The sequence below is a fragment of the Rhinolophus hipposideros genome (assembly GCF_964194185.1).
Source record: "Rhinolophus hipposideros genome assembly, chromosome: 12".
In the NCBI taxonomy this organism is placed as follows: Eukaryota; Metazoa; Chordata; class Mammalia; order Chiroptera; family Rhinolophidae; genus Rhinolophus; species Rhinolophus hipposideros.
This window is the reverse complement of record NC_138058.1, coordinates 5,002,248-5,074,336: the sequence shown is the minus strand read 5'-3', so window position 1 is coordinate 5,074,336 and position 72,089 is coordinate 5,002,248. Positions and strand designations below refer to the sequence as shown.

Here is a 72,089-nt window from a genome sequence, read left to right as displayed (position 1 = left end):
AGGCCAAAGTCCCTGGACAAGCATACATGACTCTTTCAGAGAAGGACTGAGGGTTCCTGTCTCCTGTTTGTGCAGCCCTAGGGGTGGTACTCTGCCAAGAACTGTCTCTTCAATTGTTACAGTCCCATGGGATCCAGGCACACAAGTGTTCCTGCCCTCCAGAGCCAGGCAATGAAGGGATGCACTGTGGGCATTAGCTGCAAAAATCATGGCACCAGATGCTTGTGAAAGTTCCCTCTGTGAGATACTGGTGTTCTGGAGCGTGGCAGAGGATGAATGCAAAGATGGAAACTTCCAGTCTCTGTCCCTAGAAAGTGTTCTAGTAGGGACTTAGATGTGTTTGTTAAATTAAATTTCTGGTCTCCATTTAATGTACACAAAAGAGCCTCTTTCCCTTGAAGTCTGAGCTAGACTGGCCTCCTCTGTGCTTGGCCCCGGGGTGGGTGTGCCTGAGTGTGGGCACCCTTTGAGAGCTATTCATCAGTTTGCTACAGTCTTGTTGGTCTCTTGTACACAGGTCCCATTGGTTTTCAAAGCTAGATATTTTGGGGGCTTGTCTCTCAGGTGCAGCTCTTAAAAATTTTGGTGCCCAATGTGGGGTTTTAATCCTTCATTCCTCTGGGTGAAGCTCTGGATTCTGAATTCCTTTCAATTGTGGGTTACCACACCACGGGTGGGGATTATGGTTGTGTCCCAGCTTCTTCTACTTACTTCGATGTGGTTTTCTTCTCCTTTGTCTGATGTGTTGACATTGCTTATCCAGCCTTTAGGTTCTTTTTTTTTTTTTTTTTCAGATGAAATTGTAGTGATAATTCATGTTGGTAGCATGTACCTTTGATACAATGTGATGAAAATGGTACTTTACACCTCCGATCTTGCCTCAAAAAATACATAATCACTCTAATGATGAGAAAGACATCAGAAAAATCCCAATGGAGATGCATTATCAAAACAACTGACCTCTTCAAAACTGTCAAGGTTATCAAAAACAAGTGAGAAAATGCCACAATCTGGAAGAGTCTAAGGAGACATGATTAAATGTACTGCAGTATTCTGAGTGGTATCCTAGGAAAACAACAGAAAATGTTATTAGGTGAAAACTAAGGAAATCTAAGTAAAATATGTACTTTAGTTAATAATCATGTCAATATTATTTCATTAATTATAATAAATGCACTGCACTGATTTAAAATATTTAGTAGGGGAAACTGGGCATGGAGTATATGGAAACTCTCTGTACTATCTTCACTATGTTCCTTTAAATCTAAAACTTCTCACATTAAAAGTTTATTTTAAAAAATAAGGAAAGAAAAATGGGTATATTTTCAAATTCCCTGTTTATGAATATACTTTGTCACCTACATGATATGATAAATTTAGATACTCAAAAATAGTGACATCAGAAATTAATCCCCTCAATTTATACACTGGTTTTGATTCACTTCAAATATAACTAGATCATAGTAGGAAACAGATATTTGTTGAATGGGTTAATTTCTTGAGTGTTTGGTATTGAGGACTTGTCCAGCACACATATGGGGACAGAGCCCCAGAGAGCATGTTGTGCAGGGTCTCAGCTCCCTCTCTCCGCCCAAGAACGCAGGACATGGTAAGGCCAAACAGGAACACCCATGGAGCCATAAGTAGGGGAGTCAAACCAATATATTCTCACTGGCGCCTGGGCTGGAGACACAGGACGCAGGATCTACATAATCTGCCTAACAGCAGTCCGCGCTTGCCAGCCACCATCTTCTTGCTAGCCCCCATTCCTTTCCTGCTAGCGTAGCCACAGCAGTTATATTAGTGGCCAATGGCTTACGGGTTATAGCTAACTGCCAACTAGCCACAGCTGATGGCCATCTGATCACAGTTGATGGCCATTTACTACCCGAGCCAGCACCTTTCTATGTGAGGCCGAGAGCCTAGAAACTGCTTTTTGGGGCTTTGTCCCCACAGAGCAGTTTCCAGGCTCTCGGCCTCACACAGAAAGGTGCTGGCCAGGATAGTGGATGGCCATCAGCTGTGGCTAGTTGGCCATCAGCTGTAACCGTTGAGCCATTTTCCACTGATATAACTGCCGCGGCTATGGAGGAGAGTGGAGGAGAGTCGGTCGGTTGGCAGCAAAGTGGACAGCAGGTCGCACATCGTGTAAACCCAGCCTCTAGTGAGAGTACAGTGGTATGACTCCCCTACCTATGGCTCCGTGGGTGTTCTTTTTTGGCCTAGCCACATCCTGTGTTCTTCTGTGGGGAGCGGGAGCAGAGACCCCGCAGGCCGCCTCGCACGACAACACAGTTCACCTTACTCAAGGTTGCTAAGTCCACAAAGCAACAAACAAGACTTTTCTTACCTTAAGACGCTTTAGCCATAAAATCACATACGTGCAATAGTGAAACAACATTTTGTATTGAATATAATCAACTTCCTAAATGGTATTACAAATGATAAATGTTGGTTATGTTAAAAAGAGGAAGATATTAATATTGACTAAGTTTGTTAGGGGAGTATTAGTTGAGGAGATACGATTTGAGATGGGTCTCGAGAGAGAGAAAATTTGAAAAACTGGAGAAGGTGAGAATGTCCCTTGACATGAAGGACAACTTAAGAATAAACAAGGAAAAGAGTATGATCTTAACTTGCTCAAGAAGCAGGAAAGAAAACCTAAGACTCATGTTATATAAAAAAGTTGAAAAGAGTGAAGCAGTTCAAACCTGATATAAATTACCATTACAGAAATAGCATTGCGCTTATTGCTCTTGAACAGAGGAGAAGCAATTCGGTGTTCTGTTTAGAAAGAAAATGTACACTATAGGTTTCAGATTAGGGTGAGACAAAGGATGTGGAGAATATTAGGCAGGAGCTGTGGTGAGGTGATAGAAATACAAAGGGGGAGTTGGGGTAGATACGACAGATGGCTAACAAGTGGAAATCCAAGTGGCTTGTTGCTGGATTAGTGATGGCAGATGACAGAAAGAGGTAGATAGAAAATATACTCCAAGCCTGTGTAACTAGTAGAATGTTCATAGTGTTATTTAACTTGTGTAGTTATTGGCTAACCCATTTGAACCTGGTTATTTCAGAAATAAGAAAAATAAATGGGATGGATTGTTTCCTTAGACGTAAGATAATGAATTCAGCTCGATTCCTTGGCAAATATTGGGAAATTAACAATGGTTTACAGAAGAAGGTTTTCAAAGCAATTTTGAGTCATCTGTTTCTTCCTAGAAACTTCTTGAAGAAATCCTAAGGAATTATGGCTTCACTCTCTTTGGCTCATGTTCTAAGGTATACTGAATTCCTGTAAAGTAAATAATTCAGAAATATGTCTTTAAACGTGATTAAACCACTTGATAGTAATGTGAGATGAGTAAGTCTAGTGCTTAGCTTATTAAATGAAAAGTGAATGAGTGTAACATGACCTAAATCACAGAGTTCATGACTGAGCTTGTCCATGTGTTACTGTGGTTTCTTTCATTTATTGGGGCATTTCATCTGTTTTTTCTGCCCACAGCTTTACCTTCTCTTTTCTCATTTAGACTTTCCCCAGAACTCTTCACTGAGATGGCCTGAGGTACAGCTTCATTGCCAAACCATAAAAGTTTCCTTACAGAGTTGCACAGAACAAGAAATCTCAGGGATATCATTTTTAACCTTGCTTATTCAAAGACAACATTATACAAATGTACATGAGAAATTATTTTTAGGCCTTCTTCCTTGAAACTGTGTCAGTGCCTGCCGACGAGACGACCAGACGAACAGTCCCTGAAGTGGGGAGTGAGGATTGAGAAAAAAGAAGAGAGACAAAGACAGGATCGGAAGGGCAGGCAATTCTAAGTAGACTGCCTCAGTTCTAAGTAGAATGCCTCAGTTCTAAGTAGATTGCCTCACCCCAAATTTATTTTTGCAGCTTATATACTCTGGGCATCAAAAAGTAGCAGAACTGTCTGCAATCTAGTAGTTACAATGTTTGGATACACAAGGGCTTGTTTTTTGTCCAGCTCTGTGCTTCCTGACCTTGTCTGGTTCTGTGTTCTCAAAGTAGCAAGTTTTGCCTTGCTGGGAGCACAAACCACTCAAGGAAGTCAAAGGTTCAACATTTCACAAAACAACACCTGCTAGCACTTCAGCATGCTTTCCCACAAAACTGTATCATTTTGGAGCAACTAGATCAAAGCAATTAGCATAAACTGAAGCGAATATATATATATATATATATATATATATATATATATATATATATATACACACACACATACATACAAACATATATACCTACAAATGATAAACTAATGAGGTAATGCAACAATTTTCAGTGAGCAGATAAGAATTTCTAAATCGAAAGTGAGTATCATCATCTGGTGGGAGGCACACGTAGTGAGTGGATTTTTCAATACATCCAACATCCCTGATCTTGCTCCCAAACATAACGTTCCATAATCCAACTGGAAAAAGTAAAGCTTTGTAATTGATTGTCATTTAATAAAATGTGAAAATTAGGAATACATGAGTCAATGTCGTGAAGTGTAAACCATGATCACGGTTCTATTTAGGAACAGGGTATGGTTCCTAAGCAGATAGACGGAAAAGGCTAGAGCAGAGCTCAGCCCTCCCTCAGGTACAACAGCGTCAGTGGTCTAGAGCCCAGCCTCTAGAGCAGAGCGGTTTCCCTGCCTGGGTGTGCATTTCAGTCACAGGGGCACCAGAGTCTGACTCGGTGGGTCCGGGGTAGAGCCCCTAAACCTGCATTTCTAACACTTTCCCTCCCAAGTGATAGAGTAGCAGTTGGTCAGGGTACCAATTTCACCTACAGGGTTTGTTAAAATGTTCATTGCTGGTCCCACCCCTGTCATTTTTGACCCAGTAGCTCCTGATAGAGCCCAACAACTTCCATTTCTAACAAGCTCCTAGGTGATGCTGGTTTGGGAACCACACTTTGAGAACTACTGCTTTAAAATAAAACTGGCTGTTTCCAATTCCTAATCTGTGGTGTGACTTCAGGCAAGTTATGTAATATCTCTAAGTCTAAATGTCTCCATTTTAAAATGGAGAAAACAATAGGACCATTAAGGTGAATATGAGGGTCAAGTGAGTTAAAATAGGGACAGGGAAGAGGGGAGGGTTGGGGAGGCAGAAAGAAAAAGCAACAGCAGCAGCAACAGAGACTGTACATGGCTACAAAGCCAAAAATATTTACTACTGGGGGCTTACAGAAAAAATGCCCAGGTCCTGAGTTATAGCATGGAAAGAGTATAGAAGCACCCACAATAATACTAGCATTCAATGAATGTCAGTGTCATTACAATGAATTTCCTTTTACTTAAGTTTCTGTGTCTTCCAAGTCACTCAAAATAGTATATTGACTATTCACTTTACATATCTAATAAAGGCAGCCTATGGAAGGGGTCAGAACTGACCTAGTGCTGGTGATGATGATGATGATGATGATGATAATAATAATAATAATAATAACAGTGACAGATGAGGAACTGTGGTGACTTTGTTTCTGTCTCTTAGCGATTTTAGATTAGGAAGTAAAAATACATATTCAAAAATGATGTCTCTCTTTCAAAACATTTTTATCACCCTGCCCTAGGAAGAATTCTTCCAATTCCAGCCATATATATTTGTCTTTGAAATTGTCCTCATCTTTGGGATACTCTTTGAAATTAACAAACATCTCAGGAGACTCTGTATTGATCCAGGGTTCTCCAGAGAAACAGAACAAACAGGATATATCTCTATCTCTATCTCTATCTCTATCTCTATCTCTATATCATCATCATCTATTGTCTGACAATTAAGTTTGTGAACTTGTTGCAATAATGTTGCTAAACGTTTTTTTTATATCAGAAAAATTATTCATTATGAATTTTTACCAACTGGACAAACAGTTAACCAAGTTTACTATTTGGAAGGGCTGAAAAGGCTGCATGAAAAAGTTAGACGACCTGAACTTTTTGCCAATAATTCATAGCTCTTGCATCACGACAATGCACCAGCTCACACGGCACTATCTGTGAGGGAGTTTTTAGCCGGTAAACAAATAACTATATTGGAACACCCTCCCGACTCACCTGGTCTGGCCCTTAACGTCTTCTTTCTTTAACCCAAGACAAAAGAAATAGTGAAAGAAATACATTTTGATGACATTCAGGACATCAAAAGTAATACGACGAAAGCTCTGATGGCCATTCCAGAAAAAGAGTTCCAGAATTGCTTTGAAGGGTAGACTAGGTGGTGGCATCAGTGCACAGCTTCCCAAGGGGATTATTTCGAAGGTGACTGTAGTGATATTCAGCAACCAGGCATGTAGCACTTTTTCTAAGGTGAGTTTGCGAACTTAATTGTCCAACCTGGTAGAGAGACATTTATTTTAAGGAATTGGCTGATGGAAGTGTGAAGGCTGTGGGGTGGACTGACAGGCTGTAAATCCAGGGAGGAGACTCTGTTGTTGTTCAGGTCTGAATGCTGTCTGCCTGCAGAATCTTCTTGCTCTGGGAGGTCAGCCTTCTGTTCTCTTCAGGCCTTCAACTATTATACTTGAGTGAGGCCCACTCACATTACGGACAATACTTTATTCAAAGTCTACCAATTTATTTATTTTTATTTTATTTTATTTTTTTGATTTTTTAAAAATTTATTGGGGTGACAATTGTTAGTGAAATTACATAGATTTTAGGTGTACAATTCTGTATTACATCATCTATAAATCCCATTGTGTGTTCACCACCCAGAGTCAGTTCTCCTTCCATCACCATATATTTGATCCCCCTTACCCTCATCACCCAACTCCCACCCCCTTTACACTCTGGTAACCACTAAACTATTGTCTGTGTCTATGAGTTTTTGTTTCTCATTTGTTTGTCTTGTTCTTTTGTTGTTTTTGGTTTATATACCACATATCAGTGAAATCATATGGTTCTCTGCTTTTTCTGTCTGACTTACTTCGCTTAGCATTATACTCTCAAGATCCATCCGTGTTGTCACAAATGTTTCTATATCTTTTCTTACCCCCGACTAGTATTCCATTGTGTATGTATACCACAACTTCTTTATCCATTCATCTATCGAAGGACATTTTGGTTGTTTCCATGTCTTGGCCAACATAAACAAAGCTGCAATGAACATTGGAGCACACGTGTATGTATGTATAAATGTTTTCAAATGTTTTGGGTAGATACCCAGGAGAGGGATTGCTAGGTCATATGGTAATTCTATTTGTAATTTTTTGAGGAACCTCCACACTGCCTTCCATAGCGGCTGCACCAGTCTGCATTCCCACCAACAGTGTATGAGGGTTCCTTTTTCTCCACAGCCTCTCCAACACTTGTTACTATTTGTCTTGTTGATGATAGCCATTCTGACTGGTGTGAGGTGATATCTCACTGTGGTTTTTATTTGCATTTCTCTGATGATTAGTGAGGTTGAGCATTTTTTCATATGTCTATTTGCCGTTTGTAAGTCCTCTTTGGAGAAATGTCTCTTCAGGTCCTCTGCCCATTTTTCAATTGGGTTGTTTGTTTTTGTTGTTGTTGAGCTTCATGAGTTCCTTGTATATTTTGGATATTAGCCCCTTATCAGAGGCACTGTTTGCAAAAATCTTCTCCCATTCAGTTGGTTGCCTCTTTATATTGTCGATGGTTTCTTCTGCTGTGCAGAAGATTTTAAGTTTCATATAGTCCCATTTGTTTATTTTAGCTTTTACTTCCATTGCCTTTGCAGTCAAATTCATAAAACGCTCTTTGAACCCAAGGTCCATAAGTTTAGTGTCTATGTTTTCTTCTATGTAGTTTATTGTATCAGGTCTTATGCTTAAGTCTTTGATCCACTTTGAATTAATTTTGGTACATGGTGACAGATAGCAGTCCAGTTTCATTTTTTTTCACGTGGCTATCCAATTCTGCCAGCACCATTTATTGAAGAGGCTGTCTTTCCTCCATTGTATGTTTTTAGCTTCTTTGTCAAAAATTATCTGTTCATATTTATGTGGTTTTATTTCTGCATTCTCAATTCTATTCCATTGGTCTATGTGTCTGTTTTTCTGCCAATACCATGCTGTTTTGATTATTGTAGCCCTGTAGTACAAGCTAAAGTCAGGAGTGCAATACCTCCAGTATTGTTCTTTTTTCTTAAGATTGCTTTGGCTATTCGGGGTCTTTTGTGGTTCCAACAAATCTGATGATTTTTTGCTCTATTTCTTTAAAAAATGCCATTGGGATTTTGATGGGGATTGCATTAAATCTATATATTGTTTTGGGTAATATGGCCATTTTAACTATGTTGATTCTTCCAATCCATGAGCACGAAATGTCTTTCCATTTCTTTGTGTCTTCTTCAATTTCTTTCAAAATGTCTTATAGTTTTTAGCATATAGGTCCTTCACATCCTTGGTTAAGTTTATTCCTACTTATTTTATTCTTTTTGCTGCAATTGCAAAGGGAATTGTTTATTGTGTTTCTTTTTCTGAGATTTCATTGTTAGTATATAGGAATGCAATATACTTTTGTAGGTTGATTTTGTAGCCAGCAACTTTACTCTATTCGCTGATTGTTTCTAATAGCTTTTTGGTAGAATCTTTAGGGTTTTCTATATATAGCATCATGTCATCTGCAAAGAGTGATAATTTAACTCCTTCATTCCCAATTTGGATGCCTTTTATTTCTTTCTCTTGCCTGATTGCTCTGGCAAGGACTTCCAACACTACGTTGAAACGCAGAGGTGATAAGGGACAGCCTTGTCGTGTTCCTAAACGCAGAGCAAAGGGCTTCAGTTTTTCACCAATAATTATGAGATTAGCTGAGGGCTTGTCATATATGGCCTTTATTATGTGAAGGTATTTTCCTTCTATACATATTTTATTAAGTGTTTTAATCATAAATGGATGTTGTATCTTGCCAAATGTTTTTTCTGCATCAATGGATAGAATCATATGAATTTTGTCTTTTATTTTGTTTATGTGATGTATCACATTGATGGATTTGCAGATGTTGAACCATCCTTGTGCCCCGGGGATGAACCCCACTTGGTCGTAATGAATAATCTTTCTAATGCATTGTTGTATTAGATTTGCTGGAATTTTGTTTAGGATTTTTGCATCTGTATTCATCAGAGATATAGGTCTGTACTTCTCTTTTATTGTGTTGTCCTTACCAGGTTTTGGTATCAGGGTAATGTTGGCCTCATAAAATGAGTTAGAGAGTACTGTCTCTTCTTTAATTTTTTGGACGAGTTTGAGCAGGATTGGTATTAGATCCTGTTTGAAGGTTTGGTAGAATTCACTAGTGAAGCCATCTGGTCCCGCACTTTTGCTTTTGGGAAGGTTTTGGATGACTGGTTCTATTTCATTACTGGTGATCGATCTATTTAGATTTTCCAGTTCTTCATGGTTCAGCCTTGGAAGGCTATATGTTTCTAAGAACTTGTCCATTTCTTCTAGGTTATTGAATTTGGTGGCATGTAGTTCTTCATAGTTCTTGGATGATCCTTTGTATTTGTGTGGTGTCCGTGATAACTCCCCCTTTTTCATTTCTGATTTTGTCAATTACTGTCTTCTCTCTTTTTATCTTAGTCTAGCCTAAGGTTTCTCAATTTTCTTAATCTCTTCAAAGAACCAGCTCTTTGTCACATTAATTTTTTCTATTGTCTTTTTGTTCTCTATTTCATTTAGTTCTGCTCTGATTTTTATTTTTTTCCTTTTTTTCTGCTGACCTTCTTTTTCTAGTTTTTTAAGGTGTAACATGAGGTTATTTATTTGGAATTTTCTTGCTTCTTGAGATAGGCCTGTGGTGATGTAGATTTCCCTCTTAAACTGCTTTCGCTGCATCCAAAAACTTTTGATAGGATGTATTTTCATTGTCATTTGTTTCTATGTATCTTTTGATCTCTCCTCTAATTTCTTCTTTAACCCAGTCATTCTTTAAAAGTATGTTGTTTAATCTCCATGTATTTGTGTTTTTTCCTGCTTTCTTTTCACAGTTGATATCCAATTTCAAAGCCTTGTGATCAGAGAATATGCTTGGTATGATTTCAATCTTCTTAAATTTGCTGAGGCTGATTTCATGTCCCAATATATGGTCTATCCTTGAGAATGTTCCATGTACACTAGAAAAGAATGTATAGTCTGATGTTTTAGGATCAAGTGCTCTCTATATGTAAATTATGTCCATTTCATCTAATGTGTCATTTAGGGCTGCTATTTCGTTATTTATTTTCTGTTTGGATGATTTATCCATAGCTGTCAATGATGTATTTAAGTCCCCTAGTATAATTGTGTTTTGGTCAATTTCTCCCTTTTGTTCTGTTAGTAGTTGCTTGGTATATTTCGGTGTCTCTGATGGGGGACTTAAATATTGATGACTGTTATGTCTTCTTGTTGTATAGTCCCCTTTACCATTATGAGATGTCCATCTTTGTCTCTTGTTATCTTTTTCACCCTGAAGTCTGTTTCATCTGATATCATTATGGCTACACCTGATTTTCTCTGGGTACCATTTGCTTGGAGTGTCAATTTCCACCCTTTCACTTTGAGTCTATGCTTGTCCTTGTAGCTGAGATGTGTGTCATGGAGACAGCATATGGTTGGGTTTAGTTTTTTGATCCAATCTGCTACTCTGTGCCTTTCTATTGGTGAGTTCAGTCCATTTACATTTAGGGTGATTATTGATACGTGAGGATTTCCAGTCTTTCTATCTTTAGTTTTCTGGTAAGGCTGTGTCTCCATTGTTTCTTTGCCTTTTTGTTGTTGTCTATTATTTCTGTGTGGTTGTCTTCTATGATGTTTCCCTCTGTTTCTTCTTTTCTTACAGTATATATTTAGTTCTGGATGTTTTTTTTTTTTTTTTGAGTGGTTACCCTTAGGTTTATGTAAAAGAAAATTTGATATTTAGAGTATTCCATTTTCTTCAGCACGCTTACTTTCTCCATTCCCATATTCCGGTTCAGGCCTATACTCTCCCCCTTTTTATGTTTTGGTTGCCACAAATCGTCCTTGTTGATGGTGGTCAAATAGCCTCCTTTAGTATTTCTTGTCGTGTAGGTTGTGTATTAGAAAATTCCCTCAGCTTCTGTATGTCTGGAAAGGTCTTTATTCCTCCTTCATATCTAAAGGATATCTTTGCTGGGTATATTATTTTTGGCTCGTGATTTCTCTCTTTCAATAGTTTGAATATTTGGTTCCACTCTCTCCTGGCTTGTAGAGTTTCTGCTGAAAAATCTGATGATAATCTAATGGGCTTTCATTTGTACGTTCCCGTCTTCTTTTCCCTGGCTGCCTTGAGGATTCTTTCTTTGGCGTTGATTTTAGACAACTTAAATATAATGTGCCTTGAAGAAGGCCTATTGGGATTGAGGTAATTAGGTGTTATATTTGCTTCTTGAATTCGAGGATCCAGTTCTTTCCACAAGTTTGGGAAGTTCTCATCGACGATTTGTTTGAATATATTCTCTGTTCCCTTCTCTCTTTCTTCTCCTTCTGGTATGCCCATTATTCTTATATCGCTCTTTCTGATAGAGTCAGAAAGTTCTTGTAGAGTTCTTTCATTTCTTTTAAGTCTCAAGTCTTTTTCTTCTTCCATCTGTGTCATTTCCATGTTTCTATCTTTGATGTCACTGATTTTTTCCTCCATCTGGTCAACTCTACTGCCTAAGCTGGTTATTTCATTCTTAATTTCTTCTATTGAGTTCTTAATCTCCAGAAATTCCATTTGGTTCTTTTTTAAAATTTCAATCTCTTTCGTAAAATGCTCGTGTTGTTCTTTGATTGCATTTCTGAGTTCATTAAATTGCCTTTCTGTGTTTTCTTGCATCTCGTTGAGTTTTTTCAGAAATGCAATTGAATTCTCTGTCATTTAAGTCACATATTTCCATATCTCTAAGTTCCTTTTCTGGAGACTTTTCACTTTCTTTCTGAGCTGTCCTGTTGCCTTGGTTATTTATGGCAATTACTGATTTATTATTTCTCTTCCTCAACATCTACAGTAGTGGCTACTGCAACAGGTTGATAGGAAGAGGTCTTTCCTTTGTTTTCTAGTACTTGTTGGTAGAATGTTTTGTTTTCTCTCTGATTGCAGCCTTTTTTTTCTCTCTCACATGATAGTGCAATGTTTTCTCTGCACTATTCCAGCTTTTCACACAATGGGGGGATTCCCTGGGAAACGGGCTGGTTCTCTGTTAATAGTTCGCCTGGGTTACAGGGAGCCATGTCCGTTTAGGTATGTGGAGAGCTTTTGAAGTTCCAAAGCTCTTTCTGCACCAGATTCAGAGCCCATATGTTTCAGCAGTTCTGTTTACTCCTGCAGGGATCTGCCCAGATAGGTGGGGTAAGGAGCAGGGTGAGTTGTGAGAGGTGGCCCAGAGTAATGGTGGCGACCACCACCACAGCCAGTCCTTCTTCCACAGCTCCCTCTCCTTTGCCAGAACTAGTTGGGCTGCGAATCTGTGTCTGCGGTCCACAATTCTCAGAACAGCAAATATTCTGTTCTTTTGACTGACACTGCTACTGTTCCACTTCTAGCACCGGGCATGTGGGGGTGGGTAGGGAGGGGGCAGCTAGTCTCTGTGCCTAAGGCTTCCGTTCTCTGCTCGGCAGTGAGGGTTTAAACCACCATTTTCAGCCTCCTTCCCTCAGTCTTTCTCTGAGGTCTCTGCCGTGAGCATCGGTTCAGCCGTGTTATATGCTGCCCCCTCAGCCCTGTGGGCCATAAGCGGAGCCCTAGCAGTGCGATTCCCTCTCCCACAGCTGCGATAGTTCTGGGATGCAGCAAGCTCGGAGCACTGATCTAGGTCTGCGTCCTGCGCCCACGGTGCTCTGTCTCCACACTTCTCCCTTTCCTTCTCCCCCGCTCACACAATTCTCCCACCTTTAGGTGAACTCAGTAGTGGGCCTCTTCGTCTGTCTGCTGTGTAGGGAGTCCTTTGTGGAGTTATTGTTGTTCGATTAGTTGTAAATTCTAGGGAAGCTTTACAGAGGCTCACCTCACTCCGCCATTTTGATGACATCTCTATTCCGAAGTCTACCCATTTAAATGTTAATCTCATTCAAAACCCACCCTCACAGAAACATCCAGAATAATGTTTGGCCAAATATCTGGGCACCACAGCCCAACTACATTGTCACATAAAACTAACCATCATAGACTCTACTGTTGCTCAGCCTTTTGTCAGGCACAAGAGGTGCACCAATGAATAAAACAAAATCTCTGTCACTGATAAGCTCACATTCTCAAAGATCAAACAGCATATTTTTCTTAATTTTTGTGAGAGATTTTGAACCTTTTCACAGTTTGGTTAGAGCTATGAACTTTCTTCTCTGAAGAATGCACATAGATTTAAAGTTTTGCATGTAATTTCCAGAGGGATGGTCTCACAGTTACCCTTAGCACACGCATGGACATCTGGGGGGACAGAGACAGGAGTGCAGTTTCCAGGCTCTCGGCCTCACGTGGAAAGGTGCTGGCTCAGGTAGTAAATGGCCATCAACTGTGAACAGATGGCCATCAGCTGTGGCTATTTGGCTGTCAGCTGTAACCAGTGAGGCATTGCCCACGAATATAACTGCTGTGGCTACGCTAGCAGAAAATGGGGGCTAGCAAGAAGATGGTGGCTGAACTAGCAAGAGCAGATTGCAGCTAGCATGGCGGAGTGCGGGTCACAGATTGCAGAGAAGTGGACAGCAGGTTGCAGACAGTGTGGCTCCTGCTTCCTGTGTCTCCAACCCAGCCGCCAGCAAGAATATAGTGGTATGACTCCCCTACCTGTGGCTCCGTGGGTGTTCCTTTTTGGCCTCACCATGTCCTGCGGTCTTATGTGGGGAACAGAACTGGAGACCCCGCAGGCCGCCCAGCGTGACACCATCTTAAGGGGTTTCTATAAGTCACACATCACACAGGCGCACGTGCTCTGATGTGGGTTTGTGTCCCTATACTCACTGACAAAAAGGATTTGCTTCCTAGCTGGTTATCGAAGATATATAGCCCCAAACAGTCACACATTTATTTTAGATATAGGCTAAACATTTTCAATTACATTTATTGCTAGGATTTTTAAAGGCTGTCAGATGAAAGATCTTTTAATAAAGGAGCTCTGTAGTAAATTTAATATTGTTAAAACCCCTGAATATCTGTCTAATAAAATGATGTTGTGACATTTTCCAATACTCTATTTCATTTGAAACAGACCTTAGATCTGATGGTTTCTCTGGGGCTTTCGTCTGCAGCCTGTATATGTATAAAGACACTTTTAATTCTTATTATATTTCAGTCAATTGCTCATACAAATTTAAGTACTCCATCTCATTTAACCATATTTTCAAAGAACATTTATGTGTTTATTAAATCCTTGCTCCCTTAATTGGTAAATATCACTATGTACATTTTTGCTGTAAATAAAATAATATATGCATGACATTACTAATGTAAGCTTTCCAGCCAACTGGCTATTCCAGTAAAAATGCTATTCTGTGTTAAAAATGACTCTCATTAGACCATCAGCTTTGAGGTCAAAATAGAGAGAGCTCTGCTCATAAACCCCACTAGGAACAGAAACAATTTCCTTATGAACATATCAGTGACCTCATTCCCCACAGAAAGTGTATTTTTTGTTCCTTTCTTTTAGGGAAAATGATGCAATACTGTGGGTTTTTGTATTTTTGTTTTGGGGGGATTTTTTTTTTTTGGTTGATTTTAGTTTCTTAAAAAGGTGCAGGGTTGTTTGCAAACAGATTGCTTTCTGTAGACATAGCCTTAGCAGGCGGCTATGTTGGTTATGCAACAAAGTATCAATTTAGGCAGAAATCTTTTCCTTGTTCTTGGAGTTGTATCACTTGGTAGTGTGTGCTCTGGGCACACACATCTGAGTGTCTGGGACCTGTGTGTTGCTTCTAGGGTCTGAGGGGAGAGGGCAGGCATGCAGAGTAGGAGTAGCAGCCTGAACTACAGGCACCAGCACTGAAAGTGTGAGACTCTGCAGCTCTCAGTGGCTTCTGGGCCCAGAGCCTCTCTGTGTGAGCACAAACTGTTAGCCCTGTGGCCTAACCCTCCACTGAAGCCGCTGATGGTTAACCCCACAAAAGGAGATACAGAAGCGAGATGGAATATCGACAAACCAAATGTATTTGCTGTTTTTTGACTTGTTGCAATGACGAGACTACCCGACTTGTTCTGCATTTTGGGGAGCAAAGCAGAATATACTCCTCGGTCTGAAATATAGTCAACATAACTGGTTGACAATATGTCAGCTTTTTGAACCTGCAAATATTTCTGTTTCCTCATACCTACCACATTTTCCTTCAGTTTCTTTGCTGATTGTACTGAATACACAAACATTGTATTCAGTACTGAATGTACTGAAAATGGGGATTCCAGTCCCTATTAGTGGATAGCTTTTGTAAACTGGAAATTCTTGCCCCAAAATAAACCTGAGTTGAAGGCTGGTGAGTGTATTTCATGTGCATACCCTGAAATGTTTCTCTGGCTTTGTGAGAAGTGAGTGGAGACAAATCACAGCACATTGCGCAGATTTAGCCAGTGACTGTGGAATGTTGGTTAAAAGGGCCATGTCTGCTCATAGGCTGCTTTATGTGTCATTAATCGTCCCTCTCCTCTGAGAAGTTGGTGCTGAAGGAGCAGAATGAGGCCAGCCTCTCTGACACGCATGGCCCCAGGGAGCCAGGGAAACCCTGCACGCACATTTGTGTCCTGAACAATCTCTACGTGTACCCAGGGCTCACAGGTGGGTGGGATTAGGCTGCTATAAGACTGGTCCCCAGCACAAAAGTCGGGGCATGGCTTCTAGAAACTCCTTTCCAGAACAGAGCTGATGGTGTGTCTGTCAAGTTGCTGTTTAACTAGCACTTTGTACTTTAGGAGCTATGTGCTGATGTGGGTCCCTAGAAAGGCCACTGGGGATAAGCACGATGGGAGAACAGATTGACGTCATCAGTTGACCCCAAGAACGAAGTACATGTCCATCCTCCAGGAACCCTTGAGGCTGGCTCCACATGTGCTGTCAGTCTATGTAGCTTGGAGCCACCACCAGGTTTCAGGGGCCTCGGTGACAGCACTGCATTTGTAACTGTAAGGCGTGGGGCGGGAAGTGTTCCTAATATTTAGAGAATGATGTAAGGAATCACTGTAGTCCTACACACCGTTGTCCTGCCAAAGAAACAAAATATGACAAATATATGGGTTAACCTTTATGCAGGCCAAGTTGTCCATCAATCTATTTTAGTTAGAATTTGTATCAAGTACTTTGGAAAACATTTGCTCTTTTGTTTGTTTGTTTGTTTTGGTGGCAAAGCTATTTCCTTTTACTAATCACAGCTTCCTAGTGTAGCTTGACCTGACCGTAATTTTGTTTTTGTTATCTTTTTTTTCCATTACAAAGTTCTGCAACTTGTGGTTGAGAGGAAAACAAGTCAGAAGAAACCCATGGTTAGCCAGTGAGCTTGTGGAACACAGCATGCTTCAACGTCAAAGAAAAAGAGCAAGGGAGACAGTTGGTTCCAATCACATTAGCCTCCTGAGTATTTGGAAGTAGCAGATGGAATTTACAGGGGGGAAAATACCATCACAGGATATTTTTTCACATCATTTAGGCTTGTTGCCAGTAAACTGAATAAATGCAGGTCTTTTGGTTGCTAACCTCTGAGAGCTTGAGAGATGTCATGCATGAAAAATAATGCTGTGTTTTGGCTGAGCAGTTTGCAACAAAAGAACAGAAGAGAAAGAAGAGAAGCAGGCAGCCAGGTTTCTGCCTCAGTTTGTTCAGATACTGCAGCCCATACAGCGACACGCCTTGCTGCCATAGTCGCTTGTCCATGTGTCCTTGTGGGGCCAAATCTGTGATTTGGGAGCTCCTCTCATGGAGACTTGGGTGCCTATAGGTCTCTCAATCCAGGATACCAGTAACCAAAACCGCCTTCTTCCCAGTCCTAGTTCTGAGTGTCAGTGACAAACACACCTCCTGGGGCAACATACCCTGACAAATCACGCAATCCAGTATGGGGCATGTGATTCCCTCTAAAGGCTCACTCTGAGCCCATCTGAGCCTCCTCCATTCTTGGGCCTCCTTCCTTTAGAAGGGCAATGCAAACCTGTCCGACACACATTGTGTCTAAAAGCCCTTGTCAAATTCAGATCCATTAGATAGAAAATAATCTATCAAATACTTTTAAATTATATTCCTACTACCTCAACCTTTTGTAAAATGACCATCACAGAGCCAAACCCATAATAAGAAGAATGAAATACATTTTAATTCTCTGCCTTCAATTCAGTAATAACAACTCGTTACTAGCCTGTATCTTGAAAGCATTTTTTTTGTTTGGAGTTTTCTGGCTATGTTACAATTGTAAACAAATTATTTGGTAGAGTTAGGCAAGGATGAAATAAAATATCAAACAGTTTTCAAAATGTTTGCTTCTAACACATATTGGCTTTACATATTCATAACTGAATGAATTTATCACCCAAGGCTGAATTGGTGAGAGGATTAAAGAGCATACATTCAAGTACTCTTCTCAGAAGTGAAACGGCATTAATGCATACAAGGCACTGTGTACGTCTCAACCACAAATTTTCTCAAATCTATGAAACCCAAACCTGCCCAGGTAACCATAGCTGCACTTAGAATCTCGTATATTTTTGACAGAGATAAGGAAGGAGCCCTGCATCCTTTAAAGTGGTGATTCCCTCACTTTAGCAAAGAAACCAACATTCCACAGAACCAAGCAAGGATTTTGGAGCTCTTTTTTGCTGTATGCCTCAAAAATTCTAGGGGAAATCAAGAAAAAGACTAAACAGTTCCATATCCAAGTTCAATTTGGGTTCCATCAGGTATTCCAGGGAATGGCAGCATGTGCCAGAAAGGAGCTTTGAGATGAGAACTTACATTTCTCTTTCTTTTAAATCTAGAACAACTACTTCCTAATATTCCTGAATACCTGAGTGAGCAACTGTTGCAAACTTGATCACTCTTCCTCTCACTTTCATCACACGTGTGTGTGTGATGAACACACACAGACACACATTTATACATCTATACACACATACATACCACATATATACCAGGGGTGCCAAAAATGTATACATATTTTAAAAGATGCTATCTATGCTCAAGCAGTAGTTCGCTGTAATCAGAAGTGTCTGGACGCTAATGGAAACCACTTTGAGCACCTCTTTTAATTGCAGAAGTCAAATGTGACTTGTATTCATCTTTTGTTATTGATATATATTATTATAATTTTGATACATCTTTTTCTTTTCTTAAAATGTGAGTACTTTTTTTTGGCAACCTCTGTACGTAGACATGTACATACATGCATACATAATCATGTTTACACATATGCCCATATGTTAAAATGCATATATGTTGAAAATACCCACAGCATTTGCCCAGTATTTCTAACATAGAATCTAATATCTGGGCTCCCTCCTGAGCACACAGCCACACCGAGGATATCCTCATGCTGGCTAATGAAGGTAGAGTGCATGGAGGAGAGAGCCAGGAGCAAGGCTGTTAAGGAAGCACTAACTTATGTTAATGAAGAAGAAAGGAGAGACAGGCACAGACTAGAGGAAGATTTTTGTAGCACATACAACTGACAAAGGCTTAGTGTCAGAATTATGAAGAATATCCAAACAAAACAAGACAGTTTCTGTTTATTTAAAGCTCAAAAACATTCGGATGTGAACTACATGTTATAAAAAAGACAAAGTTACACAGAAAAGGAGTAATGCTTTTAAAACCCAAGGCATGGTGATCTTTGAAGGAAAGGGAAGTGCTATTACCTTCCTTTTACAATTTGGAAACTGAGCCCCTGAGTCTGGGGAGGGACCCAAAGCCCATGCTATAAAAAAGCAGGGTTAACAAAACGAAGGCAAGGAGACTGATCAAAGCACTTGGGGTATAAAAAGGATTGCTGGCCCGAGGAAGTGAATACACCCAAACTCGGATGAGATATATTCCTGGTTGTGTCCGAATCTCTACTTAGTGGGGTTTCCAAGATACCAAGTGGTAACTTTGCCTCTCCTTGAATATTTCTGAAAGCAGCTAAAGTGATTAAAACATTCTAGGAGCTCCAAGAATAGTCATACTTTGCTGTTGGCATCAATACATATTGTCACATAGGGTTTAAAAACACCACACCAGATATTCTGAAAAGACATACTTATTTGGTGTTCATCATCTCTTTTCACTTATAATCCGTTGTGAGATGAATTTTTGTCACAATGCCATAAGGACGTAAGCCATAATCTTGTGTTTCCTTGTTCAAAAAATTTTAAAAAGTTAATTAAAAGTGTTATGCATGGGAAGCATTGCCTTTACCCGTTCTGAAAGATTTCACATATTACCTCTATAACTACAAAACCCGAAAATAATTCTTCAGAAGTCTTACATCCAAGTTTTATTTTCTGGGAAAACAAAAACTTTCCTGAAAATGGTGTCAACAGACTTGGTTAAAACAGCATGAAAACTCCTTTCTTTCAGCAGCTTAAAATATAGATAATTTTTTTATTTGCTGCCTTAACTGAGATTCTGCTAGATTCTCCCAAACCTATCTTTTTTATAGCTCATATTACAAGTTCCCCATATCCCTGTTTGGATGCTGCAGTGAAGGTGAATGCTGGGGGCCAACGGACAGTGTAAGGTCCTGCAAGCTCGTGTATGAGAAACGGGTTTACATCTCTTGGGTATGGAGACTGGCTCATTGACAAGGCCGTGCACGAGCCTTAAAAGGGCCCTAAGCTGGACACAGCCAGTCTACTCCTAGGAATATATCATTAGGAAAGATTCAGACATGGGATTAAAGATTTGTAAGCCAAGGTATGTATCATAGGTATTTACACGAGGACTGACAATTAATTTCCGGAACTTGTTGCAACGATGTTGCTGACCTTGTTTGATATCAGAGGGCTTATTCATTACAAATTTGTATGAACTGGACAAACAGTTAAGCAAGTTTACTATTTGGAAGTGCTGAAAAGGCTAAATGAAAAAGTTAGACGACCTGAACTCTTCACCAACAATTCATGGCTCTTGCATCACGACAATGCACCAGCTCACACGGCACTGTCTGTGAGGGAGTTTTCAGCCAGTAAACAAATAACTGTATTGGAACATCCCCCCCCACTCACCTGATCTGGCCCCCAATGACTTCTTTTTTTACCCAAAAATAAAGGAAATATTGAAAAGAAGACATTGTGATGACATTCAGGACATCAAGGATAATACAATGACAGCTCTGATGGTTATTCCAGAAAAAGAGTTCCAAAATTGCTTTGAAGGGTGGACTAGTCACTGGCATCGGTGCATAGCTTCCCAAGGGGAGGACTTTGAAGGTGACCGTAGTGATATTCAGCAATGAGGGATGGAGCACTTTTTTCTAGAATGAGTTCGCAAACCTAATTGTCAGACCTCTAGCAAAAAATACAAGTTGCTAAAATATGCAGCGATATGTGAATAATAAAATGTTATGGTGCATTCATACAAAGAAGCACTTTATAGCCATTAAAAATAGACTTCAAGGAGCACTGAACGACATGGAAAATGCCCCTAGTATAATATATAGTGAAACAAACAGTAATCAAACCTGTGCACCTAAGTGATCCCAGTTATGGAAAAATACAACTGTACAAAAAATACAATACATTAAAAGAAATACAATAAACTAGCATAAACTTTTAGGTGATGAAATTATAGTGAGTCTGATTTTTTTTTCAATTACTATTTCCCAAATTTATATGGAGAGTATTGTTATTTTTATAACAAAATTGTTATTTAAAAAATAGTTTGATTGATAGACAATGAAGCAAACTTATGCTACATATTAAAGGATAAGTATTAAATCTAAAGTAAAATCTTGTTCTCTGATACAGAAATCCCACATTTATATCTCAAAATTTACTGTACCAAGGCACTGGATAAAATCTACTTTGTGTATATGTCTGTGTGTGTGTGTGTGTGTGTGTATGTGTTGTGTGTGTGTGTGTGTGTGTGTGTGTGTGTGTGTGTGTGTGTGATGTGTTTAAGAGGCCAAGAGACAGCAGAACAAAAGGATAATGAAACACAAGCTTTGAAATCAGCCAGACCTGGCTGCTAATTTTTCATTGTATTGCTTACTAACTCTGTGAACGTAGACAAGTCCTTGTCTGTAAAATCGAGGTAATTGCTGTTATTAAGAAGATACTGTGAATGCATGTGAGGTCTTTAGTATAACGCCCTGTTTGAGGCAAGCTCGCAGTCAACGGTAACCATCATTCTGACCAGAAGAGACAAGACCAGTCTGGTCTCCAACCGCTTGCCCTGGGGATGGGATGAGGCATCAGTGCAACCCCCCCGTTCTCTTCACACCAACACCTTGGTAATCCTTCTCATGTTCTCATGTGACTGTCTTTTCTTCCTGCCTTGACATGCTCCAGGGACCACAGGGCTGACTCTATTGGAACAGACAGGGCTGGTGTGGAAGAAGATGGAGTGGTCAGGCCGAGCCACATGGGTTACTCCTACCTACGAGGAGACTGCAGGCCACCACAGCGCTGAGCACAACCAAGCTGAGAGGTGAGGCATTCAAGGCACTAGGAATTCATGGGATCACAGGACAGCTTTAAGAATAAATTTAAGAATACTTGAAAGAGTAGATTTCTCCAAGAATGAATGAAGCAGTTTCATTAATCAGCACTTTCAGCCACAGGAGCTAAAATACAAATCACACATATAATATAAAGAGTGATATTTCATTAATCTGAAATATAGGTAGTGAAATAATCTCATTTATGTATATGACCACATCCCCAGAACATTAATAATCAGAATACACAGCTAAGATCTTTGGTATGAACAAATGCAACTTCAAGCAGGACAAAAACGCTTCCACAAAATTCAAATCCATTCATGTATATTTACATAGTTTACCACCAACGCCTGTGTTAGACGTGTGGATAGAAACTTGGGGTTCTGCCGAGGAGGACACCACAGTGTGCTGTGGGAGCCCTCCATGACTGACGGGTGCTGAGGGAGCTCAGCCAGCCCTTACTTAGCCTACACTGCAGGGCCTTGCCCACATCTCGGTCCCTGCTCAGTGTCAGTCAGCGGCCACCGAATGGTGGATCGGAGTGCATAAAGGCCCAGCCCCCTCGGCCCTGAGGGGGGTGACTGAGACCTCCAGGCCCCTGTAGGTCCTGCTGAGGCCCTCACATGACTGTACTGACACCCAGCTTCTCACTCTGCCTCACTGCAACCTTCATTCTTCCACGCGTGTTGATCCAACCACAGTCCTCAAAAAAACTCCCTGCATACAAAACGTTGTCTCAGAGCCTGGGGCACCTGGGGATTTACAGTCCGTGTGAAATATTGGAATGGCGAAGCTGGTACTTCTACAAGTGGGAAATGTCACCTAGAATCCTAGCCGGCAAGAGCAGGACAGCAATTAGTAAAAACTATGAATCATAGACATACAATTTTTTTTTAAAAGCTCGCCACTTTGTGTAGCTACAAATAGCTTTATGTAACTCAATATTCCTTAAGGAGCTATAAGCTTTCATTGATAATAAATATTGATCCTGAGATATAAAGAAATGATTTAATTATGCTCATTTATGTTTGAAAAAGCAAGAAACCATGTGATATTCTTTGGTAGTTTATAAAAAATGTGCAGGGTAACAGTCTCCGACAGTGAGGAAGGATGACAATTTCTAAAAGATGCTAAATTCAGTGGGTATTTACCTGGAAATCTAATTGTCTTGTGTCCTACCTCACACTACACAAAAACATCATTTTCAGGTGGATTACAAATCCAACTATGAAAGAAAAAAAATGCAGCTTTTTGAAAACATCCTAGGGGAATTTCTTCACGACTTAGAAAAGACAAAAATTACATAACTAAGGCATGAGAAGTGCTAACCATAAAAGAAGTATAGTAAGTTAGACCTCATTAAGATAAACAACTTGGATTCACCAAAAGCCATAATGGAGAGAATGACAGGGTAAGCCACATATCATGTATTTAACAAAGGATTCATACCCGGAATATATAGAGTTCCTAGAAATCAATAAGAAATAGAAAAGCCAGATGAGGTTGATCAAGCAACCACTAAGCCTCTGAAAAGATGCTTAATTTTATTAGTCATCAGTAAAATGGGAATTAAAACCACAATATGATACCACTAAAATGAAAAAGACAAACGATATTAAATGTTGTTAAGGATTTAACTGGAACTCTCAGAAGCCACTGCCAGTGTAAATTGGTACGCATTTGGAAACTGTTTGTCAGAATCCACTAAGGCTGAACACTTTCATACTCCGTGACTCAAAACCCCCAAACTGTGTATATGTTTATACACAGTTTAGGTTAATAAGCCCCCAAACTGTGTATATGTTTTCATCAAAAGACATACACAAGAATGTTCATAATGTAACTATTTGTAACATTCATAAACTGGAAAATATTTAAATATCCATCAACAGTGGATTGAATGAAGAGATTTTGGTATATTCACACAATGGAATACTACAATGTAATGTGAATACAAACAATATGGGTGAGTGTCACAGATACAGCAGTAGGTGAAAGAAGCCAGATGCAATAGACTACATACAGTCACAAAAATTACAAAAAATAGTTAAAGCTAATCTAAGCTGTTAGAAGTCGGACTTGTCCCCGTGTGGGTAGTGACTGGAAGTAGTGACTGGAAGGGGACACTAGAGGGGTTTCTGGAATTGTTGGTCATATTCTGTTTCTTGATTTAGGTGCTGTTCACATGAGGGTATTATATTTGTGAAAATTTCTTTATAACGTGCCATTTTTTTACATGCAGTACACTACAATAAAAGGTTAAGAATGCAATGGCCCTTAAATGATTAGAATTTAATTTTTGCAAAACTCATTTAGATTTAGAGACATCACCAGAATTTAGGTGGTATTAGATCAAGAAAGAAGGAAGGACCGGCCAAGGGAAGGAGGATGGTTGATTGTGACATCCATGCTTGCTCTCTCCTCTTCTCCAATGTTCCAAGTAAAGTCTTTTTGTTATGGTTTGGAAGGTCATCAAAGGACACATGTCAGGAGTGCAGTTTCACAGAGAAAACCTGGAGCAAGCCAGGCAGGCTTATCTGCGTAGCGGTATGACAGTCTTTCTTCAGTCTGAACAAGAAACTGCAAAATTGTGATTTGAAAATAAAGACAAAATCAACATATGCAAGAATTCAGAGACACCCTTGAAGAAACTATGAATTGACCTAAATATCACATTAAATACTTCACAACTGTTATATTATCTCCCTCTTTTTTTTAAATCAAAGTTAAGTTTGAGGTTTAGTAAACTGTGTTTGAAGGGTGTGTGTGTGTGTGTGTGTGTGTGTGTGTCTGAAATCTCTTTCCTTGAATATGCTTGGATCAAAGTGCATCCATTTTTGATTTTTCGTTGTTGTCTAGTTAACATACCCGACATGGATGAGATCTTCTCTTGTTGGCATTTTGGAGAAATCATGAGTGGATGTTTCTTTACCGTGTCTTCCCAGTGCACGTATTCTCGTTCACAAAGGGTAGGGCAGAGTTAGGTTTGCAGGGTTTAACAGAAGAATCTGGCAGTGAAAGCATTCAACAGGAGAGACAGAGGGAACATAGAAAGTGTTTATGGCTGAATTCCACATGGCCATTACCTGCAGCTATTGAAATGAAGTTAGTCAGAATAGTTGTGCACATCAGCACTTTATATAAAGCTTAGCTTTGGAGCAAGAAAATAGGAGTGGTGTTATGTTTAAAAATGAAAAATGAAAAATCGATTTTCCCAGAGTCCCAGGCAGTGCTGTAAGGAGGAGGGAGCCTGTTGGCGGCTGGGTAGATGCCGCCCTGGTAGGCACTGTCTCAGAGAAAAGGGACAACACCCCCATAGAAAACGCTGATTCCGTGTCCTCCCAGGGTCCCAACTGGGGAGGGGAGGCAACCAATGCTGCCAACGTTGGTTTGCTCACTTTTGCTTTACTCACAGACACTGCCATTACATAGCCCGTCCAACACTCAGCACACACAGCTTAGATCAGAAGCCACTTTGTCCTCCAGTCACTCTGGACTGCACTGGATATTTTTCAATCTAAAGAGTTTCCTGTCAAAAATCATTTGCAGCAGGGAGTGTGGGCATCTTTTAATTTTCCAGCAAATGGCTTTTCTTTCCTTCTTTTTTCCCCCTGAAAGCTCTCTGAGAAACAGGTGATGAAATCCACTCAAGATGAATAGAAAGGCAATTAGCTCTCACTTTCCCAAGATCCCTACTGGAGAAGGAGAGTTGGAACTAAATCTTTGAAAGAGGAGCCTCCAAATGCAGCTCCTGGGAATGCCTGGTGGCTCCCATCCATTCCTGGTGCAGGAGAGGTTTCAGTTCTTTTCTCAGGTGTGTACAAGGTAGAGAGCTGCTCACCTCTTCAGAACGCTGCACCTGTCTGCCCTTGAGATGAGGAAAATGACTGCCTTTTGGAGCGCTCATTCTCATTATCACAACTGTGACCCTCTCTACTGTGCAGTTCATAGCGTGGACCCAGAAGGCACCTTTTGTGGCATCAACCCTTTACACACATTGCAACATCGTAATTTCACGGTGAAAGAGTTCTCTAAGGTCAGACATTTATTTTAGTGGCTACTGAGCTTGTTAAGTTCCTGAAGACTTTCCAGTTAGTTGGTCTTGTTTGATTAAAATGGCCACTTCCAAGGGTAATCTATCCAATCACCTGGTAGAAAGCGTGGAAGGAATTCAGTATCTCTCCTGATCCTCTAAAGTCAATTTCATTCCCCCTCTCCACCCCCCATCCATAGTATACCTCTAGAAGACAGATTTCAAATTGTTGAGAACACCCTATGATTTGAAAGCAATTTCCTGTTTACAAAGAGTTTCCAGGTACCTCCTCTCACAGGGCTTCTACCATAGGTAATAGACTTGTTGTCCCCACTTCACAGATGTTGAAACTGAGTCTTAGAGAGAGTACATGATTTGTTGAAAGTCACAGACTTAAGACTATAACTCTGGTGGTTTTGTTTCCAACAGAGCAGTTTTCTTCATGCTGGTACACACTGCTGGAAGTAAAGCTCTGCCTATTTGATCTAAACCATCTTGCTATTGGTATCTGTCTATTGTCTGCCCTTAATACCAATATTGTAGGAATATTCATGGAATAGGCCAGTGTGGGGACAGAGTCAGGAGTGCAGTTTCCAGGTTCTCGGCCTCACGTGGAAAGGTGCTCACTCAGTTAGTAAATGGCCATCAACTGTGGCTAGTTGGCCATCAGCTGTAACCAGTGAGCCATTGGCCACTAATATAACTGCCATGGCTACACTAGCAAAAGTGGGGCCTAGCAAGAGGATGGTGGCTGAGCCTGCAAGGGGTACAGTGAGGGTTGCGAACAGTGTGGCTCCTGCTTCCTGTGTCTCCAGCCCAGCCACCAGCGAGAATATAGTAGTATGACTCCCCTACCTATGGCTCTGTGGATGTTCCTTTTTGGCCTCACTATATCCTGTGTTCTTATGTGAGTAGCGGGACCAGAGACCCCGCCTGACACCCTGCATGACAAATGGCGCAGCGAGCAGGGTACGGTGCCGGCCAAAGCTCTCCGAAGGGCAGTGGAGCAGTTTGTGCATATGAACACTCAGTCTCAGGAAGACCAGGAGGAGCAGCTGCCGGAGAGCTGGACCCCCGTGGAGGGGTGGGAAGATGTGGACAGTTCTCCGATGAATATTGGCTGGAGAAAGTAAAGGTTGTTGCAGTCCTGTGGGCTGGGAAGTGCTTGCTGAGGCCCTCACCCCCAGGTTGGGGAGGACTTGGAGCCCTTTCCCTGCGGAGAGGGCACACATTGTGAGGCTAACGCGCAGCCCTGGCGAATGACTGTGGACTCCATCCCTAATTTAATGGACAGCTTGACTGTTTGGGAACATACCACCATGTAGTGGAACTGGCGGATGTTTGCTTTTGTGTCTTGACCTGCTGCCATCAAGAATATATAAGCACCTTGACTGTGAGCCGCTGTTGTTCCAGCACAGTACCCTGAGAGGCCCAGAGAGAGTGGCAGTGCCCTGAGAGCCCTGGCTGTGTCCAGGAAGTCTGGCTGTGCCCAGAAGGACTGGTGGTGCCCTGAGAAACCCTGGCTGTGCTCAGAGAGCCTGGCTATTTCCATGATATTGCATTCACCTCCAGGCTCCTCGCACAGGGCCCCTCGGGGAAGATGCTTGTCGCGTAGATTGTGAGGCGAAACCCTGTAGGGGTGGAGTGTGGGGACAGAGTCCCAGAAAGCAGTTTCCAGGCTCTAGGCCTCACATAGAAAGCTGCTGACTCAGGTAGTAAATGGCCATCAACTGTGATTGGATGGTCATCAGCTGTGGCTAGTTGGCCGTCAACTACAACCAGTGAGCCATTGGCCACTAATATAACTGCCGTGGCTACCCTAGCAAGAATGGGGGCTAGCAAGAAGATGGTGGCTGAGCCAGCAAGCAGTAGAGTGAGGGTTGCGGATCATGTGGCTCCTGTTTCCTGTGTCTTCAACCCAGCCGCCAACAAGACTATTGGTGTGACTCCCCCATCTATGGCTCCAAGGGTGTTCCTTTTGGGCTTCACCATGTCCTGCGTTCTTATGTGGGGAGTGGGACCAGAGACCTTGCATGACACCCCACACGACAATGGGGAATTGCCTTCCATCCCTAATTTAATGGACCACTTGACTGGGAACGTACCACCATGTAGTGAAACTGGCTGATGTTTGCTTTTGTGTCTCTACCAGCTGCCATGGAGAATATGTGAGAAATACTAACTGTGCCCAGAAAGACTGGTGGTACCCTGAGAACCCTGGCTGAGTCCAGGAAGTCTGGCTGTGTCCAGAGAGAGTGGCAGTGCCCTGAGAAGCCCTGGCTGAGTCCAGGAAGTCTGGCTGTGCCCAGAGAGAGTGGCGGTACCCTGAGAGCCCTGGCTGTGCCCAGGAAGTCTGGCTGAGCCCAGAGATGGTGGCAGTGTCCTGAGAGGCCTTGGCTGTGCCCGGGGAGACTGGTGGTACCCTAAAAAGCCCAGGAAGTCTGGCTGTGCCCAGAAGTACTGGTGGTGCCCTGAGAAACCCTGGCTGTGCCCAGAGAGCCTGGCTGTGTCCAGGATATTGCATTCATCTCCAGGCTCCTCGCACAGGGCCCCTCACAGAAGACACTTGTCACGTAGATTGTGAGGCGAGACCCTATAGGGGTGGAGTGTGGGGACAGAGCCAGGAGTGCAGTTTCCAGGCTCTCGGCTTCATGTGGAAAGGTGCTCACTCGGGTAGTAAATGGCCATCAGCTGTGGCTTGTTGGCCGTCAGCTGTAACCAGTGAGCCATTGGCCACTAATATAATTTCCGTGGCTACATTAGCAAGAATAGGGGCTAGCAAGAAGATGGTGGCTGAGCTAGCAAGCGACGGAGTGTGGATTGCAGATTGCAGAGAAGCGGATTGCTAGCAAGTGAGATTGTTTGGCAGAGACAAGTGGACGGCAGGTTGCGGATAGTATGGCTCCTGCCTCCTATGTCTCCAACTCAGCCGCCAGAGAGACTATAGTGGTATGAGTCCCCTATCTATGGGTCCGTGGGTGTTCCTTTTTGGCCTCACCATGCCCTGCATTCTTAATGGACAGATCCAAATTGGGTCACATTCTATACTTAGTTAAGTAATGTGGGGAGCGGGAGCACAGACTGTGCAGGAGACCCCGCACGACAGCCAGTCATCCCTCCCTCTCTCTATATAGCCACCAAACTATTCCCCTTGTGCTCAACAATCCAAACCAATGAAAAATGGCTTCTCCTCATGTACTGGCGACCCCTAAATTAGAGCAACCTAATCCCACTCCTTGGCACTGTAACCTCCAAAGCCACCACCAGCCCTCACTTTCCAAAACAGACTCAGGCCCTGGGACACAAGATGTCTGGTGTGAGACAACGGCCCAACTGTCTTCTCTCTGGTGCTGGACTTACCCAAAACACCCACTTTATTTGAGTGTCATTCTTTTCCCTCCGGATTATCTACCTACTTATCTTAAAGGTCAAGGAATAAATCCTGTGTTGGACGTAGACAGAATATGTCTTTCAGAAATATGGAATGTAGCATCTTTGAATATTTCAATCGTAAACTGATAGGGGACAAAAATGAACGGATATCATGCTGGAAAGAGAACTGTAAAGTTAGAATATAAAACAATTTTATGCTTTTTGGCCGGGACCGCCATCTTCCAGTAATTTGTCATAATGACCAACACAAAGGGAAAGAGGAAAGGCACCCACTATATGTTCTCTAGGCCTTTTATAAAACATGGAGTTGTTCCTTTGGCCACGTACATGCAAATCTACAAGAAAGGTGATATTGTAGACATCAAGGGAATGGGCACTGTTTAAAAAGGAATGCCCCACAGATGTTACCATGGCAAAACGGGAAAGGGTCTACAATGTTACTCAGCATGCGGTTGGCATTGTTGTAAACAAACAAGTCAAGGGCAAGATTCTTGCCAAGAGAATTAATGTTCGTATTGAGCATATTAAGCACTCTAAGAGCCGAGATAGCTTCCTGAAACGGGTAAAGGAAAATGATCAGAAAAAGAAGGAAGCCAAAGAGAAAGGTACCTGGGTTCAACTGAAACGCCAGCCTGCCCCACCCAGAGAAGCACACTTTGTGAGAACCAATGGAAAGGAGCCTGAGCTGCTGGAACCCATTCCCTATGAATTCATGGCATAAGTGTAAAAAAATAAAAGACCTCTGTAAAAATATTTCTCTTAATTGAGGAGTGTTGCGTCCCCTCCCCCAAAGAAATATTTAAAGAAAATTAAAAAAAAATAAAAAATAAAAAATAAAACAATTTTATTTATTATACTCAAGTTTCCTTCACTGTCCCACTATGAGTAAAGGTGTTTGATCAATGTTCCAAGTTGGTTGAGCAGCTGTATCTTTGAGAAAATAATCTCAATTTTCCTTCATAAAAAAATGCCAGTTATGTAAATCATACTCCTCTCCATGTCTTTTATTTTCATAAGCAATGTTCATAAAATCCCCATCTAGATTATCACTCCAAATTGGGTCACATCCTACTTAGTAAGTAAGCAGATTTTGAAAAGGAAACCATTATTGTTGAAGGCAACAAGATAAGGCAAAAATGGGAATTAATTAGGGAAAAAAAGTATAGTAAATTATCAAAAATAACCACAGGCAACAGTGACTCTTGGGATCTTCAATTTCTCTCAACTTTCAGACAGATGACAGGACTGTTTGCTGTTGTTCTCACTTTGTTTTTCTAGGTGAAGACCTCAACTTCCAATTCAAAGGCCACACTTTGCTGTACACAGGTGATCAATACTCTGCTTCACACAAATAACTCCTCACAAACATTTCAAGTGAATTACAACAGATAACCTACTAGTGGATCATTTCTTCTCTTAACACCCTACCTGCTTTACTGCTCAACATCTAAAACTTCAGAGAAAGGCTTTCTTAAAAAGTGAGAACAAAGAAGATATAGGCAGATGTGGAAGGGAAGAGAGAGAATTAACCAGGTACAGAAATAATCCCACAAGGTAACATACTGGCTTTTTATTGCTTCTTCTTGATTCTATATTAAATCACTAAATTCAGGGTTCAAGCATTTTTCTCTTAAAAATATAACTCAATATAGTGATTCAACTGGCAGGAAAATGCCTTTTATTTTATTCATTTCACACTCAGATGGAAAATTATAAGGGTGACCCCTGTTCTCCTCAACTCTAGAGAACCTGAGAGCTCAAATAATAGAGATTATTTTTCTAGGTTGTATAATAAAACCTGAAGCCATCACCATGACCTTGTGGTGTTGCAAGAGGCTACACTCACTTCCAAAGCAGTATTACAATATAATGGCAGAAAGTGCCTCTTTAGTTCTACAATGCATTTTTTTTTTCGGATTTTTGAATACTACCAATCTGTGTGTGTAGGAAAAATTCTGTTGTAATATTTAGTTAACTAGAAAATATGAAAATGAGAGTCCTAAATCTGGATAAAGGAGGGCTGATTTCAGAATAAGCCCTCCTGACCGAGTGGGAGGACCCCGGTTGATAATTTTGCCAATTTTCACAACGCAAATACTGCAACCATGGCAGATTTCAAGCACTAGCCTGACATCGCTGAATGCAGAGTTGAGAAGAGAAGCAAGAAACCCATCACCGTACAGCATTTCAGCAGTACCTGGGCAATAAATATGAACAATCTCAAGAGCAGAGCTATTAGTAACATGAAAACTAATTAGGAAGTGACAACTTTTAAATATTTGTTACCTTTGTTTTTAATAAAATGCATTTGATTATAAGTTTCTGTCACTTAATATTTAGTATTAGGTGTGTTGAACATCGGTCTCACAAAACTCTGGAAGATTTCACAAGCATTCTAGTGAGTCACTTAACACTGACTGCAGACACCACTGATGACAGAATGTGTGTAGAAAACAAACAAAATGTACATTTTAACTTACTACTTGAGAAGCTATGATTGCAAGGATCTGAACAGTTTCTCCCTTTGATGGTTAATTGGATTGACTTTTATCAAGCGTCCACCCTTGAAAACTGTGTTTAGTTGTTGGGAGCTACAAAGATGAGTCAGAAATGGCTTCTGGCCTCCGGAAGCTCACAACGTAGAGAACAGGCAGTGGCAGGGCAGACTTGGGTAAGTGCCACAGAATGGGGACACTCACACAGTGCCCACCGAGGACTGCTCCTGAAACATGGGACTCAGAAGGGACACTACAGCTAGTCTTTGATGGGTGTATAGGATGAGAGATTTCAGAAAAAAAGAGAAAAGGGCATTCTATGCAGAGGACACAGCATAAGCAAACTCAAAAATAGCATTAGTGGACATGTACTTTTCTCAATTTTTATTTATTTTTTCCAGTGAGGAGACTGAGGTTAAGGTCATACCTGGGATACAACTTTTAGTTTTGTTACGTACTAGTTAGTTTGGACTTTGACTTCATCACTCTCTTCTCTGTAAAAGTATGACGAATGAGGCCCTGTGCCTGGCACACTGGATGAACTCAGTGACATGGGAGGCAGAAAGGCAAAGGGAGAGGAAGAGGTAAGCACTTGTGAAGAGCTGATTGCTTCAGTCTAATTCCCCTTTCTATAAGAAGTGTTTGTGTGGTGTTCATTATTATTTGGTGGGCTTGGGGTGGGAAGGAACAATGGACTTACTTTTGGGTTCATGTTGGTCAGAAGGTTGATGACCTCAAGTGTTAACTTCTAGCTGCCTGTATTTGAAATATTTTCCATCCTGCCAAGTTGCTAACCTGCTTGAATTTCCCACAATTTTATTTACGATAAGTAACCAATATGTGGGGCCACTGGAAATGGTTTAATATTCACATGTGTTTTCCTAGACAGCCTAGAAGATCTCCTAGGGTTCTTTTGAGCTTTTCTGCAATGAGACTAAATGATTTTCAGGTGTTCAGTTTTGAACCACAGAGCAGGATACCATTAACAGGTTACAACGTGGCTTGTCAGTAAGTATTTCAAATAATTCTTTCAGACAACACTAGGGTTTTGCCAATTTGTCACTTAGGGACAATTACACGAGTTTTATATGTACATCACTGCAATATAAGGTGCTTGTGTTGATTTTAACAATTACCAGTCCGATTAAAGATTGGCAAATATAATTCAGTTCTAATTCGTTGGAAGCAAGCATGGTGGTCTCTGTAAGATGTGCGCTGCATTCATATCATGGAGAAGCTCTGGGTGGTGAGGAGGCCACAACACTGACATGTCATAAGAGATCACACCCTGAAGATGTCGTTTCCTTCTTAAAATTTAGTAAATTATATTCTGAGTGTGTTGTGTTTGGTTAAACCTAAGAAAAACCCTACTTATAATAAAGTTACTGGAATGTAGAGTCTACTGCCTTCCTAGGAATAAGAACACTTTTTGTGTGTAAGTTCTCCTTATGAGAAAGTCAATGCCTTCAGCATGATGGTCCTTACCCTTAAAAGAAAGATATCTCTATTTTATACTTTCCGACCTAATGCATAGTATTCCAACATATTAAAATTGATTGGTATTCTACCTTAATTTGTGTGACAAGATCTGATACAGAAACAATTTTAATGTCATGATTTGATCATTATAAAATGTCATAATTTGATAATTGTCAAAATGTGATAGTTTTTGGACTAATGGCCATAAAACACTGTAAACACAAAGTTCAATAGAATTAAAGTATATATATATATATATATATATATATATATATATATACACACACACACATTACTCTTACAAACATTGTTATTACATGTGTTTTTATTCCCAACTTTATTAAGATGTAATTGACATAACACTGTGTAAGTTTAAGGTATAAAATGTGAGGACAATACACATATACTTACAATAACATTTACCATAAGATTAGTTAACATATTGTTCACGTCACACATTTACCATTTTGTTGTTGTCGCTGTTATGGTGAGAACATTAAAGTTCTACTCTCATAGCAACTTTCAAATATTTAATACAGTATTGTTAACTATAGTCACATGTTGTACATTAGATTGCCAGGACTTATTCATCGTGTAACTAAAAGGTGTACACTTTGACTGACATCTTCCCATTTCTCCCACTCCCAGCTCCTGGCAACCACCATTCCACTCTGTTTTTATGTATTCAACATTTCTTTTTTAGATTCATCCTATAAGTGATAGCATGCAATACTTGTCTTTCTCTGGATGGTTTAGTTCACTTAGCAAGGTCTAACCATGTTGTCACAAATAGCAGGAATTCCTTTTCTTTTATTACTGAAAAATATTCCTATATGTATCACATAATTTATCTATACATGTGTCAGTCAGTGGACACTTGGGTTGTTTCCATGCTTGATGACTGAGAATAATGTTACGGTGGAACACAGGAGTGCAGATATGTCTTAGAGACAGTCATTTAATTTCCTTCAGCTATATTCCCTGAAGTGAAATTGCAAGATCATATGGTAGTCCTATTTTTCATTTTCTGAGGAACCTCCATATTGTTTTCCATAGGGGCTGCACCAATTTACATCCCACCACCAGTGCACAGGGGTGCCTTTCCTCTATGACCTCACTAACACTTGTTGTCTCTTCTCTTTTTGATAGACATCCTAACAGGTACGAGGTGATAATCTTGTGGTTTTAATTTGCATTTCCCTGATGATTACTGACAATTAGCACTTTTCATGTATTTGCAGACCATCTGTAAATCTTCTTTGGAAAAAATGTCAATTCAAATCCTCTGCCTATTTTGTAATTAGATTTTTATTTGTTATTTTTTTTTGTAATTGAGTTTTATGAGTTTTTAAATATATTTTAGGTATTAATCCCTATGAGATATATGGTTTGGAAATATTTTCTCCCGTTCTGTAGGTTGCCTTTTCATTTTGTTGATTTTTTTTCTTTTAATGTGCAGAAACTTTTTACTTAGTATAGTCTCACTTGTTGATTTTTGCTTTTGTTGCTTGAGCTTTTTTTCACATCAAAAAAGTCACTGTCATAATTACGTCAAGAATTTCGTTAAGAACATTTTCCCCTATGTTTTCTTCTAGGAATTTTAGATTCAGGTTATGTTTTTCTTAATCGATTTTGAGTTTATTTTTGCGACTAGTGTAAGATGGGGATTCAACTTAATTTTTTTGCTTGTCCATATTTAGTGTTTTTAACATCATTTATTTAACACCATGAAGAGACTATCCTTTCCCTAATGAGTATTCTTGGTTTTCTTGTCAAATACTAGTTGATCACATATAAATACATAAATTAATTTCTGGGCTCTCTATTCTGTTCCATTGTTCTATGTGTCTGTTTTATGCCAGTACCATACTGCTTTGACTACTATAGTTTGCAGTATAGTTTGAAATCAGGAAGTCTGGTGCATCCAGGTTTGTTCTTTCTCAAGATTGCTTTTTGGGGGTTTTTTGGATTTTTTTTTTGTATTTTTGTATTTTTTTTCCATGCAAATTTTAGGTTTGCTTTTTCCATTTCAATGAAAAATTCCATCAAAATTTTGTTGGGGAATTGCATTGAATCTATAGATAGTTTGAGGTAGCGTGGAAATTTTAACAACATAAAACCTTCAGATCCATGAAAATGGGATGGCTTTCTACCATGTTTCCCTGAAAATAAGACTGTCTTATATACTAATTTTTGCTCCAAAATATGCATTAGGGCATATTTTCAGGGGATGTCTTATTTTTTCATGTACAACAATCTACATTTATTCAAATAGAGTCATGTCATCTTCTTCTGGAACATCGTCATAACATACTAAATGTATTCATCTGGCTGACGATCTTAGCTGGGGCTTATTTTCGGGGTAGATCTTATTTTTTGAGAAACATAGTATTTATTTATGGCATTGTCAATTTATCTCATCAATGTCTTATAGTTTTTGGTGTGTAGATCTTTCACTTCCTTAGTTAAAGTTATTCCTAAGTATTTTATTCTTTTTGATGCTATTGTAAATGGAATTGTTTTCTTTATTTTTTTCAGATATTTTGTTGTTAGCGTATACAAATACAACTGATTTTTATATGTTGATTTTGTATCCTGAAATTTTATTGAATTTGTGTATTAGATCTAACAGACTTTCCATGAAAACTTTACAAATTTCTATATATAAGATCATGTCCTTAGCAAACAGAAACAAATTTACTTCTTCCTTTCTAATTTGGATGCCTTTTAAATTCGTTGTCTTGCTTTCACTACTCTGGTTAGGACTTTTAGTTCTATGCTGAATAGTTGCGGTGAGAAGGGACACCCTTGTCTTATTTCTGATCTTAAGAGGGAAAGCTGTCAATCTTTCACCACTGAGTCTGATGTTAGCTGTGCATTTGTCATATATGGCCTTTATTCTATTGAGGGAATCTCCTGTTATACCCAATTTATTGGAAGTTTTTGTCATGAAAGGATGTAGAATTTTGTCAAATGTTTTTTCTGCATCTATTGAAACTATCACATGATATTTCTCTTTCATTCTATTAATGTGGTGTATCACATTTATTGAATTGTATATGTTGGGTGATCCTTATACCCCACAGATAAGTCCCACCTCATTATAGCGTATGATACTTTTAATGTGATATTGAAATCAGGTTGTTGTTATTTTGTTGAAAATGTTTGCATCTATATTCATCAGGGATATTGACCTGTAGTTTTTTTTTTCTTTTTTTATAGTATCCTTATCTTCCTTTTCACCTGTGTAATGATGGCCTTGTAAAATGAGTTTGGGAGTATTCCCTTAATTTCAATTTTTTGAAAGAGTTTGAGAAAAATTGATATTAATTCTTTTTTAAAAGTTTATCGGAGTTCACTCATAAAACCAGCTGTCCCTGGGCTTTTCTTTGTTGGGAGGTTTTGATTACTGATTCAATTTCCTTACTTATTGGTCTGTGCAGGATTACTATGTCATCATGATTCAGACATAGTAGATCATATGCTTTTAAAAACTTATCAATTTCTTCCAGGTTGTCTAATTTGTTGGTGTATATTCTTCATAGTAGTCTGTTAGCTCCTTTGTATGTCTGTGGCATCAAATGTAATGTGTCCTCTTTCATTTATAATTTTATTTGTTTGAGTACTATATTTTTTGTCTTGGTAATGCAGATAAAGATTTGTCAGTTGTGTTTTTATCTTAAAAGTAACTCTTACTTTTGTTAACATTTCTAATTTTTGTCTATTTTCTACTTTATTTATCTGATGTGATTATTGTTATTTCCTTCCCTCTGCAAACTTTGGGCTTAGTTTTTTTCTCGTTTTTCTAATTTCTTGAGCTGCAATGTGAGGTAGTTTATTTGAGATCCTTCTTTTTTCTTAATATTGATATTACTGCTATAAACTTTTTTTTTAGTACTGCTTTTGCAGGAAAGCCAAAGTTTTGGTATGCTGTGTTTCCATTTTAATTTGCTTAAAAATATTTTTTATTTCTCTTTTGATTTTATATTTGATCTATTGGTTGTTCAGGAGAATGTTTAATTTCCAGATACTTGTGAATTTCCAGTTTTCTTCCTGTCATATATTTCTAGTTTCATAACATTGTTGTCACAAAAGATACTTGGTATAATTTTAATCTTTTAAAATTTGCTTAAATTTATTTTGCTATCTAACATATGCTTTATCCTGGAGAATATTCTATGTGTGCTTGAGAAGAATGTGTATTCTGTTGCTGTTGGATGGAAGGTTTTATATATGTCTCTTAGGTACATTTAGTCTAAAGTGTAGTTCAAATCCAATGTTTCCTTATTGATTCTCTGTCTAAATGATCCATTGTCGAAAGTGGGATATTGAAGTACAGTACTATTATTGTTCTGTTGTCTATTACTTCCTTTAGATCTGCCAGTATTTGCTCAATATTTAGGTTCTCCAATTTTGGTTTGTTTATAATTGTTTTATCCTCTTGATGTATTATACCATTATCGTTACATAATAACTTTCTTTGTCTCTTGACTTAAAGTCTATTTTTTTTTGTCTGATATAGGTGTAGCTTCCTCTGTTCTCTTTGGGTTTCCATTTGTACTGGATATCTTTTTCTATCCCTTTATTTTCAGTCTGCATGTGTCCTTGAAGCTGAAATGAGTCTTTTGTAGGAATCATATTGGTGAGTCATCTTCGTTTATCCATTCACCACTCTATGTCTTCTGATTGGATAATTAAGTTCACTGACATTTAAAGTAATTATTGATAGATATGGACTTACTATTGTCATGTTGTTAATTATTTTCTGACTGTTTTGTAGTTCTTTTATTTGTTTTTTTCTGTCTTTCTTTGTGAATTGATCATTTTCCAAATTAGTGTACTTTGATTTCTTTTTCTTTATCTTGTGTGTGTCTACTATAGATTTATGTATTATAATTACCCTGAGGCATACTTGAGACAACTTATAAAAATAACAGTCTCTTAAACTGATAACTTGAATTTGATTGCGTACAAAACTCTACCTTTTTATTCTCCTCCCACATTTCATCTTTTTAATGTCACAATTTACAATTTTATATTTTGTAGCCATTAACAAATTATTGTAGCGATAGCTATTTTAATACCTTTGTCTTTTAATCTTTATACTAGAGTGGTTAACAGATGACCATATTATGGTATTAGAATATTCTGATCTGACTATTTACTTACCTTTAAAAGTATGTTGTATAATTTTATATGTTTCAAATTACTCATTAGCATCTCTCATTTCAGCTTGAAGAATTCCTTTCAGTATTTCTGTTAATTCAGATCTAATGGTGATAAAAATCCCTCAGCTTTTGTTTGTTAGGGAAACTCTTTCTTTTGCCTTCATTTTTAAAAGACATCTTTGTTGAGTCAAGTATTCTATGTTGGCAGTTTTTTTCTTTCAGCCCTCTGAATGTTTCATCCTATTCTCTCCTGGCATGCAAGGTGTGTATGGAGAAATTCACTTACCTTATGAAGTTTCCCTTGTATGAGAGATCATTTTTCTTCTCGTTGATTTTAAGATTCTCTCTTTGTCTTTGATATTAGGCAGTTTTATCATTTAATATGTCTTGTCAAAGATTGTTTTGGTTTGAAGTTTTGGGGTGACCTATTTCCTTCATAAACTTGAATGTCCAATCTCTTCCCAGGTTAGGAAAATTCTCAGCCATTGTTTCTTTAAATAAGCTTTTTACCCTTTTTTCCCTCTCTTCTCCTCTGGGACTCCACAATTGCTTAGACTGTTACTCTTAATAGTATACCATATGTCCCATAAGATTTCTTCATTACTTCTCATTCTTGTTTTGTTTTGTTTTTGTTCCTCTGATTAGGTAATTTTCAATGATCTGTCTCCGAGGTCACTGGATTTTACTTTGGCTTGCTTGAGTCTGATATTGAGTTCCTTAATTGAACCATTTAGTTCATTCATTGTGTTCTTCCACTTCAAAATTTCTATTTGGTCATCTTTTATGTTTGTATCTCTATTGAGCATTTCATTTTGTTCTTTTACTGTTTTCCTGATTCTGTTAAATTTTTATCTGTTCTCTTCTTGTTGGTCTCTGAGAATCTTACGAAACTTATATTGAACCTTTTGTTGGAAAATGCCTGTATCTCCATTACTTTTGGATCAGTTACTGGAAGTTTATTGTGTTCTTCCAGTGAATCATGCTCCCCTGATTCTGCATGATCCCTACAGCCTTGCATAACTGTGTGCTCACTTGAAGACACAGTCACTTTTTCCAGACTTTGTAGACTGACTTAGGTAAGAAAGACTTTCACCTGCTGATGGTGGCATGCTGGAGCATGTTATGACCCTTGGTTTAATTGTACTGATTACAAATAAGGGGACATGTGGCAGCTCCAAGTCAGAAAAACATGGTGACTTCTTGACTCAGGCCACTGGGATCCATAGCATCAGTTGCTCTGTGGTCTTTGACGAGCACTTCAGTGGTTCCACAGAAGATACAAGGGTTATTGGGATCCTCAGCAATACCTCCAGGTAATGGTTAGGGACCACAGCCAGCAGTGTGGTGGCTGGAGTTGGTGGTGTGAATGCCCTTAGCTCTAGGGGCCAGTGCGGGTACCTGTATAGTGGCAGGAGCCAGTTTAAAATACACACAGAGTGGTGGGGAAAAGGGCAAACAGCAAAGTCAGGAGCCAACCGTAGGCACACTGACAGCTGTGGAGGCCCTCACTATCAGTATGCAATACCATGACTGCTGATTCTTACCATGGGTACATGACAGTGAAGGCTGGGGTTAAAAAAATAGGTTGGGGATATGCAGGTGTACAGATGGAAGGAGCCTGGCGGTATAGGCCAGTAACAGGAGACGGGGCCAGATCTGGGCCCACAAGTGATGCCGTGGCCCTGGCTGTCAGCATGTCCTCCTTTGGCTGTATAGTCTCTCTAAGGTGTGCGCACAGCAGTAGAGGCCAGTGACCAGAGTCTGGCAGGCAGGGGCATGCTGGTGCACAGTTAGAGGTGTGACTATCGGTGAGCCCAATAGTGCAGGCCAGCGACAGATGATAGAGCCAAATCCAGGCCCAGAAAAGGTGTGGGGGCTCTGACATTGACATGCACTTCCAGGTGGCTGGAAGGGCGAAACCTGAATGAACACATGGTGCTGGGGTCAGCTGCAGGGGTCTAGTCTGACATCTTGTAGTCACACAGCTGCACAGCCTTGGGCTGGCTGCCAGTGCAGGTCTCAGGCTCCAGAAGGGCTGGAACTCAGGTGGCTGGGATCTTAAGAATACCTGTGGGGTGAAAATTGGTGAAATCTACAAGGTGTCTGAGCAGCTGTGTTGGCCACTGTGTTCTTCAGTGAAAGCTGCTGAGTTTGGCTGTGGAGCAGGTCCCTGGGAACTGTGATCACTCTGGCTGCATGGCTGATCCTGGTGGTCCCTGCTTTTCTTCCTTGTTCCTAGCTGCCTCTATACATCTCTGAGTGGAGTGTAATGGAAAAAACATTCTTCATGTGGTGCCTCCAAAGGCTAGGGAAACTGACTACTCCCTTTTCTACTGGTGGGAACTCCTCTACTGTATAGTGGCAGTAGGCAGCCACTTTCTAACACAGGAGTCGCCTCTTGGCACTGAGCAATGGCAGTTTGGGGCATGAGATGATGCAGGCACAAGGCAGCCATTTTCCTTACCTTTTTTGTGCAGTTATTCTCAAGTTTTTGTTCCACTGTGTTGCTGGTTTTCTTAAGTGGACTCAAGAGCTCTCTGAGAGCTGTTTTTGTTCAAGGATTGCCATCTCTTTGCAGGTTCTTTCTTGGGGATGAAGGCTGGTATCTTCTCCTCTGTTCTCCTGATTACATCTCTCCTATGTATGTTAAAATATGCTGTTCTATTGTATGTGAAAGGTAAATAGTTATTTTAAATACATAATTGATTTTTAAAAGCTGCACCATCTAATATAATGTACCAGAGGAGATGTAGGTTGCCATATATTTTTCCGCCTAGTGTCAGGTAGATTTGTTTAACTGACTGACAAATTTTGGCAACTATTTTCAGTATTTCATTGAACCTATTTGACAACTCTAGATATTAAAAAAATCACCTATTTTTCAATTACCACACCCAGAGAAGCTATAAGAATGAGAAGAGAGAAGGGAACGTTTATGTCTACACAGAAGGAAATTGGTATGAGAAAAACTAGATGGATGGGGTAATAGAGAACAGTGTCAAAGATAGCCACTAGGTAACCAGGGCCCAAATATTGGAATATAAAGGAAAACAGAGCATCCCTAAATAGAGGGGGAGAGAGAGAGAGAAAAACTAAAAAGTTTTGGATCACTGAAGAAGAAGAGGGTTACTTTAATTATCTGTCTGTGCCTGTCATCTCAAGTATAACTACGATACATATGTGGGTATTTCGACTTTAAATAATTAAAAGTAAATTAAATACAAAATTGAGATCTTTAGTCAAGTTTGCTATATTTGAAATGCTCAATAGTCATACTGGCCACTGGCTGTTGCATTCAACAGTGTAGTTGTAGAATATTTCCCTCATTGAAAAAATGCTGAACACACATAATAAATAGCACTGGACTCTATTCCATAGCTAAAGTATTCATGTAAAAATAAAATTTAGCACTTTTTTAATATAATGAGCACTTTGTGTAAAGTTTCTGCTGCTAGTTTAGTTGTTGAGAAGAGGAGTTGTTGAGATTCTAGGATATTGCTTCACAGTGCTGTGCTAAAATAATTATGTGGGTCTTTATTTCCGAGCAATGGCAAAACCATGTCAATGACAGTGCAACATGGTAGGAACTCTCCTTGCCTTCCCATAAGTGAAAGAGAAATTTATCCTGCAAAACAGTGTGTGAAGAGACAAAGGGCTACAACCCCACATGGAAAAGCCATCATGGCCCTAATAACTAATCAATAAGATTCCATATTCGAAGCAAATAAGAAGCAAGATCTAGCAGCATACGGGTCTGGAACCTGAAACAAAGCAGGCATCCTGCCATCTATGATGAGCAGCTGGGAACTACTAACGGAAGATCTGAGGGCCAAAGCAGTCCTGAGAAGGGACAAGATATGTAGTCAGGAGAAGAAAGTTGGTCTCTAGCAATAGGGCACGTCCTTTATCTTTAGTTAAACATAAATCTACATTTTGAATGACAAATGGATAATACCCGGTGTGGGGTCAGTCGTTCTATAATAGAGCTTCTCAACTCTGCTTGCACATTAGTGTCAGCCCAGAGCTTTTAAACATCCCATGCCCATGCTATTACCTAGCCAAGCCCTTTTATGTCAGAATCTCCAGCTGGAACCAGGTATTGGTCTTTGTTAAAACTCCCCAGTGGGTAGCCAGTTAGCTCAGTTGGTTAGAGCGTGGTGCTGGTAGTACCAATGTTGCCAGTTCTATGCCTGCATGGGCCACTGTGAGCTGCGCCCTTCTTAACACGTAGTAAAGTTTGACAAAGTAGACTCGTATATAATGGCATGCGAAAATTTCTAGACCTATTTACAGAAAAAAGCCAGTCAGGCACTTAAGGTTTCCAGTCTGCCTTATCCACCCAGAAATCCTCACCCCAAAAGACATGTTGAGCAAACTGAAAAAGAAACTTTTCTTATATCCATCAGAATTGAGGTCACAGGGCAAACCATCACCTTGAAAACTGTAGAGACAGGCACAGAGAATCACCACTTAGCAGGAGCAAAAGCAGCTGGGGTAGCTAGCAACTAGTAGGAACATTTAAAGTGTAAGTGACTAACTTCTGGAAACTGAGCATGGACTAGCTTGAGAGATAAACACTCCTGGGGGTCCAATCTTAGTGGGAGGCTAGATTTGGGGAATTTTACCTTCAGGATCTGTAACAGCTTCTAAAGGTAAAGATCTGAAGATCAGAGAAAAATTCCCTCCTGCTTCCAGCAGTGAGAGGTAGTAAGTAACTATTCTGAAATATGCCCAGAGCATTCAGTTCTGTTTAACAAAGCCTGGCCTCAGGGAAATGATTTTATCAGAGCCTACATGATTGGAATTTTACCAGAGACTAACCAACCTGATTTACCTACGGACAGTGAGGAAAAAAGAGTGGTATGAGAGAAGCCAAATTATGGGATACCCATGACTGAGGAACAGCAACACCTTTACAGAGATGCAGCTTCCTGGAGCAGGCTTGGTTTACCTGAGGAAGCAGGATGAGTCACACCTCAGTGCGATCCATTGCTAAATCAATCTCAAAGACAATAAATGTATCAGACCCAGAAGGTGATATGGTAATAATACTCTAGGATGTGCAATTAAGGATTTTGTAGAAGGTGGAGTCTGACCTTGATACTGAATCCTATTTTATCCTACTTTCCAGCCCCTTCTTACCAGGTGGGAAAACAGTGACTTAGAGATAGTGATTTCACTGAAGTTGAGTGATCAGGAGTCAGGTGTACTGAACCCTGTCAGTGTTCTCTCTCTCACAACAGTATGGGAAACGTGGTGTGGGGACAGAGCCCCAGAAAGCAGTTTCCAGGCTCTTGGCCTCACATAGAAAGCTGCTGGCTCAGGTAGTAGATGGCCATCAACTGTCATTGGATGGCCATCAGCTGTGGCTGGTTGGCCGTCAGCTGTAACCAGTGAGCCATTGGCCACTAATATAACTGCTGTGGCTACACTAGCAGAGTAATTGGGGGCTAGCAAGAGCGGATCGCAGAGAGGCGGATGCCGCCGGGGAGAATACAGTGATATGAATCCCCTACTTATGGCTCCGTGGGTGTTCCTTTTTGGCCTCACCATGTCCTGCCTTCTTATGTGGGGAGCGGGAGCAGAGACCCCACCGGACGCCCCGCACCACACATGGAGACAGTCACCTCACACAGTTGGAAGCATTGAGGAGATCACCGAGGTGGGAGAAGCGCAGGTGAGGGGGCAGGAAAGGACACTGAGACGTGATTGGAGCTGTAGGATAGAAGAAGGAAGTGTGAGAACTTGTGTGGGATCAAGCGTTCAGATTTCTCTTGAAGGTCTTGAGAAACCATGAGTGACGGATATTCTTTTTCATGGAAATCACACAGACAAAAAGCAACCAAATTAACCAAAACAGCAACTTATTTCATCATTTAGGTGGATTAGTTCATGAGTTAAAAGTCCAGGGGCCTATGTTCCCTAGCAGATCTTCCCACTGATTCTTTTATTGGACAAGCTACATCTACCTCTCTCTTCAAAAATAAAACCATAGGCAGTCGCTGCTGCTGGTTTGTAGTTGCTTCGCAGCACAATATGACATGGACTTACTGAACTCATTGTGTTGTTGTTTGTTTATTTGTTTTTGTAATGGTGATCAGCTCAAGGATATCTCTTAAATTCCAATCTCCTGTTCAAGAGTTTGTCAACTATAAACTATAAACTTCTACCAAATGAATGAATGAATGAGTGAAAAATTATATGTAGAGATGAGTTCCATTATATATATCATGTCTAAAGGCACAAAAAATGAGCACCAACTCTATCACCAACAGACAGTGAGAGTGGTCACGTGCAATATAGAACTAATATTTACTAACAAATTATTTCCCTCCGTTAATCTCTTCCTTTCCACTTATAAATAGACAACTAGAGTCCTTAGGGTCTCTTGGTTTATCACTTTTGTTTTCTAATCCATTTTATTTGTTTTACTTATTTTTTTCTCCAGTTATTAACTGTTTTCACACCTTGTTGATTTTTATAGGGTAGTACTTTCTAAGATGTGGTCCAGCCACATTGCCTTCCCTTCTGTGGACCTGAGTCAGAGCCCAACACCGCCCTCCCCCATCTCTTGCTCCAGATCTTCGCACAGCTGCCCCTACCTGATTACATTCATTTCTCTGCTCAAAGGTCACAACCTCAGAGAAACTTCACATTCCAACTATTACAGCTCCTCATATCCTGTAATTTTACAACTCTTTACTGTTCTTCAAAGCACTTATCATGGTAACAAACATGACATATGTATGTTTATTTATTTGATCATTGTGGTTCCCTCCACTAGAATATAAACTCCAAGGGAACATGGACTGTTCATTTAGTTCACCACTGTATTCCCTAGAATAGTACCCAGTACATTGTAAACATTCTATATCTAAAAGAACTAAAGAATACTCAAGGGAACTACTTTATTAAGCAAATATTTGTTTTATATGCAGATAATCAATCTCTAATTTATTTTACCCATCATGACTGAGTCAGTTGAAGTTGAGGTGTCTTTTTTCAGGAAAGCCACTAACCAATTGGTTAACTTATCTAAATGAAGACACGAAGCTGGTGAAGACTGAATTTACCTGTAACTGAGCTTGTAGTTGGAACTTACCTGTAGTTGGAGTTAATAAAAATAAATAAATAAATAAAAAACAAACAAACAAACAAAATCTTCCAGAGGTTAAACAGAGGTGATCAGCACCTGAAACTCAGCTATGTCATGGAATATGGCCTGGTTAGCCCTGACATAAGACTACATACTGGGTAGAATTGTGGGAAACAAGAACCCTTACCTGTCACGCTCTATTTTGACCAACCTAATTACTGCTATGTGCCAAATATATTCCTCCTGGAAGAGTGAAGTGATCAAAACAAATTGACTGATCTGATTATCCAGAGTTCCAGAGTAGCAGCCATCAATGAGAGGAAAAAACAATGGAGGTTAGTAAAATTCAATGAAGTGTGCTTAATTTGCATAACATTTCCCAATGTCTCATGGGACTAAACTGAAGAGCAATTTGGATGGTTTGGCAGTTAGAGTGGGATGCCTTTGAGAAGAGTGTTCAGCTCTATTCTAGAGTGTGAATTGAAGGACACCGGGGTTGGACAATCTATAACTCACATGGTTTATATACATATTTTGTGACAGTGACCGTCATTGTAGTCCAGGTCAAATTCTAAGGAGACTTCTTCATCTTTTGCAATGCTAATAACTTATTAATATTTTCTGAACACAAGATTGTCAAAGGCTTGTATTTTCTATAAAGAATTACGGAAATGAGAGAGCATGTAAAATATATAAAAGTAAGATCTACAAATATCTAAAGTACATATATTTTTTAAACCAAAGCTTCTAAAATTAGAAAGATGTTTTCTATGCCCATTTCAATAAGCAAGGAAGTGTGGCATACGAAAAGGTGATAATGATACCTGAAGGTATGACTTGAAGGAGTAGACCTTTGAGAGGACCAGCAGGATGGAAGGCAACACAGATCCCAGGATATGCACACGAAAGAGCCAAGGTTCTGGTACCAGAGATCAGGGTTCCAGTCCAATGGTGCTTCTTACTAGCTAACACTGAGTAAGTTACTTAATTTTTCTAATCTTATTCTTTCTATAAACTGGGGACAATATTTACATCATAAAACCAGCCTATGAAAAGTACCTAGAAGAATAACCTAATAGGCTCAATAATTGACTACTGTCATCATCTTCATCATCTTCTTCTTCATCCTTACCTTCACTGGAAATGAAGAAATCTATTAACAGAAGGTGTATTTTGCAGTAAGAACCTCACTGTGTAAAATCTGTGAGGCGCAGGTGACAAACAGACTACTTCTGTACCCCCAATAAGACAAACTATAAGTAAGTCGGTAGCTTGCTTTTCCCCAGAAACTTCCCTCCGCCTTTCTCTGCTTTGTTCGTATTACAAAAAGGCTGAGTCACAGTACATTTCCCACGCTTGCTGATCAGCTGGTGTACAGGAAGGTTTGTCTAAAGAGAGGTACTTCTACTGTAGCAGCAGCTGGATCTTCTCTGCAGTTGCTCTTAAACTCCAACTTCCAAACTCCCATGGGATACCCACCATGATTTTGCTTCTGCTGGGTGATCCCAGCTCGTAGGCTGCAGAAATACCATCTTTTCCTTTTTAACTCCAGCATTAGGGATCATAGCAGCTGTCCTGCTGTTGCTAACTTCTGGTCACAGCTTCATGCTCTTTTGGGCATCTCAGCACTTCTAGCACCTATGGAATTTAATACCACATATTAAATTCCTTACATTTAAAATACACAGAAAAGTTTCTCCTTTCTCTTTCAGTTTCCCTGACTAATGAACATTTAATTTGTTTGATCTTTTTTGATCTCAAATCACTTAGCACAATATCTAAAGCAACAGACATTCTATAATTTAACTATTACAGTAGTATCTCAAATTTAAGGAGTTTTATCCTCTCTAAAGCACTTTTATATATGTTATGATGTTGTACTCCTAATTATTATTTAAAATATGGTAAGTAGATATTATTTTTCCCATTTTACTTTTAAGTACATAAAACTCAGAAAGGTGATGATTGGTCCAGTGGAAAAACCATACTTTTAATACACATTTCCCAACAGCAGAATCAGAATTTGTGCTCCAGATTATTTTGCAACCTGATATGGGTGCTGGTGGACTGACAGTTGTGCCTGGAAGAAATGGTGATATTGAAAGAGAACAAAGAAGAGAAGTATATTTCAGGCCTCTCCTTCAGAGTTGCTATTTCTGGGGCTTCAACAACTGAAAAACAGTGAGAGGTATGTTGGTGGCTCACTGGGAGATATAATGCCAGCCATGGGTGTAAGAGCCCTGGAAACCTCACTTCTTCCCTGCAGTGGAAAGAGTCTCCTACTCAATATTTGATTGTGTTATCATTGATTTCCCCAATGACCATGTGACTTAAGCAAGGTACAAATAACTACTCTGATACTCAAATTGTTAGCTTATCACATCTGCTCCATAAAAGTGGACTCTAGTCTTGTGCAAAGCTGAGGTGGGAATATTCAGCTAGTTAATTGTCATTTTAATTGAAACAATGGCTTAGAATGTTTATTTGCCTACCTTGCAAATCCCACAAGCCAGTGAGATGAGCAGAGATATACCGTTCTTATTTAATGGATAAGAAAACAGAGGCTCAGGGTGGTAAAGTGACTTATTCCAGGTCTCCCAAGAGTGTCAGGGCAGGGACTTGAACCCAGCCATCGGAATCTAACACAAGTGCTCGATTCTGTAACGGAAGTATCTCCACAGAAAGTTAATATTGGGTAATACAAAATCTCTTCTTCAGCTTTGTAATCAAACCGTTTACATATCTATAGTTTTTATCAAAATGTCAAAATCTAAAATAAAACATCTAGTCCAGATTTTGAAACCCCATGCATTTTTGACATTATACAACTGATTACTATACTCAGGCTCATAGAATTTTAGCGCACAAACAGACCTAGAGGGTTGAAACAAATATCCTCTTTTTACCTCAGTCTTTTTGGTGTTAGGAAGGCAGTTAAACATACGTCTACAATGGCCAGAAATACCCCCATTCCAGATCATTTGCGTTGTTTCCTCATGTCCAATCCTGACAACCTCTAGCCCAGTCCAAATGTTGGCAGATAGGGGTAATTAAAAAAAAAACTCTTCATGTAATTTCACATAATTCTCTCTTAAAACATCACAACTTGACCCCGTGTGGCAGCCAGGTTGTTTTTACCTGGAGGATCATTAACTCAAGTGTTGATGTCCTTCAGGGTATTGTCGGAACATCTTGTTCCAAAACTAACTTCCCTACATGATCTCCAAGATCTGAAACATCTTCAACAAGTAATAAATCATTTTATTTCATAGTGATGTATTTAAATGCAAATCCACACCCCTCTGCAAAGGTTTTACAAATCTGAGCTTCTCCCCTTGGTATTTCAACCCTTCATGGTCTGCACTAGTGCTCCTTTTCAGTATCGCCTTCCACTGCACATTGTCATCTATCTCTTTCTTATTGCCGGACTCTCCAGGTCTACCAGAAATTCCCCATTCCTTGAACTTAATTTCCTGAGTATAATAAATCTTTTCAGATTCTCCTTCAACTGTGCTCTGGGTTTTGAGTTTCCACTTCTCACCACAATTCTTCCTTAAATTCACAGATACATCAAACATTTTGATTCAACTTTCAAGGCCTACCTTTAAGTGTCACCTTCTCCATGATGTCTTCTGAGATGACTTCCTCTAGATCTAGGGTTTTTCATAATGATCTAACGCAACCTTCCCTGTGCATTGTATTTTATCTCTTTGGACTTCAGTTATCTGTTAAATGAGGAGATTGGACTCAATTATTAGTTCCCCAAGTTTTGTTAAATCAGTCAGATGCGTGAAGTTCATTGATGGTCCAAATTTCTGATCTCCACCCAAATCTAATGAACCCAAATGCTCCAGAGAATAAAAGGAAAGTCAAGTCTGAGAAGCCTCATAACTAACAAATGATTTATTCTTCGGCAGCCATCCTACAATAGTTTGAAAAATACATGGGGCCTAAGATGAACTCAAGCCTATACAAGATAGTTTTATTTATTATTATTATTATTATTATTATTATTATTATTATTATTAACTTGATTTGAATTGTTGACAGACTAGATCCAACACTGTTACAATTGCTTAGTTGTAGAGAATAGATTTAAGTTGGATATTTACTTTAAATATTCCATTAACTGTTCAAAATAGCCTAAGGACATGGAACTAGAGGCTACGACAAGGAATGTGAATGGGAGAAATAATGCACTCTTGCTAATACAAAATCGTATCCAGGCCAACGACAAAAGATCATGAGTTTTTGACATGCCAATAATCCAATCTGATGGGGAAGCTATACCTCAACATCCAGACTGTAACACACAAATGATATTGCTGCCCCAGGCAGATAGTCACAGTTAAAGCCATTTACCAAATGAGAGCAATTTATGACCAAATTGGTAAAATGCAAATATTAATTTTTTTCTTGCAATGTAGCCCAGTATATAGACTTGCACTTTCTCAAAGGATAGCTTTATTTTTTTTTATTTTTCTGAAAGACTGAGAAGTCATAAAAGTGAAAAGCATGAAGCATTTTTCCTCCACTATCACAAATCCCAAAATTCCAGAGGAAAGAATGCAAAAGAGTAATATTTATCTGCTGCTCTGATGGAAGTCTGTTTTCTAAACCAATTTTATTGAAGCATTGCTGAGCATGCAAAGGGTCTAGTAATCAAGTCTTTTCATGATTTAATTTACCTTGATTAGCATAGCAATTTGCTATACCTTCTTCAAAAAGTGCTAATCAATTTTAGCAACTAGTAGAGTGAAAACACCACACAAATTGCTCTCCTGGCCCCAAACTGCTAATCAATGTTGAAAACCTAAATCAATCTGCATTTTATGCTGTCGTTTCTCACTTGACATTTCTAATACCTCTCATGACTCTGAATTCTGAGGAATGAGTTTTCATGCCAAATAACAAACTGAAATGATATTACATTTTGGCTTAAGGATTGTCGATTTTTCCCTCCCAACACATACTCCTCTGGCTTGTAATACTTTGGTGTGTGTATTTGTGTGTGTGTGTGTGTGTGTGTGTAAGAGACGGTAATCTATTTTTAATAATCAAGGCTTTTGTCAAGTAGCTGCACTTCTATTCCTCACTTCAGAAAGGAAGTTGCTAAATTTAAAAAAAAATCGCTTTCAATGTATGAATGATACTGTTGCATTATTAATTGAATGGTAAGAATATTAAAGGTACAGCATTTTAGACTGGGAAGAGATTGTAGAAATCATCTATCTCAGTCCCCATCTTAGCTGGAGAGGTAAAGACAGACAAGCAGACAGCTTTGCCCTTCCATCCTGCCCAGGCTAGTGACCTATACCCTGTGGGAACATGTGTATGGCTCTGGTAGGATGAAATTACTGCCAATGGGAACTGAAAGTCTTCTAACCCTCCACATTAGCCAAATGCCCTGCAAAACTGCTTCTCTTAGGTGATTTTGAGATGTACTGATCTCATCTTACCCATCAAAATGTTTGCAATATTTTAAACAGGGTAAGCTTGCTCCCTAAATTGAGACTTCTTTGTTTCAAATATGAGTAAATTAGACTTTCCCTCCTTGCTTAGTAATTGAATTAAATCAGCCACCATCTGGATCCTCTAGCAATAATGCATTTATTAGAGAAAAATTGGGATAGTTCTTTGGAAATGAGGTCTGAAGACCAAAGTTCTGTATATGACAGCTCATACTTTAACAGATTCTGGAGATAAAATGTACTCTAAAATTCTTTGATTTATTATTAAGACCTGTATATGAAATTTCAAATAGTTATGTCTAATCGTAGTAGCTGTGGATTACTGACTCAGGGCACTGACTCAGTAGCTGTGGATTACTGACCCACTGGGTGGGTCAGAACAAGTCTGGGATGGAAAACAATGAATGAACAAGGAATGAATTAGGTCAAGGATCCCAAGACATAAAAACCCAACACATCAGACTGGCGTCAGACAACACACAAGTACCAAAGGTCAGGGGGGAGGCAAAGGGTCCAGAATCAGGCTGGCAGGCATATCAGCAGTAAGAAAACCAAAGCTACAAAGGGACAGTGATACTTGTGAGGTTCTAAATCTGGAAACTGGAGTTAAGTGAAGGTTGTTTTTCCTTCTATGAGCATCTTCAAGTGAACAATTGCATTTGTTTCTCCTTAAAATAAGATTTCAGGTTTTGGTTTTCCTTAAAATTGACTTTTTTCATTTTCATTTTGGAAGGTTAATTTTCCTCTAAAGAATTCTAGGTTAGCAGCTGTTTCTTTCAGCACTAAGGATGTATTCCCCTGTCTCCTGCCTTCTATTATTTCTGTGGCTAAGACAGTTCTCTCTCTGATTTTGAAGAGTAGCCAGATATTTACACAGACTTAGGTAACTCATCCAACACATTTATTAATTATCAAGGCAGAAATGGTAACTTTGCAGTGGAGAAATTTCACAGACACCATTATAGTGCAATGATTAAAGCTACTGTTCACAGGAAGGGGACATACTTGCCTCTGATGTCTCCCGATGTGATGTAGAGTGAATGGCGTAGCCTCCCTTCCATGGTACTCCCACCTAAGGGGCATAACCTGAATTTAATCATGAAGATACAGCCAACAAATCTAAGTTGAAGGTATTCCACAAAATAACTAACCTCTTTTTTTTAAGACAGTCACTGTTATGAAAAGCACAGAAACACTGGAGAAATCCCTGAAGAAATACAGCAGAAATCAATGAAGGAATCAAAGGAGACAAAGCAGACTCAAGGACACAATGATGGAGTGGAACATGTGGCCTAAAACTTTCTCTTGCTGTAAAGAACATTCCTGGGATACTTGGTGAAATATGAATAAGGCCAATAGTATAGACAATAGGATTGCATCAATGTCCCTTTCCTAATTTTAGTAATGGTACTCTCTTTCTGTAAGATAATAGCTTTGTTTGAAGGACACACTGAGATAAATGGGCAATGTGTCAATAATGAACGGACTCTCAAACAATTCAGAAAAAGTGAGGTGTGTGTGTATGTGTGTGTGTGTAGGGGGAAAGGGGCAGAGAGAACACATTAAAGCAAATGTAGTAAAATATAAATAATTGAGGAATCTATATAAAGACTGTAGGTGGGATTGCAAATTGGTGCAGCTTCTATGGAAAAAAAGACGGCGGTTCCTCAAAAAATGAAAAATAAAACTACCTTGGGGAGTTATCACTTTGTGAGGGGTGTCAATGTCTAACTATTACCTTGTTTTGCACACCTGAAACTAAAATAAATAAGTAAATAAATAAATAAATGTACCCATGTAATAATAGTATTTCATCAAATATTTTATGTATATACATGTATATGTATATGAATATATATATAACTTCCTTATGACCCAGCAATTCCATTTCTGGGTATTGATCCAAAGAAATACAAAATACAAAACACTGTTCACTGCAGTACTATTCACAATAGCCACGATATGGAAACAATGAAACTGCACATCAATAGATGACACGTATACACAATGGAATATTACTCTGTCATAAAAAAGAATAAAATCTTACCACTTGCAACAACACCAATGGACCTAGAGGGTATTATGCTAAGTGAAATAAGTGGGACTGAGAAAGACAAATACCATATGATCTCACTTATATGTGGAATTTAAAGAACAAAATAAATGACCAAACAAAACAGAAACAGACTAATAGATACAGAGAATGAACTGATGATTACTAGATGGGAGGGGAGCTGGGGGATGGGTGAAAAAGGTAAAGGGATTAAGAAGCAAGAACTGGCAATTTCAAGAGTCACAGGGATGTAAAGTATGGGGAATATAGTCAATAATATTTTAATAACTTCATAAATTATATAAATGTCTAACCATTACACTGCACACCTGAAACTAATACAAAATAATATTGAATGTCAACTGTAATTTAAAAAATAGCCAGGGGCATAGGGAATATAGTCAATAATATTGTAATAACTATGTACAATGCCAAATGGGTAATAAATATACTCATTGGAGTTATCAATTTGTGAGGTATATAAATGTATAATCACTATGTTGTTTTGTACACCTGAAACTAATAAAATATAAAAAAGAATATATGGGAATTATTTGTACTTTCAACTATTCTTTAGGTCTAAAATGAAATGCTAAGACAATTTAAAAATAGAGTAACAAATCAGAGATACTAGAAGGTGTTGTTTTTGTTTAAGCTATAGTACAATAACTGCTGTGCCTTATTTATTAATAACAACAAAAATAAAATATTTAAAGTATATATGTTTCAATATTACTTATCTGTACTAATAATGTATGGAGAATTTAAAATATGTACAGAATTAAAATGCAGACAAGTACAGCATAAAGCCTACCTAGCAGCAGGATACATGAAGCTAACTTGTTCAGGAAAGGATAAGAGTTCAAAGTTATCATTAGATTTGGTAACAAAGGATACATGCTATTGTACCGAGTAACAAAGAAAAGAATAATAAAAGGAAAATAAATTGATCTTAAAATCACTCAATCCATAAATAAACAAGAAAGGAGAGAAAGAGAAATGGGACAACTGGCAGGACAAATGAAAAACAGGAAAATGGTAAATTTATATGTAATTTATCAGTTATTACATTAATTGTAAACAGATTAATGCTGAAGAATTTGCATGCTTCCGTTTACTGAACCCTAACCATCATCTTACAAGCTAGGCATTTCAGTTCATGGTGCTGGCAGGAAATAGATGGTGCACTCACCTGGGTGGTTAAATCCGAAGCCCCTACAGTGTCTGCAGGCGTCCACGGGGCTTGGTCAGTTGCTGTCTCTCTGATGTCACTTCTTATAATGCAGCCACTGCATGTGCTGCTCCAGGCTCCCTGGCCTGCTCCAGTCTCCCTTGCCTGCTCAGTCCCTTGCACATGCCTGCTTTCTCTGCCATGAAATTCCTCTCCCAAACACCAGCTTCACTCAAGCCCTTGCTCAAATATTCATCTGTTCACTGAAGTCCACCTGGACCACTCCATTAGATTTACAACATCCCCCTTTCTGAATTTCTGAATTCAGAAATTTTGAATTCTTTTACTCTAGCCTCTTTTTCTACATTGCTAATCACTTTTCAATTTATTATATAATTAACTTGTTTCCCCACCCCCATCACGCTGGCTTACCCACTAGCGTCCAGAATGTGAACTCCATGAAAATAAGGACTTCTGCGTGTTTGTTTCCTGGACTGTCTCAAGAACTTACAGCAACATACAGACTGTGCAAAGGGACACACATATCCTTGCTATTAAATGAATAATTATTGATGTTCTTCACTATGTAAAGATACGTATTTATATAACGTATCTTTATGCCTGTATTTCTCAAAACCTGAATCACAGATTGGTGAAGTCAATGAGCCTAGTACCTAGTAAAGGTGTGCCAACACATACTAGCTAAGTAACACTGAGAAAGATCCCTTTTTGCAACTAAACAAACAACAATCAATAACAATTTATTAATAATTTACACAATTCAAGAGAAAATAATCCAATTTTTCAGTTCGAAAGATGAATTATCTTGCACAGTCAGGTGCAATTTTGTGCCCGGGGGATATTCAGCCATATCTGGAGTTTTTTACTTAGTTGTCACACAGAGGGGGGCAGTGCTCCTGGCATCTATCTAGGTGGTGGAGACCAGATGGGCTGCTCAAAATCCTAAAATGCACAGGGCAGCCACCCCACAACAAAGAACGATCCAGCCCCAAATGTTAATAGTGCTAAAGCCAAGAATCCAAATTCCAATATATGGCAACTATTCTCAAACTCATGAAATATATTCATTAATTTATGTGGAATTTTATATGTGATATACTAATACTTCATTTAATCTAAAATGTAAGTGATTCACAGAAACTTTTTTTAAAAAAACTAGCCTGCACTTTCTAAAAGAAGGATAAGAGTTGGGAAGGTTCATTAAAGCACAATGTATTACATTTCTTCTAGAATACATTGTTTGTCTTTCTCAAAGAGGGTGCTAGAAATAATTTCAAGGCTGCATATTTGTATTTACATAATATATAAGTGTGTTAAATATAAGACAAGTTAGAAAATATAAAAACACATAATTAGGGAAATAATTTCTTGTGGATACATTTATCACATACATTCATTTATTTATACCATGTTTTTAATACCAAAGTATTGATATCTGAAGTTCAAGTTAAAAATCTTTCAGGTCAATGAAAATGTCTTTAATAGTCTTAATATCGCTGAAGGTAAATTTCCCACAGAAATGCCACAGCAGCCATTAATTGGATAATGCTCTGGGACTATTTTTTAGGAATTTTTAGCTAAAAGAAGGGAATGTCTTCAGAAATGTGAGGAAAAAGAATAGGAAAAGGAAATCAATATTTTGCAATTTGTATAGATTTTTATAACCTGAAAGCCCTATGTGTGCTGAAATTAGTACTTTCATGACAAAAAGCTCGAATTTGTGTGCGCAAACCTAAACTAGCCCTAACATCTTAAAAATATGATTATTTTAATATTTCTCTCTAAACCTACTGTTTATTTCCTCCATTTCCCACCTTCTTTTTTTTTGTTTTTTTTTTTAATTAAGTTTTCCCAAAATAAAGGAACACATTGAGAATAGACTCATGTTTCATTTACTTTAATTATGTAGGAGAAGATTTTCCATTTCTCATGCTTCATTTATAGTCAACTGCCGATTTCTCTAAAAGGGAATAAAAGGGAAGATTTTGACAATCAATTGGCTTCATCCCCAATTTCCACCCCCTAAAAGTGTGTTTAGGACCTCAGATATTTGTGTTTGTATATGTGTGCGTGAACACGTGTGTTTCCCTTCTTGTCAAATAGCAGGGTGGTAGGCCTGAGGGAATGTTTGAGTGCCACAGGGCATAAAACCCTCTCTGCCTACGGCACTATTTGGTCCAATATGAACCGTTAGGATTAAGTGTAAATGACATGTCACTTAGTAGCCATCGTGAAGGCCACTGTGTGGTATAATTGATGTGACTAAACTTTTCCAGTTTCCCTGAGGTCGCTATAAACGAAGCGGGAGCCCTGACACAGTGGAATGGGAGAGTCAGAACATCTAGAAGCAGGGTCGCTGTGGAGAAGGTGCCACATGCAGATTCTGCTCAGACTAGTTCCATAGGAAGTCAGTGCGCTCAAATCTGTTGAATGTTCACTTGCTAACACTGAGCACCAAGATAAACACCTTGTAAGTAACAGAAAGCTGCAGATTCATAGGAACTCCAAGCCAGGCCAGACTTTCACACACAAGGAACAGACTTGTGTGTGTGTGTGTGTGTGTGTGTGTGTGTGTGTGTCAGGGGCGGGGGTGGGGCTGTCATTTTGCAAAGGTGGAGGAAAGGGGGGCGCTGTCATTATGCAGAAGTGGAGAACCTGCAGGAGCTAGGATTTAGAGATTTAGACTGAGTGAATAAGATTCTCTGTACGCCTGAACACAGCTTAAAAAACTTAGCTCGTCCTGATCCCCTTGTGTTCTGTCCCTTAGATGGTAACATATTCAGATAACTATTGAAAGGTTTAAAAAAACAATTGCTTTCCCCTTAGAAGGAACTTCAGCCTACAGCACATTTATTCGTTAGGAGAGGGTGTTGGGAGACCACTAATACATGTTCTTCACTTGATTATCTCATGTCACCCTCAGAACAATTCTATGAAGCAGACTGTTACCCAGTTCTACAGACGAGGAAGTGGAGACTCAAAACGTTAACAATGCACTGGAGACCATGCAAATACCTGGCAGTAGAACTGGGATTTAGCCAAATCCTTTGTGGTTCACACAGTGGCACCTCTAGGTCACAGGATTAACAGACCATACCAGAAGGCCACATGTTGCAGGACCTAGAGGTAAATAAACATAAAAGCATCCATCACTGTAAACACAGTTTCTTCCCCTCCCCCGCCCCCACATGAAGATAATTAGAGAAAATATGACAAACTGCTCGCATTTAACTCAGAACAGTGGTGTGCCTGGGCATATGGAGAAGTTTTATATTCTGTTTTAGATTTATATCTGCTGACAGAGGTTAAAATGATTTTTTTTTCTTTGTTGAGCTGAAAAGAAAAAAAAAACACTTCCATTCTTACATTCCATAATGTTTCATTTTAATCTTCTTAGAAACCGTTGGACATTGCAGTTGGGTGTAAGTGAACCTCTTTTGATATCATTAAGGATTATATGTATCTTGATCAATGTATGCAAAATGTCCAGAAACTGGTCCAGTTTCTCCAAACAGCTTTGGAGTTGAACATTAAGGTCGCAATTGGAGAACTGAATAAAGAAAGCAGGGTTTAAAAAAAAATAAGTAAATTCCTCCAAGTCCTAAAACCATCTCTTCAGAATATGTTAGCCGCGAAACAGAACAAGAGAATAAAGAATATGCCATAACCCCCACTGCCATTTCCCCAATCCCATATTAATGCTATATTGATTTAATCATTGGTCACTGGATAGACATTGACAGGGAAACATTCCCCTAGTCTGAAAGTCAAAAAGAAATTATAAACTCAGTGATTCAGTTACAAAGAGGTTTGCCATAATATAGTGTACTTGCCTAAGGATGTTCAATGGGCTCATGTGACCTATACACTTATTATTCTCACTCCTAAAAGAGATCCGAAGACAGGCACCCAGAGGTGTTAGCTTCCAGTCTGCTGCCCCACCTTCCTTACATGACACTTCATAGTCCAGGACGGCTGCTTATGCTCCAGCCATCAAGTCCACCTTCTTGCCTGTAGAAAAAAAGATGTGAAAAGGACATGCTCATTCTTAAAGAACAATTCTGAGAGAATGCTCATTTCACTTGGTTATATTTTGGTGATCTGAACCTAAGTACATGGCCACACCCAGCTGCAAGGGAGGCTTGGAAATGTATGGTTTATTCAGGCCCACTAGGTGCTGCACTAAAATCTAGAGTTCTAATATAAAAGGAGAACATAGATGTTTGGGTAGACACTCTGCAACTATTTTTGTGTCCAGTTCTACTCCAAAGGGACAAACTACATACCTTTAGATCCAATTCTGTTAGGAGTCAGAAGGGTTTGAGCAGGTCTAGCAAACATTCTGTGACTGAGCCCTTAAACTTTGCATCTCGATTCCTTAGTGAATCTCCACACTCCTCCCTACACATGGGTTCCCATCTTTGACGTGTCTTACAAGTATTACCCATGTCTCTCCTGGTCTGAGGTCTTGCCTTCCCTGAGTAGTTCCTGCTCCCTTTGTCTTGCTGTCCACCCCTCCCACCATCTCTAGAAACTGGAACATGGACATCGACCAAGCCTGATCCCAAGGCTATTTCTTCCTGAACATTTGTAATTGCCGGGCTACCTACTGGACTGCCAAGTGTGACCAAGCCTGGATTCCCAAACTCTGTGCTCTCTCCAACCATTAGGAAATACAAAACTGAGTAAAGTAGAAAAAGCATCAGCTTTGGGCCAGGATGGACCTAGGTTCCAGTCCCATGGCTACCACTTATTGGCCCCCTAGTTTTGTGCAAGTTATTTAACTTTTATGTACTACAGATTTTTTCTGTTGTTAAATTGGGATATTAATAATCCCACCCATTGGGATATAAAAGTACCTACCCCATATGAGCTGCAATAAATGCCAGCTACTATTGTTGTTAGCATATGTAAGTGGGTCTGATAGTACCTACCTCAGGCAGATAGAATGAGACCTTGAGGAAGAGCAAGCCCAAACGTATACAGCTTAGTAAGGTCTCCTTCCCATATCTCCAGGTCTCAGGGTACAGCTCCCAAAACTCCTAGCTATGGTCTAGACCCTCACTTTCTTACCTCAGTTTGATATCTTGTGGTGGGACAGAGCCTCTGCCCTCCTCTGCAGAAGTCTGCAGTAGATCTGTCCCCTCACATGGGACATCTCTTGTAGTTGGATGAGCCTTTTGGGGATCCCTTCTGAGATATGACTGTTAGAACAATTTGAACAGAGCAAGTGCAATTTAGACTCCTGTGTTGTGAACTGAAGACAACTTCCATTCAGGCTTTCTAAAGGCCACTCTCCAGAGCCATCAAAAGTATCATCTTGGAAACTATCCTAAAAGCCATTCTGCCATGGCCCAGAAACAGAGGCACCATTCTAACCACATTTGCAACTGTCACTAGCATTTAAGGACTTGGGATAGATATTTGTCTCAGTAATTCCTTGGAGCATAAAGGCAGAGAACTGCCAAAGTTATGCGACAGACACCACTTAGTGATGCAGATAACATCAAGTAAACGCCAGCCAGAAGGATTTCACTAACCAAAATGCACCTGTCCAAGAGACCAAATTTGCTACAGAGAAGAGTTAGAGTTGATAATATTTGTTTTGACCATAATGAAACTTTTTATTTTGTGTTTTAAAATTTTTTTGCAATTTTACATATTCTATGAGTAATTTAACCCCCTAAGTTTATTCATTTCCAAGACAATATCTTCTATCAGTCATCCAGCATTGATTACTCCAATTATATCAGTCATCCAGCTTTGAGCACACCAATTGATTATTCCTTATCAGTCTCTTAGGTGCCAGCAACACCACTTCCAATCAAGTCTCTACCTTTGCAAAAAATGTGGTTCAAAATATCATCTGAATCCCGTCACTCCCTTTCTTAAAGTCTTCAGTGGTTCCCCATGGACTTCTGAATACAGTTCAAACTCCTTAGCATGACCCTCATTTCCAGTTGACCTGACTCATCCTTGTTTCAATGCTGGCCCCTCCCTTGTGCATGCACACATTCATGAACACACACTCCACAGCTCACAACAAATCCCAAAGTCCTTGAAGCTTGTCAACATTCTTTCTCTCACCCCTGAACCTATATACCCATTCTTTCAGTTAACCTACCTTTTTTTTTTGGTTATTTTCTGTCTCCTTCGGTCTCATAACTGAACTATTCCAGAAGCTTTCCTAAGCATTCAGTCTGGATTAGAAATTTCTTCTGTATGATGCCACAGAGCCCTCACTTTCCACTAGGGTCTGAAACGTAGGTCTCCACTATGTGGGAAATATTTGAGAATGAGTACTTTCTAGTTCACCTATATATTTTGCATCCATTATTTATTGTTCCCTAATAATCTTCATATCAAACAACCTTAAAACCCTCAGTGGCATACATCAGACATTCATTTTGTTCGTGTATCTAGGCTTGGTTGGACAGTTCTTCTGAAGGCTGGGCCTGTTCCCAAATCTATAACCAGGACAGACCAGGGCTGGCTTGCTAGGATGGCCTCAGCTAGGACACTTCATCTGTGTTCCATATGATCTCTGGTCCTCCAGCAGGCCAGCTCAGGCTTGTTCTCATGGTGGAGGTAAAGTTCTAGGAGAGAAAGTAGAAGCATATGAGCCTTCTTGGAGCCTGAGATCAGAACTAGAACATGACTTACAATGTATTCTTTTGGCTACAGCAAAACACAAAGTCAACCCAAGGAAATAGATTCTACCTCTTGATGAGACGAGCTGAAAAGTCACTTTATAAAGGTCCTAGTGCAGGAAAGCCATGCCTATCTCTAGAAGTTAGCTAATGCAGGAAGGAGCAGGCTTTTCTTGGTTCTCAAACCCCCCAAATGTCAAAGCCCCATGAAATACAGAATATAAAAATTAATATGGAGACTAGGTGATAACAGAAGGATGCTTAGGAATCCACCCACTATGGTAAAAATGTCAGGTCTCATCCCAGTCCTACAGAGTGGGTGAGGACATTAATTTAATCTATGGTTTATCCTACAGTAACTTCTGGATGCCTGGCTGCTCAAGAAATGCCTATTGAATAAATCAAGAATGAGGAAACTGAAATAAGTATCCTAAGGTTTAAATGTCACCAGTGCTATTAATATGGCAGCTAGCCAAGCTGGAGCCAGAGAGCAGTTGCACACAGAATGTGCCCGATCCCCTCTGGAGGGGCAGGATGAGAAATTAAGTTTCTTACATAGTGGATGGATTCCTGAGCATTCTTCTGTTATCACCTAGGCTCAGTATTGTTTTTATTTTCTGTATTTTGTGATGCTTTGACATTTGGGGGCTCTGAAAACTCAGAGAAGATCCACTCTTTCCAGCATTGGCTAATTCCTAGTGATAACATCCACACCTTTGATATGCAAACCAATCAATCCTGAGTCCATACTCTTACATGCCTCCTTTTATCAGGCTCCTGAAATCTGGGACACCATCTTCCTGCCCTAAATCATCGCAAGACCAAGTATCAGACAACTAGAAATGACTTATATACCCCAGAGCCTGCAAATTTTTTTCAAACTATCCAATCTTAAACCTGTGTACTTGGCCTTGCCCATTCCATCCCACAGAAACCACAGTAAAGCCTTGCCCATGTTTTCCCTTCTCCCTCTACTTCCTGATTGACACTGGTGCTTCCCCATAAGACCCCACATGTCATGACCTGAATTTTTATGATCTCAGGTCCACATTAAAGAAATCTCAATACCTACCCCCAAAGAGTTTGGGCAAAGGGAAGGTAGAGAAAGGATCAAGGAGAGTTGACTAGGAAATACTCTATTACAGAACAGTCTTGAGCCTGAGGGAAACAGTGGTGTGGACAATCTTTATCGTCATTCCCTTGGCCGTTTCTCCACTATCTTCTATTCCTTTTGCCCTCTTTTCTCTTCTGTACTTAATTTCTCATTTCTACAGCAGAAATGATTCATTGTGACGCTGAAAATGCATATCAGAGCATTCATCAAAATGCAATGATGTTGCATATCAAGCCAGTCTCCTCTTTCTTCTCCCCCCTATATCTCATCTTCCTTAGTTTCCCTTCTGCACTCTCTCCCAAAATCTCTGCACTGTGCTCTCCCCCATGTTTCTCACTGGAATTATAGTTAGCACTTTGAAGGAAGACTGGCTGACCTATAGATTGCAGGACCTTTAACAAACATGACTTTGTCCACTTATTATCAGTGGCATTTCCATGTAGTAGGACCCCCATATTACCCTATACATCTTTTAACCCCCGCTAGAAAGTCAGTACTACAATTTTGGGAGAGAAGCAGAACATTTTTGTCTTCCTATCACATTTTCATCTTTAAGACAATGTAACCAGTCAATCCAGTCTGTAAAGTCATCAGTTAGTCTTTCATTGTTTAGTCATTGGTTGTTTCAACATAAGTCCATACTATCTTGCTCTAGCAGCAAATATGAGTAGGAAGGTGAGATTCCCAGGAGGGAAAGGAACTGACAAATACAATTGTATCCTCTCTCCCCATTTCTGGGGCACTGTCCCTGCTCTCTCTTCCTAGATCCCCTTTTCCACGTTCTCTCTCCATCTCCTCTTCCTCTGTTTCCTGCCTGTCCCTGCTCTTGTGACCTGCCCTCAAACTCCAGCCCATCTTGCATACATGCACCATCACAGCCCCCACCTCCAGGATCTTGTTTCCTCCAGTACTCTCACTTGGATATGGAAAACAATCCTCAATATGATTTTGCTCGTATCACTTAGAATTTTTCAAAAGTAACATTACTAAGAAAACAAGGGACAAAAAGAATCACATGATGGATGGATTTTTTGCATCCATGGATGGATTCATGCTTATCTAGAGATAATTCAAGGTAGCCACAGTTTGGTCTGGCAAGCCACACAGTAGGCTCACAGACCCCATTATTTCTCTCTGTGGCTTCACTGCTAGCCAGTGTACTGAATCCCTGTTTGGAACAGCTCTGAAATGGCTTTGCTGCTGGGGCGGTAGGATGCTCAGTACAACCAGAAGCAGCTTCCTGGTCCTTTGAGTGTTTCTCCCTGACTCCATATCTTTTTCCAGTGCTGTTCACTTTGGCTCAAGTGTGTAGCTGCTTTATCACCTGTGAATCCTGCCTTGGTCTCCAACACCCTGAAAAGGGAGGCATTCCATGACTGGACTTCCTTCATCCTCTTACAAGTCTTCAATTCATTCCTGTTTTCCCTCTATGTCTACACACTCAACCTGACCTGTCATAAGATTGTCATTGGCTGGATGTTCAGACCAGCTTTTTCTCTGTTCCCTCTGCTTGTTTTTCTATTCTGTTCTGTTCTATTCTATTCTATTCTATTCTATTCTATTCTATTCTATTCTATTCCATCCCATCCCATCCCATCCCATCCCATCCCATCCCATCCCATCCCATCCCATCCCATCCCATCCCATCCCATCCCATCCCATCCCATTCCATTCCATTTCATTCCATCCTACTCTATCCTATCCTATATCTTCTGTCCTATCCTATCCTATCCTATCCTATCCTATCCTATCCTATCCTACTCTATCCTATTCGTTTGCTTATTATGCTAGTCTAGCATAGGAGAAAGCAAAGCCTCTGTAGTCATAACCATAACTCTGTGTGTCTTCTAGGGAGAAGAACCATTACCCTTTAAAGTAGATAGCTTTCGGTTTAGAAAATACATGGATGAATCACTTAGGTAGGAAACAATGAACCTCAGGACATAGCTCAGAAAGTGGAGAAATAAGAACAATTTGATCAATATAATAAAAGTAACAAATTGGGGTATCTTGGAAAGAGACAGAAAATTTAGAAAAACTCAGCAAGAAAGTGGAAACAAAGGACCTAGCAGGGGTTTGTCCAGTAAAAATGACCAAGAATGTAGGATGCTGTTGTTTTGTTTTATTTTTTGTCCACTTTCAGTGCAGTGTAGCAAGTTTTATCAATATATTCTCTCTATCTCATTCACAAACACATATGCCTCATCCTCAAAGTTTAAACAAATGTCTGTCATAGACATAGCTAGATGTACTTTGTGGAATAAGATATAGGATAGAAGATAGACAGCATGCCAGCCTCATGGGTGGTAGGCAGTCAGTGGTGCAGAGTTTTTGAGGTCACACTGCCCAGATTTAACCCTCACTCTGTCACTAATTCTGTCACTTTAGACAAATTATTTCTTAACACTCTTGGTGTCTCAATTTCCACATCTGTAAAATGAGGATAATACTTAATCCATAAGGTTTTATGAGTGTGAAATGAGTTAACATTGGTAAAGCCTTGCCTATTATAAGTTTTGTTTAAAATAAATTTTGTTTAAATGTTGTTTAATATAAAATTTTAAATAAATTTAAAAGGCAAATAAACATACTAAAGTTGGTGAAAGTAGACACATCGAACCAAAAGTAATTAGCAGGAAATCAAATCCCAGAGAGAGCTTATCCAACCTACGTGTTAAGGGAACAAGCCTATTTTGCATGCCTGTAAGCAGACCAGGACACAATCCATGTCAGTGAGATTCAGCCAAATCCTTCACTAGTCCCCATGCCATTTTCAGGGCTGAGATGCCTATACTTTCTGCTGAGTACTGTTTCCAGTTGGAAAGTCTGGATTGGAGCCCTGTGTGGAGCAGCGGGCATGGCCACATTCTGAGTCCAAGCACAGGCCAGCGCCTTCCACTTGCCCTTTGTGAGTGTCCACGGCGTTAATATAATAGCCAGAGTTCTTAGTTGTGAGACACAGAAACTGAGTCTGACTGACAAGAGCAGAAAATAAAGTACATAAATATTGAATAACTATGATGCACACCTGAAAAATTAAAATAAAATTATTTTTGATAAAAATATGTGGGGTTGATCCCAGAATCACAAAAACAAAACAAAACAAAACAAAACAAACAGACAAACAAAAAAACCAGGAGATGCAGACTTTGGAAAGAAGCAACAATGAGAGAGGCTGTTCAAGAGATGTAGTCACAGCCAAATCTGTCAACAGAGCCAGGGCTGTGAAGACTGCAGAACACAGAGCTTCAGTGCACCGTCCCCTGCAGCATCCATTGTGGCCCCCATTGCCTTGACCACAGCTGTCACTGCGGCTGCTGATCCAACACTGAAGACCACTGCTGAAATCAACGCCAATGCTCTCCTTGAAACCTGGATGCTTTTGCTGCGGCAGTAATCACCACCCACCACCATCTACTGTTTTACTTCTCTGAGTCACTTGCTCCCAATACAACCTCCATGGGGAGTGGCCCTTAGGCTCAGTCTAAGTACATGATTTGGCCCCAGTCGCCAGCATCTGACATTTTTACCTGCCATGGTGAGAGGTGGACTCTGCCTCCTCCAATACTCATGGGGTAAAGGATCCTCACAGATATGGGAAGGATTTAGTTGCTGGGCAGTAAAGACAGGCAGAAGTGCCTAACGCATCAGCAAGCATGAGCACCATGTGCTGCTGGCAAAAGCAGCCAGATACGTATGGTGTTGCCAGCTGTCTGAGGTAAAGAGGCTGGGTAACGTATAGTCCAAACTGTGAGACTTTGGGGTCATTCAAAATGAAAACTTCTGATATGTTTATTTATGCACTTGGTCATTTGGTCTTATCATATCGACTTTTAGAATAGTTGTGATATATATATATATATATATATATATATATATATATATATATATATATATTTTTTTTTTTTAAGTAGATTGGGAAAGGGTGTTATCACTTTGTGAGGGGTATGTCTATTTTTAAATAAATTATTTATATGTGTGAGAATGTGTGCATAGTAAGTAAAGTTGAAAAAAACCTTACAGTGACTGAATTAAATATACATATGTATATATGTACACATATATGTATATACATATGTGTGTGTGTGTGTGTGTATATATATATATATAGCCAATAAAATGTATACACATTTTAAGAAAGGAAAGAACTGTATTATTTGTAATACTTAACATATATCAATAGCAGAAGATAAATACAAATCACGTTTGACTTCGGCAAGTACAAGATTTGCTCAAAGTGGTTACCATCAGCATCCAGACACTTCTGATTATGGCGAACAACTGCTTGAACATAGATAACATTTCTTAAAATGTGTACACCCTTGGTACACATGTATATATATATATATATATATATATATATATACACACACATACATCCATATATATGCATATATATACATCCATATATATGCATATATACATATGTATATGTACATATACATATGTATATATGTATACACACATATAGAGAGAGAAACATAGTCACACACCTTAATATTATTAGTTTCTAAGCCATATGTCTCTCTTATATCATGTCATTGGTATTTTTCTGGAATTGGTAATTTTAATATAATCTTATTGGTTTTAAATGTTTTACTTTGATTTACATCATTAACTCTAGTATTTTTCCTATACAGCTTTATGGTTAATATATTTGACATTGTTGACAGCTATAGTTGACTCTTCTTTCAAGAAAATAATATTTTTAAAGGAGAAAAAAGTCTTTCTACCAGTGTTGAGATACTTGATAAATTTGGATCAAATACTTCTAAATAGAGGGTATTCTCAATGAAAATTATTTTTGTATCAAAATGGATACTCATTCAATAAATAATTGTCATGTCATTTAATATTACAATAAATATTTTTTCAATAAATATTTTTCCAATTTTCATATTTTTTTAATTTATTGGGGTGACAATTGTTAGTGAAATTACATAGATTTCAGGTGTATAATTTTGTATTACATCATCTATAAATCCCATTAAGTGTTCACCACCCAGAGTCAGTTCTCCTTCCATCAACATATATTTGATCCCTGTTGCCCTCATCTCCCTCCTCCCATCCCCCTTGCTCTTTGGTAACCACTAAACTATTGTCTGTGTCTATGAGTTTTTGTTTCTCATTTGTTTGTCTTGTTCTTTTGTTGTTTTTGGTTTATATACCACATATCAGTGAAATCATAGGGTTCTCTGCTTTTTCTGTCTGACTTATTTCGCTTAGCATTATACTCTCAAGATCCATCCATGTTGTCACAAATGCTCCTATATCATCTTTTCTTACCGCCGAATAGTATTCCATTGTGCATATATACCACAACTTCTTTATCCATTCATCTATCGAAGGACATTTTGGTTGTTTCCATGTCTTGGCCACCGTAAACAAAGCTGCAATGAATATTGGAGCACACGTGTCTTTATGTATAAATGTTTTCAAATTTTTTGGGTAGATACCCAGGAGCGGGATTGCTGGGTCATATGGTAATTCTATTCGTAATTTTTTGAGGAACCTCCACACTGCCTTCCATAACGGCTGCACCAGTCTGTATTCCCACCAACAGTGGATGAGGGTTCCTTTTTCTCCACAGCCTCTCCAACACTTGTTACTATTTGTCTTGTTGATGATAGCCATTCTGACTGAGGTGAGGTGATATCTTATTGTGGTTTTAATTTGCATTTCTCTGATGTTTAGTGATGTTGAGCATTGTTTCATATGTTTATTTGCCATTTGTATGTCCTCTTTGGAGAAATGTCTCTTCAACTCCTCTGCCCATTTTTCAATTGGGTTGTTTGGTTTTCTGTTGTTGAGCTTCATGAGTTCCTTGTATACTTTGGATATTAGCCCCTTATCGGAGACACTGTTTGCAAACATCTTCTCCCATTCAGTCGGTTGCCTCTTTATTTTGTCGATTTTATCTAAATGAAATGCCATGTTTCACCAAGTAAGATGCAACGCGCACCTTCTGCAATTGCACTTCTTTAAACACAATTTTGGGGCACACACTTTAAAAAATAACAGCTAACTAAGGAAGTAGGGAATGATGTTTTGTTAACATATGTATGTCTTCTGGTTTTCAAGGTTCCATAAGATCACTACATCCCTATGGTGAATAGGAAATATTGAGTAACATTCTCTACTGATTACCTGTCTGTCATCAATTCTTTTGAGAAACAAATATTTAGTACTTTATTTTTCATTAAACTTGCATTTTTACTTTTTCAGCTCAATAATGATAAAATATGGGGTTATAAAATAACAATTAAAAAGCAAGTAATAAAAGAATGGAGTTACAGTTGTATACCCAGTACACAGACAAAAACCCTTTAGAAAGAGCCAGACTCCTCCCTACACTTCCTACAAGAAGGCTGCTCAGACTCAATCTCCATCACTTATTTCATGAACTCTAAAGGGTAATTTCCCGAGGTTGTCACTGATCTCCCTGGTACAACTGGCTGGCATAATAACACAGGATCAAGACTGGATGTTTCTCTGTCAGCACCTAAGACCAGAAAGAAGTAACTGTCCCCAGCCCTTCATGTCTCAGCATGTTTGGTTTTCCCAGGGAGCACGTGTACATGAGCATTGAAAAGAAGGTGTTAATTACCATGTAATCAGGAAAAACAAATTATTGCTGGTCTCTTTTGTCTTTAATCACATGATAAGAGGGTTCTGCTTCCTGCACATTGGCTCACACACTGCTACACAAGACCACAGCAGAAGCTTGAAAGACAAAGTAAAGGTTTTCAGAACCTTGCCTGGATTATTTTAATGTAACCATTGATACTAATATTTGGGTTAAAAATAAACTAATCTGGGAAAATGTGAGAGTAGGAAGAATGCCAGGATGGAGGTTACAGTGTCAGCAGTGATTTGCTCAGTCTAGCATGTTTCCAGTCTTCGGTACCCTCAGAGTGAGATCCTGACATTCTCTACATCATTATCATGGCTCAACCTTGGTGGCTGAGAAACGACATCAGACCATCACTTTATGTCCTAAGTCCCCAAATTGTTAATAGTAAGGAGCCTGGACTCTCCAAAGAGTATAAGTGTAGATTCTCTCTAACAGGCCGCACATGTCCTGAGTTCCCAGACCACTAGTCATGGTATGGAATCTCCCACAGAACACCATTTACATATAGCCAATGAGTGTCAAAAAGTTACTTTATTTTTCTAAAGCAGAGTGGCTGTTGTATTTAGAAAAATGTTCTGATGACATGACTAGTGTTTTTTGATTATTGAGATGACTATTCATGAGTATGTTTGAAATGCAGTATATAAAGTATGAAAATAAGAATGACTCTAAGGAAGTTGAATATGAAATTTGACCTTCTTAGAGAAGTTCATATACTTTCATTTTTGTGTTTCAGTATTACATTTCCCATCTCTAGTAGGATAGTCTTCTCAGAAAAATCAATTGAAAATAGACTCACAATGTCAAGTCATTTTTTCCCAAACCCTTTCTTCCTAGCTTATAACCAATTTTTAATTCTCTCACAGCCTTAAAATTCTGTATGTTGGATGCATTCCACAACTGGGTGTACTAATTACAGATAGTTTTAGTTTTTCTCCCCCTCAGGCGAATAATAGTCTCAGCATGTTAGAAAGGTTTTAGACTTCAGTAAGATTAGCAAGAAAAAAAGAGCACTGTTGAGCACCATATATATGTTGAGTTTATATATAATATAAAGATCTTAACTAGGAAAAGTTTCCACAAAACTCAGAATTGGATTTAAATTTACTATTAAGACTCGGAGTTAGAATCACACTTCTTGATTACGTTGTTTTTAAAAAATATGAGGTGCTACCAATCAATACAGTAAATGTTTCAATAAAAAAAAATACAGTAAAAGACACATTGTCACTAACCCTCCTCAAAATACTTGCCTCTCACTTCGAACACACTTATCTCATCATTCTTGCCACTTTCTGAAGCAGTTCTGGAAGTCTTCTTTTGTGAGTGTCTTTAGTTGTACTCTTATGGTCGCCAATCATTTTGACTTTGGGGAAGAGCCAGAAGTTGCACGGTGCCAGATCCAGTGAATAAGGTGGAGGAGGACACACCATAATGCTTTTATTTGACAGAAATAACCATATGCCAGAAGTGATGTGTGACACGGAGTGTTGTCATGATGAAGGATGATTTGGGCACACTTTAAAACACACCTTCTCTCAACTGTAGCTCACACCCAACTGACTGCACCGGACAAGTTGAAACTTGTCACACACTGTTACTAAGGTTCGATGTTCCACTTCCCATATTGAAGATCCCTGCCTTCCTATTGGATGGCACTCGGCACAGCATTCACCGTATTTTGCAATCACAACAGAAAGTCTCCAGTCACACATCATTCTGGCATGGCAATTTCTGTCAAATAAAGACATTACTGGTGTGTCCTCATCTACCTTATTCACTGGATCTGTCACCATGCAACTCTGGCTCTTCCACAATGATCATGAAAATTAAACATGGTCAAAATTTCATGGTCAAAATGACCATGAAAGTTAAACATTTTGAATCGATTCAGAACATTGAGGCAGCCATGACAGCACAACTAAAGATACTCATGAAAAAGGACTTCCAGATCTGCTTCAGAAAGTTGCAAGAACAATTGGATGAGTGTATTCAAAGCGAGGGGGAGTATTTTGAGGGGGATTAATGCAATGTGCCTTTTACTGTATTTTTTTAAATTTAAACATTCACCGTATTCTTTGATTACACCTTGTATACTTATTTTCTCCATCCCCCCCGTTCTAGATTCTAAGTGTTTCTGACAGTGATACAACACAACATCATAATAAATAGAACTACAAAACTGCCCAGGATTGTCACTTAACTCCCAAATCTAAATAGCAGTGTTTACGAACAACCATCTCAAAAATATGTAGAACTTAGCTGTCAGTTTTGAGTCAGCGGGAAAGTTTTTAAAAACATCATACTTCCCAAAAGCATGTATTGGCAGTGCCAGATCATAGAAAAATGTATAAAGTGCTATTTAACTTATCTCATGAAGTAGCCACCAATCAGATCATAAAAACCAGAAGTTCTTTTATAGGCAATCAGCATATAGAAAAAGAGAACACTGGATGAACCTGAGAATTGTTCGCTAGTACTAGACACTATGTAATTTTGTTAAATTGATTGCATTGAAAGAAAGAGACATATGGTATCATGATGTAATATGCATAATTATGTGGAGAACTTTGAGAGACACAAACCCAACAAGATTGTGGTCAACAGAATGGAAATGGTCCTGAAGAAGAACAAAGTGTTGATAGAAGGGAAAAAAAAAAAAAAAAAAGACTGTGGATGGAAAAGCACAGTTACGGAGATGAAGAGTAGATTATTTAAGAAAAAACAATTTGTTGACAAAAGGAATGGTAGAAATGATGAAAATGGTGTCCATAATGGTTTTAAATCTAGGAAAGGTAATGGAAATGGTCAAGGATGTCAAAATGAAAGGGTAAGATTGAGTCATAGAGAATTCAAACATTTTCCAGGAAATAATGTCCATGACAGGCCAATAACCTGAGCCCTCATTTCCCAATGACTACCCTTGGCCTTTAAGTCAAGGTTTCTCTCCACTTTAATATACAGAATTAAAACTTGACCTCTGTTACTCATTCATCAAGGAAGAAAAAAAAAAACCTTCAAAAATGTAACTACTAAAAATTCAGCTTTCCACGATCAAAGGAGTAAAACAAAAAACAGCTTTGTTATATCAACCATCAGAATGATTCCTAAGAGCTGAAAATGGCCAGAGTAATTACCACACTTTAGAACAATCTGCTATAGAGAGTTAAGAATATGTCAGCAACCCTATTACAAATCTTTTACTCAGTGGTTCAGATCCTGAACTAACAAATCTACTCTGAGCTGTTCTGTAGCTTCAAGTAAATTACATTTGGCACACTTTAGAATAAATTATAAATTCATTTCAAAGTTACCAAAATATAAGAGGGTGGCAGTTTTGGAGATACACAGATTTGAATTACGTGGTGTTTGCCATCTCTGTGTTTGTTGTTTAACTGACAGATGCCTTTTTGATAGAGTAGGTAGATAGATAGAAATGAGCAGCAGAAGAAGAAATTTAGCCCCATTAGAAAGCCACTTGCTGCAGTTCCTAATTGGGTCAAAACTCCTGGCACCTGTTCAACAGGACTCCAGGCTTACATACCGCTAAATCAAAGAGATGTGTTGTTAAAGGTCAGAGAAGGGGGGAAACCCATCCTGTTTATCACCAATACCTCACTAGCCCAACAGGATTCAGGATTTTCACACAGGGATGTGTTTACATATCCCCCCAAATTAAGGGGATGTGTTTATCCAGCCCCTAAATTAAAGGGATATGTTTATTCATGTCCCTAAATCAAAGA

The 72,089-nt window shown here is 39.2% G+C and overlaps 1 long non-coding RNA gene and 1 pseudogene across 2 annotated transcripts; both read left to right on the top strand.

The window, feature by feature from the left end:
• The first annotated feature begins 29,231 nt into the window (after nucleotides 1–29,231).
• On the top strand, nucleotides 29,232–29,740 carry LOC308505966 (large ribosomal subunit protein eL21-like; annotated as a pseudogene). The gene has a single exon. The product of its transcript is annotated as a large ribosomal subunit protein eL21-like (transcript).
• A 2,297-nt stretch (nucleotides 29,741–32,037) lies between these two features.
• Nucleotides 32,038–53,444, top strand: LOC308505972. The gene is made up of 3 exons (XR_013994648.1): nucleotides 32,038–32,073; nucleotides 47,244–47,420; nucleotides 51,869–53,444. It is a non-coding gene; the product is annotated as an uncharacterized lncRNA (long non-coding RNA).
• Nucleotides 53,445–72,089: the final 18,645 nt, after the last annotated feature.